Below are 72,089 nucleotides of genomic sequence, written 5' to 3' on the forward strand. Positions count from 1 at the left end.
AGCTTTTCTGACACTTTTTGGACCATTCAAATTTCACATCTTTCTGAAGCAGTTTCATCAACAGAGTTGCAATCATAGAAATGTTTTTATGCTTTTAATCCAAAATAGCTGATGTTGACACAATATGGCCCAGAAAACCAACTTTGTGTAACCAGAACTCACATTTGCTAAACTTCGCATACAATTGCTTATCATGCAAAGTCTGTAGTACTATTCTCAGATGCTTGGCCTGTCGGATTCATCACGCGAATAAATCGATATGTCATCAATGAATACGACAACAAATCGGTCTAAATATGGTCTGAAAATTCTGTTCATCAAATTCATAAAGATAGAAGGTGCATTAGTTAATCCGAAAGGCATAACTAAGAACTCATAGTGGTCGTACCTCATTCTGAATGCAGTTTCCAGAATATCTGAGTCTTTTACTTGCAACTGATAATAACCTGATCTCAAATCTATCTTCGAAAACATGGTAGCTCCTTTTAGCTAATCAAACAAATCATCAATTTGGGGGCAGAGGGTATTTATTCTTGATAGTCACTTTGTTCAACTGACGATAATCAATGCAGATTCTCATTGTACCGTCTTTCTATTTTCACAAACAGAACTGGTACACCCCAAGGTGAGAAACTCGGTCTAGCAAACCCTCTATCGGTGAACTCTTGCAACTGAGACTTTAATTCTTTTAGTTCAGTCGGAGCCATTCTATACAGAGCTATCAAAATTGGAGTAGTTTCGGGCACTAATTCAATACCAAATTCAACTTCTCAAATTGGAGTTAATCCCGGAAGTTTTTCAGGAAACACATCAGGAAATTCATAGACAACATGCACTGATTCAACTTTCTTTTCTGTTACTTTCGAATCAATCACATAGGAAAAGTAAGCTTCACAACCCTTTTTCACAATACTCGTAGTTTTCATTGAAGATATGACAGTAGGTAATCCATTCAAATCACTAGATTTCATTCGGACTATTTCATCATTCTTGTATCTCAAATAAATAGTTTTCCATTTACAATTCACAATAGCATCGTGCAAAGTTAGCCAATCTAAACCCATAATTATATCAAACTCATCAAAAGGTAATAACATCAGGTCGGTCAAAAAACAAATGTCTCGAAACATTAGCGGACAGTTCTTGCACACTTTGTCAACTAAGTCACTTTTACATAGGGGGTTTGATACTTTAATCACGAATTCGTAAACTTCACAGGTAAAGTCTTACTGGATACTAAATTCATACATATATACGAATGCGTTGATCCATGATCTATTAAAGCAATCACAGAAGTATCGTAAAAAGTAAAAGTACCAGTTATAACATCAGGAGAGGAAGCTTCCTCACATGCTCGAATGGCATAGGCTCTGGCAGGTGCTCTAGCCTCGGATCGAACAGCGGTGCCTTTAGTCCCTCTTTGACTACCACTCACATTTCTCATATTTCTGGGAGGTCTACCTCGAGCTAAAGTGTTACTCGGTCTCAGATATTGTACAATCTCTTGCTCAACAGACTCGGGACAATCTCGGATAAAATGATCCAAAGATCCACATTTAAAACAAGCCCGATAATACAATTTACAATTGCCAGGATGTCTTTTACCACAATGTTTGCACTCAGGCCGATCAGATCTAACATTTCCAACACTTGCAATAGAAGTAGCTGGAGCTCTGAAGCTCGAATGAGTTCTAGCACGATCTCTACTCGAATGCCCCATATTAGCCTTTGAATGACTATAATCATCTCGGAACATAGATTGAAATGATTTGCTTGCAGATCTCTTTCTCACTTCTCTAGCTTCTGAATCAAGTTTTCTTTTCTCTTTCCTGAGTTCTTCGGCTTTACATGCTCGCTCAATAAGCATAAAAAAACTCTTTTATTTCTAAAATCCTGACTAATAATTTGATGTCTTCATTCAAGCCATCCTCGAATATCTTGCACATAATTGCTTCAGTCGAAACACATTCCTGTGCATACTGGCTCAGTCTCACAAATTCTCGCTCGTATTCTATAACAGACATACGACCTTGTTTAAGCTCAAGAAACTCATTGCATTTCTGATCGATGAATCTCTGACTGATATATTTCTTTCAGAATTCATCTTGAAAGAAATCCCAGGTGACACGTTCTCTCAGAACCCCAGATATCAATGTCACCCACCAATGATACACTGTATCTTTCAAAAGTTAAACTACACAGTTTATGCATTCATATGGAGTCAAAGACAATTTATCAAACACTCGTATTGTGTTCTCTAACCAAAATTCAGATCTCTCAGCATCATCATTAGTAGTAGCTCGAAATTCTTCGGCCTCATATTTTCTAATTTTATTGACCGGATGCTCATTCAACTGAATCGAATTAGCTTGTGACCTGACAAGAGTTTGCGGAGGATTGAGCAAGGGTGAAGATTGTGGCACAGCCAGATTAGTTTGGATATATTAGGTGAACCAATCGTTCATCATTTGATAGAAGGCTTGTCTCACCTCTTCGTCATGGCTACTCGTAGCTGGTCTAGAGTCAGATGGCGTTGTCCCTTGCATGGGAGCAGACGCATTGCTCTCGACATCGTCAGCTACGGCTCGTTCGGGATCTATTTGCCATATAAAAACACATTTTCATTGTTAGGATTCATCATACTATCGCAGTTCATAAATATGACATGTATAGCTAGACTCACAAATGCTACGTTAGTCTTAGAATCGACTAAACTGTAGCTCTGATACCAACTAAATGTAACACCACTAACCCGTATCCGTCGTCAGACTAGGGTTAAAGGCGTTATCAGAAAAATCAGAACATTTTACGATCAATTCATATACATCATCCACAATCATATTCAAATATAACCATAAAGTCCTTTATATAAGTCATCGAGACCTTAAGCATGCATTAGAAAGGGGTTGGGACTAAACCGAGCTTATACAAAATTTTTCAAAACTTAAACATTTTTCAAAGTTGTACAGGTCACACGTCCGTGTGAACAGGTCATGTGCCTCACACGACTTTAGTCACGACCGTGTGTCTAGGCCGTATCAAAATAGGCCACACATACTGACTTGTCCACATGGCCATAAGACACGCCTGTGTGTCAGGCCATGTGAAAATTAGGGATGCTACTGACTTGGCCACATGGCTAACCACACACCCGTGTGTCTAGCCTGTGGTCGAAACTGAATTGGCCACACGGCCTAGCACACGCCCATGTGTGCGATCGCGTGGTCTGCTTAGGCTCATTTCAAAATGGCCCTCGAGGAACATACTGAGACACATGCCCGTGTGGGGAAAAATAGGCCATTTGCTAGGCCAAATTGCCACCCATTAAGGGTCCTTCCTACAAGCATCAAAAAGGAATATAAAGCATCATATTTTTAACCAATTTCAAACCCAAATCATACATCTTTCATATCATATATTCATCAACCTATTTTATTCATAATTCACAAATCAAAACATAACATTCGTAAGCCAAAGACATACCAAAACATATAATTTGTAACATCAATTTACCTCATTCATTCTCATGCCAAATTCTTACCAAATTCACAATCAAACATATGCCAAAAAATTACCAAACTGACCATTTCTTTTGGTCAACCTAAAACACCTTATATTAGCAACATTGCATCACATATCATATACCAAATTCAAACCATAATCTAGCCATATCACATGGCATGATATACATATTACAAAACATATCCCAATCCTTCTAGCCTATACATGCCATACTCCAATATTGACATTTTCAAAATGTACCAAAATAGAGTTTGATAGTGTGGTGATGATCCTCGATGATCCCCGAGCTTCTGGTAGCTTCGATATCTATAAAACAGTTGAAAGACGCACAATGTAAGCTTTCAATAGCCTAGTAAGCCATATACAAATAAACTTAACAATATAAACATATAAGCATCATAATATACATATACTCTTTAGCCAAATGCTATCACAAACCACATAGCTCAAATACATTTCACATATTCCCCATTCATTTGCACATATATCATATTTTCTCATACTTTTGTCACATACAATCACTTGATCACAAAGATACATATACTTACCTTTCAACATCAAATATGATATACAATTTCAAACGTACCTGAATCGGATACACATTTCATATAATCATTCGTTTCTTGGAATGCTCGTTGAACCATTCAGAATCATAAGGATATGCGGATAACTCGAAAAGCTCGTACAATGCCAATGTCCTTGATGTGGTCTTACATGTAATCAAATATCAATGCCACTATCCCAGACAGGGTCTTACACGAAATCAAATACGATGCCGATGTCCCAAACATGGTCTTACACGTAAATCATAAGTCGATGTCAACGTCCAAGACGTAGTCTTACACAAAAACAAATATCGGATCCTATGTCATGAAATATGTATCCTAACTATTCCTATGGTTTTTTTTATTCAAGAGCATATAAACAATAATAATTCAATTTAAAACACATTTATTTGTATATCGACTTACCTTATACGGATTTAAACGAACGGAATCGACTACTCGAAAACTTTTGACTTTCCCCGGTCTAATTTTGTTTTCTTTGGTTCTTGATCTATATAAATTCAAATTTGACTTTTTCAATCACACATTTATTCAAATCAATCCATATAACGTATTTATGGCATTTTAAAAATTAGCCCTCACATTTCACATTTTAGCCTATTTTACTCAAATTCATCAAAAATTCAAAGACAAAACAAGTGAACCCAATACATATCTTTCAGTTACTAACATCAAACTTCATAAAACTCTTAATTTCATCAACAGCTCAACTGAAAATCATCAACAATTTCAGAAATTCAAACATGGGCTTGATAGAACTCTAAGCAACGATCACAAAAAACGTAGAAATTATCAAAATCGAATCAAAACACATACCTTAATCAAAGAAAGCATTGGACAAACCCTAGGTATTCTTTGTCCTTTTCTTTTTCTTTGATTTTCAGTTAAAGAACACTTAAAATGAGCTAATTTTAACATTTCTTTTATTTAACACATATTAATTTATTAATTACCAATTTACCCTTACATTATAAACATTTAAAACATTAACATTAAGGCCATTATTGTCCACTCATAGGTTCAATGGTCAAATAACAACATAAGGACCTCTCATTTAAAAAGACATAGCAAATAGGCACTTTATCAATTAGCAAGCCATTTTTACATTTTATGCGTTTAGATCCTTTTATCAAATTAAGCACACAAATGATCAAATTTTTATACGGGACTTTCTCACATGTAAATCCACATATAATAAGCACGAAAAATAATATTAAAATATTTTTCTGACTCAAATTTGCGGTCTCGAAACCACTATTCCGACTAGGGTCTAAACCGGGTTGTTACTTCGGCATACTTCTTTGGAGGTTTAGTTTCTCTTCTAGTTCTATTTTTGGTGATAGAGTATTGTGGTGAAGAAACAACTCTATTCTGAATTTTTTGTACTAGCTTGAGGAGCTGACTCTGTTGTAGATTCTAGATTAATCTTGAGCAGTTTCATCAAAAATAACATTTCTGCTAATCACAACCTTTCTATTTTCAGGACACCATAACTTATACCCTTTTACACCAATTTTATAACCAAGAAAAACACATTTAATGGATCTCAGTTTTAATTTTCCATTATTAACATGAGCATACGCAGGACACCCAAGGATTTTTAAATCAGAATTGTCAGTAGGATTACCAGACCATACCTCTTGTGGAGTCTTTTTCTCAACGAAAACGGATAGAGATCGATTGATAAAAAAAATGCAGTAGACACTGCTTTGACCCAAAATGACTTTGGTAAGTTAGCATTCGACAACATACATCAAACTTTCTCCATGATCGTTCTGTTCATTCGTTCTGCAATGCTGTTTTGTTATGGAGTATGACAAACTGTCAAGTGTCTCATGATCCCTGCTGACTTGTATAGTTCATTAAACTCATCAAAACAGAACTGTAAGCCTTGTCTGTGCGGAGGTGTTTTATTTGTTTTCCCTTCTAATTTTCAATCTGATAAACCATAATAAATACATATTTTTACCCCATGCTTGGCATATTTATGGATGATTTTTCCTTGGTTTTATTGAATTCGATGCTTCTAATCCTTTAAATTCATGTTTTATACTTAGGAAAGCTTAGGATAACAAAAAGAGCGAGAAATTGGCCAAAAATGGATAAATTGATCCTAAATCAGTTTTTCACATGGCTTAGACACTTCCACACGGGTGATCCACACACTCGTGAGTGACACATGGGTAGACCACACGCCCATGTGTCATGGTCGTGTCGACATTAATCCAAGTCAGAATTACACATGGCCTTAGCACCTTAACACGGGCGTGGTACACGACCGTGTCCTTGTCGAACCTAAGTCTAGTTCTACTCTGAAAAGGCTTATTTTGGGATGATTTTGGTATTCAAGAGTATATATAAAGACCCTAGAAGAGGATTAGAAGGGGGACAGAGAGTAGAAGGCAGAAAATACCTAAAGAAAGCCATCAGAATCACCTCGGAGGTAAGATCTACATCAAGACTGTAGACTTCCACTCAATCTCCTAGGAGTTCTTTGAGTTTCTTTATGTTTTGTTGTTTTTCAAACTTTGAGATATTTTCCATTATTATTATGAACTAAACTCCCTAAATACCTAAGGGAGATGAAACCTAAGATGAATCTTATTACTCTTTGATTTATATGATAAATATTTGTTCTTATTCTTAATTGTGAATTTTAATCCTTGCTTTAATATTCCAGGATATTAATTCAGGTTTTTGATGTGCTTATTCAGTAGAGGAAAGTCCCTATTTAAGAGTAGATCATTCATAATTAAGCGGAGTTGCATGCAATCCTAGAGATAGGATGACATAAATCTGTCGGATTAGAGTCAAATCTAAAAAGGGAATCCATAGATCGAGTTAATGCGACAATAAGGGTTTTAATTAAAAAGAGATTTCAATTAATCAACCTAGAGTCAGTTGTTTTTAGTCTCGAAAGGGATATTAACATAAATCAGGGATTTCTACAGAATAAGTTAAGTAAATAAATTGTCTAAGTCAAAAGTAATAAGTGAAGTCTAGGTGGATTCTTTCTTGGGTATTGTCTTCTCCTTTGGTTTTTCTAAAGTATTTTCCAACTTTCATCTCTGTCATAATCTTAGAAAATTAGTTTAGTTTAAAAACAACCTTTAATTCTTAGGCTAGATAATAAAAAGATAGTAATTACTAGTACGTTTAGTCCTCGTGGATATGATATTTCTGGTCTCACCATAACTATACTACTGTTCGATAGGTGTGCTTGCCTTAGTTGAATTTTTAGTTAGTTTTTCGATCATCAAGTTTTTGGCGCTGTTGCCGGGAACTAAGATATTAGGAACATTTGATTTTTATTACTTTAGCTATTTTTACTTTTATTGCAATTTACTTCTTGTTTTTAGTTTAATTTTTCTTTTCTAAATTTCCTCTCGTTTACTTCGGGCAGGTGTCTCTAGTTTATGACTAGAAGGAACCCGTCAAGACCTTTGCTTTTTTACAGTGAGATCTAAAGCACAGCTCGCAGAAACCGAAGAGAAATAAGGCGAAGCTTACAATATTTAGAGGAAGGGCAAGAGGACGATATTCACATCACAACCGAGGAGATGGCTGATAATCAGAATAATCCGCTACCCCCTGTAGTTACTGCAAATCCAGTAGAACAGAATCCTACTCTACGTACTATGTATGATTATGCTAAACCTAGTTTAACAGGAACCGAATCGAGTATAGTTAGACCTGCTGTTGCTGCAAATAATTTTGAACTGAAACCTAACACGATTCAAATGATACAACTGTTTGTTCAGTTTGAAGGTTTGCAGGATGAGGTTCCAAACACTCATTTAGCGAATTTTTTGGAATTTTGGGACACTTTTAAGATCAATGGAGTCTCTGATGATGCTATTTGCCTTCGATTATTTCCCTTTTAATTGAGGAATAAGGCTAAACAGTGGTTAAACTCGTTGCCACGAGGGTCAATCACTACTTGGGAACAAATGACCGAAAAATTTCTGCTTAAATATTTTTCACCGGCTAAAACGGCTAAATTAAGGAATGATATCTCTTCTTTTGTCCAGATGGATTTAGAAACACTTTATGATGCATGGGAGAGATGCAAAGACTTATTGAGAAGGTGCCCTCACCATGGGTGTAATGACCCGAATTTTAAGGTTATCAAAAAATGTATTTTCGGGTCTCCGTTTCTGAAAAATAGATTAGAAAATATTTATTAAAAATAATTACAAAGTTAATTGAGTAATTAACTAGGCTTTAATTAAGTGAATTTAGCTTAATTAAGAGAAATTAGGAAAAATGACTAAATTGAATAAAGGATGACAGTTGAATTGTAGATTAATAGAAAATAAAAAGGACCAAATAGGCAATTATGCCTATCTCATTAGATGAGGCGGCATAGCATGATAAAATCCTAGATTTTTTTAGATTATATTATTATTTTATTGTAAATTATGTTAATTATATTATAATATTTTTTTGACAATTGCATGGTAAATAAAATAAATAAAATAAATAAAAAAAGACAAGTGTATGAAAATGATTTGATATAAGTGTATAAATAAAAATACACACATTTGTAATACAAGTATTTGATAATAAATAGATATTTACTTAAATATTAAATTATTTTAATAATTATTAATTAATATTAATATTATATTATATTGTGAAATAAATTAAAATAGTGACAAATGTGTGGTAATTATAAAATACATGTGTAATAAATTGAATACATATATTTTTAATATGTATATTTAATTATTAGTAGATATTTATTATTTATAAAAGATATTTATTAATTAAATAATTATATTATAATATTTTTATGAAATAAATAAATAAAGGTATGACAAATGTATGGTAAAATTTGTGACAGGTGTAATAATAAAAATGTATACAAATGTAAAATAAATATTGATTATTAAATATATATATTTAACAAAACAAAGTAAATGAAAGAAATAAAAATGAAAGAAACAGAATAGGCAAACGTGAAACAGGGGAGAAAGAAGGAGAAAAAGAAAGGAAAGAAAGAAAAGGGAAAATTGAAGGTTTGAAGATTTAAAGTTTAATTGGTAAGTCAATATAGCTCTTTTCAATTAATTTTGATGTTTTAAAAGCTTTAGAACAAAGTTTTGATGAAATTAAGTTGATATTTTGAAAGTTATTAAATTTCTAGATAATGTTCATGTTGAGTAAAATGATGAAAAAGATAGAATTGTAAAGTAATTCATAAGTTTTATGTTGTAGGGACTAAATTGATGAAATTTCGAAATTAGGAAAATATGCTGGAAATTTAATAGTTAAGTATGAGTTTGGACAAAATTTGAATAGAAATGAAGTATGAATTAAGATAGAAAAAGTAAGTGAATTTAGTTAAGATTAAATTGAAATTAAAGTAGAAATTGAATAGAAATTGTATTAATTAGATATAAATTAGTAGTGAATTAATGAATATGAATTGTTTTAATTCTCACTGCTAATGTTGTCTCAGGAAATCTCAGCTAAGCAAGGAAAAATGGAAAAGACAACGGGAGTTAGCTCGAGAAAATACGGTTTGTATTTCTATAATTCGAACTTAGTCATTATTTGTTATATTTATATACATATGGCAATTGTTAGTGTTAGAATTATGATGTTTTACAATTGAAATGGATTGATTTTGGTATGCGATGAATTTACTGAATTTATATTGATTGAAATTATTTTGATTGAAATTATATTAATTGAATTATATAATATATATGATTTATGTAAAAATTTGAATATTGAATGAATGTTATATTGAAAAATATATTGATTGGAAATATGAGGAAATTGATATGAATATATGAGATTTGAGATATTTGAATATTTGATATTGAAAAGTGAATTGAATTGTATTGAATTATGAATTAATATGAATAATTGAAATATATTTATTGAATTGAATGAAAATGTATGAAATTGTGAAAATGTGTGAATATATGTGATTATTAGAATGGTATATTGATGAAAGAATTATTAAATTGAGAAAGTGAATCAAATACCCTATTAACAGTATTGGGCTAGGTCGGATATAGTTGGCATGCCATAAGATTGGAAGAGTTCTGGGATACTTCGACCTCGAGTCAATGAGACACTAGGTGTCATTATATTTCTTCGGATAGATTCGATGAGGTATTGGGTACCAATTTTCTTCGGCTAGGCCGATGAGACACTAGGTGTCAACTTTGCTTCGAACTATCCGATGAGGCACTGGGTGCCAAACTGGTGTGATTGGTTGAATCCGTGTATCCGCCAAGGTCCGAATCTTGTTAATTGATCGTGATTTTTGTATGATAAGTTTTATAAATTTATAATTAATCGTTCTTGAAACTAACTATTATCACGATGTAGGCAAGTGTACCTATCGAACAGTAGTATAGTTTTAGCAAGACTGGATTGTTGAACCCAAAGGAAATAAAAGTACTAGTAATGTCTGTCTTTTTATTATCTAGCCTAAGAATAAGGGGGTTTGTTTTAACTAACTAATTAACTAAACTAAGAACTCATAGAAAATAGAATTGGGGGATTACTTTTGGAAAACGATTGAATTTAGACAATACCTAAGGAAAAATCCACCTAGACTTCACTTGTTATTTGACTCTGAATCGGACGATTTATTCATTTGACTTGATCCGTAGAAATCCCTAAGTTATATTATTATCCCTTTCGAGACTAACAACGTCTAACCCTAGGTTGAATAATTGAAATCTTTTTCTAATTAATTTCCTAGGGTTGTATTAACTCGATCTATGGATCCCCTTATTAGGTTTCACCCTAATCCGGCAAAATCTTGCCACCCTATCACTAGGCGCACAATCAACTCAACTTAATTAAGACAATTGTACTCTTACACAGGGGCTATTCCTCCTTTGAATAAGAGCTTAACTTGAATCAATATCCTGAATATCAAAACAAGAATTAAGAACGCATAATTAAGAACAAGTCAAATATTTATCATACAATTTAGTTAATAATAACAAGATCTGTCTTAGGTTTCATTCCCCTTACGTATTTAGGGGTTTTAGTTCGTAACTAAAAAGGAAAACATCTCAGAAGAATAATGAACACAAAACATAAAGAAAACCCAAAACTCCTGAAGGGAAATTGAGGGGAGATCTTCAGTCTTGATGATGAATCCGACTTCTGAGATGGATCAATCAGCTTCCTTCGAGTAATTCCTTCCTTCCTCCCTGTGCCTCCTTTTCCCTCTTCCTTTAGGGTGTATTTATAGGCTTTAGTATGCCTAGAAGCCCTCAAAATTAACCTTTTTCAAATTAGACTCAACTTGGGCTCAGTAGGGACACGCCCGTGTGCAATTATTTTAGGTCATGCTCGAGCTTGTTAGAATGGCACGGGCATGTGTTCTACCCGTGTGAGTCATGCTTCGATTCTGCCAAATTGACACGACCGTGTGGTCTGCCCGTGTGAGGAAGTCCAGGCCGTGTTGATTTCGTACGTTGGCCCATTTTCTCCATTGTTGTCCCGTTTCTCATTCCTTTCGCTCTCCTATGCTCACTTAAGTATAAAACATGAAATTAAGGCATTAGGGGCATCGAATTCAGCAATTCTAAGGAAAAATCATCCATAAAATGTGTTAAGCATTGGGTAAAAATATGTATAAATTACGGTTTATCAAATATCCCCACACTTAAGCATTTGCTTATCCTTAAGAAAAATTCTCAACTCATTATCAAAATAAATTCTTCTCAAGTTATAATCTCTATCGGAAATATCTCAAACTAATTCATGAGTAGTTGTACATTGAGAATTCAACTAAAAGAACATTAGAGCTTTAAACATTCCAAGTTGAGTATTTAATCACGCAAAACTTAGGCATCTCCCCTTATCTAAGTGGTTACCTCAATTTGAAATCTCACGGAGTTTAACATCCTCACTAAAGATTCATTCAAATCACTCAAAGTGTTTAAGGACAATGAAATTAGCACTCATCAGTCAATATGAAAAGTTATTACCATAGGCTTGCATGAAAATCAAATCTCCACCACTATAAATTGAGATGATACATCAACCAAAAGGTCTTTAGAGGGTTGTAACGAGGCTTGGTTAAGGGGTGTGGTCACAAGTTGAAAGAAAAAGTTAGAATTGAGATTGAATTGAAAAATTACCTAACTAGAAAAATGACTAGTCATCAATAGCGTACAACAGAGCTTTTTTCTCAGAATATGGAATTTAGCTTCTTTAGCTTAGAAGATCACTACTACTAATATGTACACATGTATTTTTTTTAAGAACAAGTCAAATTACAAAATAGAATAAAACATAACTAAGCAACTATTCCAATTCAAATCTCGACAAAAATAGGGATCAAATTAATTTAGGGGATTTCAGCAATAATGAGTTATGGGTTAATATTAAGAGTAAATCAATTAATAGGTTGTTAGGCTCAAGGGGGTTCACTAAGGGTTAATTGTGAAGATAGGCTTTTCATGGAATGCGTGGGTTAATCCTAAATGCCTTTATCATCTTGAAATATCAAATCAAATGGTGTGGTCTTGACATGCATAATCAAGCAAGTTCTAGAATAATAATTCAATACTAACACACTCATAATGAAAGTGAGCATGAAAGAAATAATAGATGCTCTAAAGGCTCAAGATCTCACAAAAATTATGGCTTTTTGATGTTTAAACTTGTGAATTCCAACTCAAGATAATACCTAAACTTAGGGAAACAACCTAAAAGTTTTTAATTCTTCAAAAATCAACTTATCATGCTTGATTCCCTAATTTCTTAAAGTTTAAACAATCAAAGCATAAATACCTATGTTTTAATTTAAGATATATCAATAAAAATCATAAATCAATCAAAATTTATCCTAAACATGATATGAGAGCTTTTCAAGAGAACAAGGCAATCATTCAGGGATTTTTCTGATAGTGAAATGAATACCCCCCACATTTAAGATTTACATTGCCCTTAATGTACAAAGATAGATCTATAGAAGAGAATATAAATATAAGATAGGGAGAGAAGTAAAACTTCCTGAGTGATGAATGAATTTCCTTGAACTGGAGTTTTGGAGAATAATCGGTGTGAGGGTGGAGGAGGATACTCCGGCAGTGGTAGATATTCATTAGTCCATAAGTCCTACGCCAAAAGAATATTATTTCTGGTGGTAGCTATGGTCGTAGTCGAGCAGGACATGGCAGTCGTGGAGAACCTTTCCCAGTGGAGTTTCAAGTTCCTAGGTAATGGTGAGCTTTGTAGCTCTTTATAACTGTGATAAAATCAAGAACCTTTTAGGGGAGATTAGGAAGAATAATTACTCATAAATAATTATCCTAGATTTTTTTATAAAACCTAAAATAGTAACAAAAATGAATTAACATTTTAAAAGTTAAAGGTGAAATTAATAAAAATAAAAATAAAAAAATTAAACATCATCATCGCTTGATGGTTCGCGAGGTGGTGGTGGCGATGAGATGTCGAAGTGCTGACAAATCTACTGTAGAGTAGCATCAATGTTATCAAATCGTTGAAAACACTGCTACTCGAATCGAGTGAGGCGCTCAGAGATGTCAGCATATGAAGTCACCGCATGAACTGGACGAGAGGGTGGTGGTGGCTGAGACGGTGGGTTCTTGTGCTGTGGGGGGCATCATTAGTAATGTCCTCAGGGTGCCTCCTCCTCAGTATATTGGGCGAGACGATATTTAGGAGGGTAGGTTCCTTGGGACTTTTTGATCATCCTTACGCTTAGCATGCTCGAGATGCCTTGTGAAGACATCTGGCCAATGAGGGTCAATGATGATTCTTGGGCCGCGGTGTTGAAGAGCCCGAAGTGTTGAGCCAACCGAGTAACATAGGGGCCAATGGAGATGACCCCCTTCCTATGTCGTTCCGTTTGGTGCTGAATTGTGAGGGCAATGGAATAGGCAAGGTCTATGATGTGCCCGTGCGACATACACCATAGAAAGTAGGCATCGTGAGTGTTGACGACGCCAGTGCTCTCTCGCCTTCCTATTATCTGTGAGCCAAAATGGCATGTAAGTACTTTAGGGATGGAGGGAGAGCCGATGCCTTGGAGCGGCTAGGATTATAGGTGGCCGAACCTGGTACTAGTGCATCCCAGCATCGTGAAGGAGAACGATGGATGTGGCAGTTGAGAGCATGTAAGTCATTCTCCTCCTTGAACTCATCCGTATATAAGCCTAATGCAGTACCGAATTTTGGGATGCTTACCTGGCAGCCTAATCCGCCTAGGAAAAATTGGACATGTACCGGGATCATCGTAGTTCATCATCACGGTTTAAAGATGAAATGTTGAGCATAATTCCATAGTGAGCTCGAGATACGTCGGCTTAATGATCCCAAAGAAAAGCTCCCAAGGGTCGGTGGTTAGGAGGGCCTGAATCGCATCAGCCAACTGAACTTGTTCTACTGCAGCCCAGTCGATGCAGCGGCCCACAATTAAGGGTCGGACCCGGAATATTTGGAAAAGTTCTTCTTGGGGCCCAATGGGGAACTGCAGGAAAGGGTGACAAATTTTCGTGGTAGGACCCGAGGAAGATGACGCTCCCTTCCTTTTCTTTGAAGCAGGGACAACGGCCTTTTTACCACATGAAGATGACATGGTATACCTGCAATATAAAAAAGAAAAATAGTAGGTAAACGAATTTAAAAAGGAAAAAGCCATGAATTTGAACTAACAACTTCTGCCAAAACTATTAATACTAACCAAACTCAACCAAAGTAATCAAATTGATAGCATAATTTCGTGACATTAGCATGGTAATTGCATGAGAATGAGCATAGTAATGGCATAGGTATGACAATAGAATGAGGCTTTCCTAACAACTTGATTCAACATGAAATGTACGGTAAATAACCTAAGAATGCAAATTAAATGATAGAATAATGAGCAAAATGAAAATAGTAAGAGAAAAAATGAAGATTGTTTTGATAATAATCATTAGAAATAAGTAAAATAGAAGTGAAAAGAGTAAACAAACGCTAAGGGAGAGATATTGGGCGTCAAAGAATGGAGTGGGGAACGGCGCACGGGCATGGTAGGGAGGCCGTGTGGGCTTGCAGCGGCTAGGGTTAGGGGTTTTGAGTGAAAAAGACAATGAATAGTGCAGGGTATTTATAGATTTTGGGACACACGACCAGGGAACACACCTATGTTCCCTAATTTTTTCCCGTGTGATTCGCGAATTTTGAATTTGGGTGCGTCTGACAATTTTCCCACGCCCGTGTACCTTGGGCATATTAGTGCGCACGGCCGTGTTTGTCTTTGTTCACTTCTCCCAGGCCCGTGTATTAAGGGCCACACCCGTGTTGTTTTGGTAGGTTCACCCACGGTTGCTTGGCACGGGCGTGTTGAACGCCCGTGTTGTTTTGGCAGGTTCATCCACGGCCATGTCACACGGTCATGGCGATTTATCGTAGCCCGTGCTGGGGAAAATCTTTGTCCTGTTTCAACACGGCCTTAGGCACGCCCGTGTTCGTGGCCATGTTTGTGTGGTAAACCTGTGTTCAAGAGCTCCATTAGTAAGTTAGGTGTTAAACACTAAAATTTAAAGAAGTTAATACAGTTAGTGCTCGGGTTGCCTCCCGAGAAGCGTTTATTTATAGTCTAAGCTCAACTTACCTCTCCATTTGAATGGTCATCGGGGTTAGAGGAGTTTATACTCCTCATTCCTGCTATCATTCTTATCAAGATAAGGTTTTAGACGGGTGTTGTTTACCTTAGAAGTGCCGAACTTGGGATGACTTACCTCAACTATACCGAATGGGAAAGTGCTAAGTATCGTAAGAGAGATTTCTTCATTCGGTTTGGTAGTGACAATGTGAGGATCTGCGGCATCTAATAAAACTTTATCTCCAACCTTAAGTTAATTTGGAAAGGTATTGAGCTCATCTTGGCGTAGTTTTGGTTTATCGTGTGTTCTCGGTTTATGTGTCCACCATTCATCTAGCTCCTCAATTTGTAGCCTTCATTCTTCATAAATAGGTCCTCTAATATTGCTTGAGAATGGATCATGTACTTCCTTCAGACTCATTTCCTGCAAAGTAGGTTGCACCATATTGTCAGTTTTAGTAGAATGGTTTAAACGATCACCTTCAATTTCCGATGTGTTGCTGGAATTGCGAGCTTGAAGGGTGATTGTTTCGTCTCCCACACGAAGTGTGAGCTCACCTATGCTAACATCAATAATCGTTTTAGCAGTTGCTAAAAAGGGCCTTCCTAAAATCAAAGGAGTGTTGTTATCCTCCTCTATGTCTAGAACAATAAAGTCAACGGGAAATATAAATTTATCGATTTTAACTAGCACATCTTCAATAATACCCCTAGGAAATCTTATAGTTTTATCTGCTAATTGAATGCTCATCCTAGTCTGTTTGGGTTTCCCAAGACCTAATTGTTTGAACATTTTGTAGGGCATGACGTTAATACTAGCCCCTAAATCAGCTAATGCATTAGTAACATCTAAACTACCAATTAAGCAAGGAATTGTAAAACTCCCTGGATCTTTTAATTTTTTGGGTAGCTTATTCTGCAGAATAGCTGAGCAAACTGCGTTTAGCTCCACATGCGATGCCTCGTCCAACTTTCGCTTATTTGCTAAAAGCTCCTTTAAAAATTTCATTGCGTTTGGCATCTGTGATAGAGCTTCAATAAACAGTAAGTTAATGTGTAATTTTTTAAGAATTTAAGGAATTTACCAAATTGTTCATCTGAGCCGTCTTTCCTTGTCACGTTGGGGTATGGCACACGAGGTTTATATTCGACATTCATTGATTTGTTTTTATTATGACCTACCTCACCTTAACCTCTGCTCGCCACAGTTTCTTGCCTCGGTTCTGGCTCAAGCTCACCAAATCTTTCTTTATCTTGAACATTAATTGCGTTGAGCTGTTCCCTTGGGTTGGGTTCAGTATTACTTGGACAGCTGGCCTATCTGAGTTTCGAGCCCTTAGATCGACGCTTGTTGATTTTTAAGTGCTGTCTCGGTGTTCTGGAAATGAGTTTCTGACACCGAGATAAATTTAGATACCATCTCTTCAAGGTTTGATTTCTTTTCCTGTTGATAGGGTAGTTGTTGAAAACCCGAAGGATTCTGTGGCCTCTGATTCCCTTGACCACCCCAGGAGAAATTTGGGTGGTTCCTCCAACCTGCATTATAAGTATTGCTATAAGGATTATTTTGAGATCGAGGTTATTACCCATGTAATTTAATTGTTCATTCTCCATGCTGTGGCCATAGGATTGATATTCTGAATTGCTTGATCCACCTCCACTGACTTCACAGTGCATTACTTGATGAACCTGCGAAGAACCAAGTAAACCATCAATCTTTTTATTTAGAAGTTCTACCTGGTTTGACAGCATAGTAACCGAGTCGACGTTATAAACGCCTACTGTTTTAGTTGGCTTAGTCTTCATGACTTGCCACTGATAGTTATTCAGTGACATCTCTTCAATAAATTCGTAAGCCTCTTCAGGTGTTTTGTTATTGATGGTTCCCCCGGCTGCTGCATCAATCATCTGTCTTGTCGAGGGGTTCACACCATTGTAGAATGTTTGAACTTGCAACCATAGAGGTAATCCATGGTGAGGTCACCTTTGTAGTAGGTCCTTGTATCTATCCATGCATCGTAAAGAGTTTCTATGTCCATCTGCACAAACGAACAGATATCATTACGTAATTTGGCCATTTTAGCTGGTGGAAAATATTTTAATAAAAATTTTTCGGTCATTTGTTCCCAAGTAGTAATTGACCCTTGTGGTAACGAGTTCAACCACTATTTAGCTTTGTTCCTCAATGAAAAAGGGAATAACCAAAGACGAATGACATCGTCAGAAACGCCATTAATTTTAAATGTATCCAAAATTCTAGGAAATTTGTCAAGTGGTAGTTTGGATCTTCATCCTGCAAACCATCAAACTGAACAAATTTCTATATCATTTGAATAGTGTTAGGTTTTAGTTCAAAATTATTCGCAGCAATAGCTGGCCTAACTATACTTGACTCAGTTCTTGTTAAAGTAGGTTTAGTATGACTATACATAGTACGAGGAGCAGGATTTTGATTTGCTAGTTCAACAGGTATCGCAGGAGGTAGCTAATTGTCTTGATTTTCAACCATCTCCTCGGCCGTAGTTGAGATATCGTCCTCTTACTCTTCCTCTGTGTATCTTAGGCTTCGCCTTATTTCTATTCAGTGTCTGCGAGCTGTGCGATCGATTTTTTCGTCAAAAAGTAGTGGTCCTAACGGGTTTCTTCTAGTTATAAACTATAAAAATTTGCCAAGAGAAAGAAAAAGTAAATTAATAAATAGTAATAAAAATAAAATAAAATTAACTTGTAAGAAAAATAAATGGCTAAAGTAATAAAAATTGAGTGTTCCTAATATCTTAGTTCCCTGGCAACAGCGCCAAAAACTTGATCGTAATTTTTGTATGATAAGCTTTATAAATTTATAATTAATCGTTCTTGAAACTAACTATTATCACGATGTAGACAAGTGTACCTATCGAACAGTAGTATAGTTTTAGCAAGACTGTGTTGTCGAACCCAAAGGAACTAAAAGTACTAGTAATGACTGTCTTTTTATTATCTAGCCTAAGAATAAGGGGGTTTGTTTTAACTAACTAATTAACTAAACTAAGAATTCACAGAAAATAGAATTGGGGGATTACTTTTGGAAAACGATTGACTTAAGACAATATCTAAGGAAAAATCCACCTAGACTTCACTTGTTATTTGACTCTGAATTGGACGATTTATTCATTTGACTTGATCGTAGAAATCCCTAAGTTATATTATTGTCCCTCTCGAGACTAACAACGTCTAACCCTAGGTTGAATAATTGAAATCTCTTTCTAATTAACTCCTTAGGGTTACATTAACTCGATCTATGGATCCCCTTATTAGGTTTCACCCTAATCTGGCAAAATCTTGTCACTCTATCTCTCGGCGCGAAATCAACTCCGCTTAATTATGACAATTGTACTCTTAGACAGGGTCTATTCCTTCTCTGAATAAGAGCTTAACTTGAATCATTATCCTAGAATATCAAAACAAGAAATAAGAACACATAATTAAAAACAAGTCAAATATTTATCATTCAATTCAGATAATAATAACAAGATCTGTCTTAGGTTTCATTCCCCTTAGGTATTTAGGGGTTTTAGTTCATAACTTAAAAGGAAAACATCTCAGAAGAATAATGAATACAAAACATAAAGAAAACCCAAAACTCCTGAAGGGAAATTGAGGGGAGATCTTCAGTCTTGATGATGAATCCGGCTTCTGAGATGGATCAATCGGCTTCATTCGAGTAATTCCTTCCTTCCTTCCTGTGCCTCCATTTGCCTCTTCCTTTAGGGTGCATTTATAGGCTTTAGAATGCCTAAAACCCCTAAAAATTAACCTTTTCTGAATTGGACTCAACTTGGGCTCGGTAGGGACACGCCCGTGTGCGATTACTTTAGGCCGTGCTCGAGCCTGTTAGAATGGCACGGGCCTGTGTTCTACCCGTGTGAGTCGTGCTTTGATTCTGCCAAATTGACACGGCCGTGTGGTCTGTCCGTGTGAGGAAGTCCAGGTCGTGTTGATTTCGTATGTTTGCCCATTTTCTCCGTTTTTGGCCGATTTCTCGTTCCTTTCTCTCTCCTATGCTCACCTAAGTATAAAACATGAAATTAAGGCATTAGGAGCATCAGATTCACCAATTCTAAGGAAAAATCATCCATAAAATGTGTTAAGAATGGGCTAAAAATATGTATAAATTACGGTTTATCATTAATAGGAGTAAATAAGTGAAAAGATAAATCAAATAAATTTGATTGATCAAGCTATTGAAATGAAACGAGAAATTGAATTGAGAATTGAAAATTGAGATATGAGATTGAAAACATGAATCAAAGGTTCATGAAATGATTGGAGGTCGAATTGATGATATATGATGCCACTTGATGAATTGAAATGTGATTTGAGATATATGAATTGTATGTATATAGTTAAAGCTATCGAGGATAGTAAGTTGATAAGATATAAATGAAATCAACAGTTATTGAAATGGATTAAAATGGAATATGATTGATAAGTGCATAGTTGGATATAGTTTATTGATATTGAATTTTGAATAAATTAAGGAAAGCTATACCAATTAGTAAGTGAAAGAATGGAATAAATAATAATGGATTTATTTAAGAATTGAACAATTATGTTATTGTGTTTATTATATGATTTGTATAGAATTTATATAGTAAGTCGTTGAAATTTACCTATGAAATAAATGATTAAATAATTGTAATTGTTGTTATGATCTTAAGTATTTGTTATATTATTAAATGCTCAGATTATAGAAATACCACTGAGTATACCTATACTCAGTGTACGGTTTGTTTCCGTGCGCAGGTTAAGTATTTGGTAATGGCATGTACCTAGGTAAAATGTGTTAATTATTGGTAATGGCATGTACCTAGGGTGTCTTATGTGTGTGTCATTTTGAAATTGTAAATGTAAGGATGAAATAAATAGATTTAGGTTTGGTTATGATATATAATAAGATTTGGTTAATTTGGTATGAAATTGATTTATTTGATGATATTTGATGATATTTGATATTTGAATAGAATTAAATATTGGATAATATATAAATGTTTAAATTTGGCAAATTATGAGTGTATCTGGTTGTGTTGGTATTTATGTGTATATTAATTGTAAATGTCTGATAGGTCTGGTAATGCTTTGTAACCCTGTTTCGAGGATGGTTTGGGGTTAGAGGGTGTTACAATAGGTTACCCCTTTGGCTACAGGTTCAGACTTTCCACTACGGTTTGAATCCCTCGACTAGACAAATGATTGACGCAGCTGCTGGAGGAACCATCAATAATAAGACACCTGAATATGCTTATGAGTTTATAGAGGAGATGTCACTGAATAATTATTAGTGGCAAGTGATGAGAACAAAGCCAACCAAGGCTGCCGGTGTTTTTAACATTGACTCAGTTACTATGTTGTCGAATCAAGTGGAACTACTGAATAAAAAGATTGATGGTTTACTTGGTTCTACGCAGGTACATCCAGTAATGCAGTGCGATGCAAGTGGAGGTGGAATGAACAATCTAAAATTTCCACCCTACGGCCCCAACATGGAGAACGAGCAAATGAATTATATGGGTAGTAATCCTCGGTCTCAAAATAATCCTTACAGTAAAACTTACAATGCAGGTTGGAGGAATAACCCAAATTTCTCATAGGGAGGCCATGGGAATCAGAGGCGACTACCTCCAGGCTTCCAGCAACAACCTTACCAGCAAGAGCAAAAACTGAACCTTGAGGAGATGATGAAAAAATTTATTTCAATAGCGGAAACCCATTTTCAGAACACTGAAACTGCATTTAAAAATCAGCAAGCATCAATTCAAGGACTCAAGAACCAAATTGGACAGCTAGCTAAGATGATTTCAGAAAGACCACCGGGAAGTCTACCTAGCAATACCGAACCCAATTCAAAATAGCATGTGAAAGCAGTTACATTAAGGAGTGGGAAGGTGTTAGTTGAATCTGAGCTATCACTAGAATCTGACAGAAATGAAGGAGATAAGGTAAGACCTAAAAATAATGAAAATTCAGTGCCAAGGGAATATAAACCACCAATTCCATATCCAGCCAAGTTGAAGAAAGACCGCATGGATGCAGAATTCGATAAATTCCTTAAACTCTTTAAGCAATTACATATTAACTTACCTTTTGTTGAAGCTATCTCGCAAATGCGTACATAAGCAAAATTTTTGAAGGAGTTTCTAACAAATAAGAGAAAATTTGAAGAGTTTTCCATGGTAAAACTAAACGAGGAATGCTCAACAATACTCCAAAATAAACTGCCAACTAAACTAAAAGATCCAGGAAGTTTTACTATTCCCTGCTTAATTGGTAGTTAAAATGTTGAAAAGGCACTAGCTGACTTAGGCGCTAGCATTAATTTGATGCCTTATAAAATGTTCAAGCAACTTGGTCTTGGGGATCCAAAACCCACTAGAATGAGCATCCAACTAGCTGATAGATCTGTTAAATATCCTAGGGGAATTATTGAGGATATACTTGTTAAAGTAGATAAATTTATATTCCCTGTTGATTTTTTTGTGCTTGACATGGATGAGGATGTTGAGGTGCCTTTAATTTTAGGTCGTCCATTTTTAGCCACCACTAGGGCTGTTATTGATGTGGGTGATGGTAAACTGGTGCTGAGAGTAGGTGACGAAGAGATTATTTTTAAAATTTATGATGCCATGAGATTTTCTAGGGAACAGGATGACTCATTTTATTTTATTGACTCTATTGATCATGCTACTCAAGATTCTTTACAGGAAATCACACATAAGGACACGCTGGAACTGTGTCTTACCCAATGAGAGGAGGTAGATGATGATGATTCTGCAATAGGTAAGATAGAAGCTGAACTAAATTCCAATGAGCATTCGCTGAGACAAAAGTGTCATGAGGGTATTGAGGTTAACAATGAATTGAAATTAAAACCCTCTGTTGAAGAACCACGTAAATTGGAACTAAAGTAACTACCAAATCATCTAGAATATGCATTTCTTGGAGATAATTCCATATTACCAGTAATTATTACTTCAGAATTACAGCCAACAGAAAAGGAAGAATTACGTCAAGTATTAAAGGAACATAAAAGAGCCATAGCTTGGAAGATTTTTGACATAAGAGGGATCAAACCTTCTTTTTGCACACATAAAATTTTAATGGAAGATGAATACAAACCCTATGTGAAAGCTCAAAGATGATTAAATCTTAATATGAAAGAAGTCGTAAGAGCCGAGGTAATTAAACTTCTAGATGCCGAAATTATTTATCCTATTTCTGACAGCTCTTGGGTGAGTCCTATGCAGGTTGTTCCTAAGAAAGGAGACATGACTGTTGTAGCCAATGAGACGAACGAATTAATTCCAACGTAAACAATCACCGGATGGATAGTTTGCATTGATTATAGGAAATTGAACGATGCCACAAGAAAAGATCACTTTCCCCTACCATTCATTGATCAGATGTTGCAAAAATTTTCTGGGCACATTTATTATTGCTTCCTAGATAGACTCTCCGGTTATTTCCAAATCCCAATAGCTCCTAAGGACCAAGAGAAAATGGCATTTACATGTCCATACGGTATGTTTGCTTATCGACGAATGCCTTTTGGATTATGTAATGTTTCTGCTACTTTTTAGCGGTGCATGTTGGCCATTTTTGATGAACTTGTGGAAGACATTATGGAGGTATTTATGGATGACTTCTCGATATTCGGTAACTCTTTCCATATTTGCCTTAAAATTTTAAAACGAGTTCTAATGATATGTGAGGAAACAAATCTTGTACTAAATTAGGAAAAATGTCACTTCATGGTTCGTGAGGGGATTGTGTTAGGCCACAAAATTTCTAGCAAGGGAATCGAGGTTGATAAAGCGAAAGTTGAAACTATTGAGAAATTACCTCCCCCTAATTCAGTTAAGGCTATTCGAAGCTTTTTAGGACATGCAAGATTTTATGAAGATTTATTAAAGACTTTTCTAAAATAGCTAAGCCTTTAATGAATTTTTTCAAAAAAGATGTACCTTTCAATTTCAGTCAGGATTGTTTAGAAGTGCTCAACACGCTAAAGGATAAATTAATTGACGCTCCAATTGTAGTGGCACCTGATTGGAATTTACCTTTTGAACTAATGTGTGATGTGAGTGATTTTACAGTAGGTGTAGTTCTTGGACAGCGGAAAGACAAGCATTTTCAACCGATCTATTATGCTAGCAAAACCTTGACAGCCGCCCAAGAAAATTGCATTACGACTGAAAAAGAATTGTTGTCGTTTTTTCATTTGATAAATTTAGACCATATTTAATATTATCTAAAGTTGTCGTTTACACTGACCATTCAGCTCTTCGATACCTCCTTACTAAAACAAATGTAAAGCCTCGACTAATAAGATGGATTTTATCGTTGCAGGAATTTGATTTAGAAATTCAAGATAAGAGAGGAGCAGAAAACCTTGCAGCAGATCATCTATCCAGATTAGAAAACCCACATCTCAATGAACTTAACGAACAAGAGATCATTGACTCGTTCCCTGAAGAACAACTTTTAGCTCTCGCTGACTCTGAGGAACCTTGGTTTGCTGATATTGCAAATTACTTAGCTGCTCATGCTATACCGAAAGGATTGACACATCAACAAAAGAAGCGATTCTTCACTAATGTGAAAAGCTATTTTTGGTAAGAACATTTTCTTTTTCGTATATGTGCAGATCAAGTAATTAGAATATGCATTACAAAGATAGAAGCAATAAAAATTTTGGAACATTGCCACTCAGGACCAACTGGAGAACATTACAGTGGGACTAGGACTGCACATAAAATACTCGAATCAGGTTTTTACTGGCCCACACTATTCAAAGATGCCAACAGGTATGTTGATACTTGTGATAAATGCCAACGCACAGGTAACATCTCTAAACATGACAAAATGCCCCAAATATACATACTTTCATGTGAGATGTTTGATGTATGGGGTATCAATTTCATGGGTCCATTCCCTAGCTCGTTTGGGAGTAAATACATATTAGTAGCCATTGATTATATGTCTAAATGGGTTGAAGCCCAAACCTTACCTACTAATGATGCTAGAGTAGCGGTGAAATTCCTAAGGAAACTTTTCTCTTGATTTGGAGCACCTAGAGCAATTATTAGTGATAGAGGTACCCATTTCTGTAATGCCCAACTTGATAAAAACCTTAAGAAATAGAGAGTTTAGCACAGAACAGCTACCCCTTACCATCCTCAAACTAGTGGACAAGTCGAAGTCGCTAACTGAGAGATCAAGCAGATTCTAGAAAAGAATGGAGAGTCAAATAGGAAGGATTGGGCAAAGAAACTAGATGATGCTTTATGGGCCTATAGAACCACCTTTAAGACTCCTATAGGAACATCTCCGTACAAACTCGTTTTTGGGAAGAGTTGTCATTTACCGTTTGAATTAGAACATAAAGCATTCTGGGCTATAAATTTTTTGAACTTTGATCCCAAACTCGCAGGTGATAATAGATTGATGTAGCTGAACGAGTTAGATGAATGGCGAGCTAGTGCCTACGAGAACTCATGATTATACAAAGAAGCAACGAAGCGCCGCCACGATGCTCGTTTATAGCAACGCAAACAATTCGAAGTTGGAGATCTTGTCCTATTATATAACTCGAGGCTCAAATTGTTTCCTGGAAAGCTTAAATCAAGATGGTCAGGTCCTTTCATTGTCCAAACTGTATTTCTATATGGCACAGTAGGGGTAAGTCACCCATCACAAGGCACTTTCAAGGTAAATAGACATCGTCTCAAACTTTATAACGGTGAGAATTTTAAAGACGATAGAGAGGAGCTACGGCTCCACAAACTCTCATAGACATACCAACAGAGAAAAGTTGAGCTTAGACTCTAAATAAGCGCTTCTCGGGAGGCAACCCAAGCACTAACCCCACTAAATAACTTAGTTGTTTTTTCTTTTGTTTGCTTTATAACCTAACTACAAGTATTTTCGGTACACATAGCCTAGTATACGAGCTTGCCTTAGGCCATGGACCCCTCACGGGCAGTAAACACGGGCGTGGCCATGATCGTGCTAAAACAAGACAAACATTTTTCCCAAGACAGGATGACACACGGGTTGCGACAAATCACCACGACCGTGCGACATGGCCGTGTGCACCATACAGTTAAGGAACATGGGTGTGTCCCAGACCGTGGTAAAACTACACCTTAATTTCCAAAAAGATCAGCAGCAACACGGCGTACAATAAATACCCACGACCATAAGAGCCACACAGCATGTCATGGGCATGCTTGAGGCCGTGCGAGAACTTGCCCAAACATCGAACCAACAAACAAAGTCAGAATAGCAGATGGGCGTATGCCACGACCGTACTTCTAGGCCGTGCGCAATCCTGATTAAGTGACATGGGCGTGTTAACCGTCCCAAGGGCGTGGGAGAAATGAAGGAGTACTACATGGCCGTGCGATACAGCCGTGTGGGCTACACGGCCTGGACACAATACTGACTTGAAACATCAACCCATAAGTATAAGCCATTAACATGGGCATGGAGAATCTAACACGAGCATGGAAGAAGTGAACGAATGTGCAGATGGCCATGCGACGCGGCCGTGCGCACCACACGCTTGGACACACGGGCGTGTCGAAGAGCCCGTGTGTGAACCTGACTACGATTTCACGAAAAACACGGGTTGAAAGCATACAACACGGGTGTGGGCCATGGCCGTGTGGCCCTAAACGGGGCGTACACGACCGTTACCCCCTTTTAATTACCTCTAACCCTAATTTTTTTCCTTATCTCCCTTTACTATTCATCATCTTCTTCCTCTAGCCACCCTTTTTCCCCCCTTTCTTTTTCTTCATCTTTCTTTCCTTTTTCCCCCTTTTTCACTATTTAAACCCCTTCCCTTCACCCATAACCCCCCTTCTCCTTTCCTTTCACCTCCTCCCTCACTTTCCCCTCCCCACACTCTTCTTCCGTTGTCCAACCTACACCGCGCACTCACCAACTCTGTCACGCCCCACCGTCATTCATCAGTCGTTTGTTCCCTCCTTTTACCCCCACTACTTTCATTTCTTTTACTTTCTTTATTCTATTTCTTGACTTATACTTGTTTATACTTTCCACTGCAAATAATTTGCATGCTTATAATCCTTATTTTTGTTTAGTGATTTCCAATTTTACTGATGATAAAGTTTTACTTAGTTGTTTGCATCTTCATTAATCTCTATTCTTGCCTGATCTGCCCACATAATTAGTATTAGCAGTAGTTCTTTACCATATTTCAGTGGTGTCTCAGTCCTTGCTTATTTAGTTATTTCTCTTTATAATACCCTCATGCTTATTATTAGTTTAGGATAATTCTTAGTCATTTTTTATATATATTAATCACTATTTCTGGTATTATCCACTATAACTTGATTTGTCTTTTAGAATTGGCTTTGTTTAGCCTTAGTACTATTTTCATCATTTATTTAGTAATAAGCATTTGGCCTTTTGATTCATATATTTTAACATGCTTGAGTTTTTGTCCATATTATCTTACGAGCAAGTTACTATTTTTGACTACTCAGCTTTTGCTTGCAGATGTGAAGATTGTTATTGATAACCTAACCTTTTATTTGCAGATATCATGACAAATACTCGATGAAAGAAAACTTTCGTCCCCGCCTCTAAAAAGTGAAAAGGAGCAGCATTCTCCTCGGGTCCCACTACTGAGATACAGTACCCATTCCTCCAATTTTCGCCAAGAAATCAAGAAAAACTATTTCAGATTCTACGTGCTCGACCCCTTGGTGTGGGGCGTTGCATCGATTGGGCCACAATAGAGCAGGTCCACCTAGTTGACTCGGTTCGAGCTCTCCTAGTTACCGCTCCATGGGACCGATTCTTTGACATCATCGAGCTGACGTATCTAGAGGTCACTTTGGAACTATGCTCAACATTTTAGATGCAAACAGTTATGGTGGAGCACGACGATCCAGAACAGTCCAATTTCACCACGGTGGTCTGGTACGGCAATTGAGTGTCCCAGAATTTGGCGTTGCTTTGGAATTGTACATAGACGAGTTCATGGATGCCGACATCTTTCCAAACCTCCATCGCCACATACGTCGTTCACCTTCTTCGTGTTGGATAGACCTCCAGCCCGCTACAGGCATTTATGATCCTAGCCGTTCAAAAGCTTTGGTTCTAGCTCCCGCTTTGCGCTATCTCTATGCCCTTTTGGTATACAAATTAATCAAGAGGCGAGAGAGCATTGGCGTCGTCAACACTAACGACGCATACTTTCTATGGAGCAAGAGGAAAGGGCATATTTTTTATCTTGCGTGCTTCGTCACCCTTACCTTTCACCATCAGAAAGAATGACACCGAAAAGGAGTCATCAGTATCGGCCCATATGTGACTCGTTTAGCGCGATATTTTGGACTCCTGAATACAATAGTGTAGTCTTCATCGCTCACTCTCATTGGCCAAATTCTCCCACAGGGCATCCAAAGTATGATCCATATCCAAATGATTGAGTGTCGTCGTGGGTTTGACCCTCCTCAGTATCGACTTGCATGAGCCACCGATGAAGATGACGTTTGTGACAGCCCTAAATTGACCCTAGTCGAAAAGTGGTTTCGGGACCGCTAAACCGAGTCACTGAAGTATTTGAGTATAATATTTATTGTCTAAAATATGTGAATATGAGTGTGTGAAAGTTTTAAGCTTCGATTTAGTTAATTGCATGTGAATTTAGTCAATAGGACTTATGTGTGACACTTTTGAAATGTGATAGGTTAATCTATAAGGATCTATTAGTGCATGTAATCAAAAGGGTGGACTTGCATGTCAATTTCCCCACTTTGATAGTAGTGGCCGGCCATGACAATGAGGATAGACAAAATGTGATGGGTAATAACAATAAAATAATGTATTAATGGCATAAATTATAAAAAAAATAAAGAAAAAGTGTGTTAAACTAATTAAGTGAATAAAGCAAAGAAAAGAAAAAAAAGTGTTCATCTTTTAACATCCTTGGCCGAAAATGCTAAGAAGAAAGGGGAAGGGGAAGCAAATATTCGGCCACTCCTTCTAGTCTTGAATAAGGTATGTAATTCATGGTAGCTTTTGAAATTGTTGAATGTATTAAGCTAGTTACTAAGTCCCTTAGTTAGCCCATGTCCAAATTTTGGATCTTGTTGGTAACATGAGTAATCGGTCATGAGATAATGTTCAAGAAATGGTTGTTGTTCATGTTATTTGGATGAGAAATGGTAGTTAGGTGAAGTAGAGTCTAACAAATGAGCACATATGTGCATTAGTTGCTAAATGGAGAAAAATCAGCTAACAAGTGTGTGCTAAGGCCGAATATGATTTTGAATATTATTGAGTAATGTATGTGTTTTGAATTGATGGAATGGAGAGGATGTTTTAATTGTGTTATGAACTATTATATGTTAAATTAAGGTTTGCTAAGCTAGCTATTAAGGTGAAGTGCAAATGTTAGTATTTGATTACTAGTGTATATATGTGTATTAGCCGAGTTTTGAACTTGAAACAAAATGGTATTTAGTCAATACAAGTAACCATATTTGTAGAATGTATTAAGTATATAATCGGCCTCAACATACACATGCATATTCGGCCACATGAATGAATACATAGATTGATGTTGTACGTTCGGCTATAGGTAAGCATACTAATGGCTTTATCTTGACTTAGAAAATCGGCTAAAGGAGAATATTGGCTAATATGTTGAATTTGATTCATTATTTCATACATATATGACTCTAATGCCTAATATATATGGGCTAAGTACCTTAAATTTCTCTTTGATGTTCAAAATGATTAAATCAATTTATTTGTTAAATTAAGCTCAAGAGCAAAGGGGAACTAAATCCGATAAAGGAAAGGAAAAGGTGATCGAATAGCCGTTGAAATCATTCGACAACATCCGAGGTAAGTTTTCGAGTAATGGAACTTAGATTATGATTCGATTAGATCATGTTATATAGAGAATCAAAACCATGCTCTTTGTATGTGGCTATTGAACCGAAAATGGTAATGGTAGATAAGTGCCTTGTGACTGAGTTCTAGTAATGAAAATGAAATAAAGATGTGTTATGATTTGTGGACATATGTGCATGATTATTCGGATGATAACCGGACTAAGATCCGAAGGCATTCGTGCGAGTTGCTATATCCGGGCTATGTCCCGAAGGCATTTATGCTAGTGATTATATCCGGGCTAAGACCCGAAGGCATTTGTGCGAGTTGTTATAACCGGCTAAATCCCGAAGATACTTGGGTTTGGAAGTGAGCGATCTTGCTGTAATAATTTCAATTAATACGTTCATAAAATCCAAACGATAAGGTATGTTTCGTATATGCATCGGAAAAGTCGATTCGTTTTAAATAGTATTCGTTCAATTGATTAACGAACTTTCGGCCTTTAGTTAGGTTTGATACCTTGTGTATGAATATATTGATTGAAGCGTGAAGTAAGTATGATTATGAGAATGTGCATATATGAAGTTATTCATTTAGCCATATGAATGTTATACTTTAGTCAAAACAAATTTCATTACTCAAAACTTACTAAGCATTAAATGCTTATTCCGTTTCTTTGATTCTCTGTTTTATAGATTTTGGTTCGTCAGCTATCGGACTCGGGAGTGTCAAAGTCGAAGTCGTCCACACTATCTAAACCACTTTTGGTACTCTTTTAGTTCAATTTGAAAATGACATGTATAGGGCTGACCCTTGTTGTTAATTGAGTACCCATTTGTAATGTATATTGTATAGCCATGTGAAAATGGCTCGTATATTTTGAAGTATAACATCATGGTCTTATGGTATGTTTATTAAGTGACGCAGAAATGTTTGGTAATGACTAGCCATTGGAATGGCCAATCATGGTTCTATTGGTGCTACGTACGTCGTGGCTAATCGTGAACATACTTGAAAATAATGTACGTTAATTTACTAATTGAATCATGGAAACTATGAAATAGGTGAAATTTGCCTTAAAATAGATGCTGACAGCAGCAGTGTTGTAAGTTTGAAAAATCACTAAAAATAGTATAAATGGAAATAAATAATGAATGAATTATGTAATCGAACCTTGATGAGTCTATTTTCATATGGAAGTAGCAAAAAGACCATATGAGCCGTAATTTACGAGATGTTTAAGTTTTTGTAAAATAGGGCCAGAGCGATTACTCGATCCCCTATTCTGACTTTGCAAATTTACCATAAATTAACCAGAGATAATTAGAAGTCATTCTTTATATGTACGGATTCGTTTTTGAGTCTAGTTTCATTAGAAACATACGGCATATGTATTGAATCCCTGTACAGGGTGATATCTAAATCGTAATCATGAAGGTCAGAGTAGTCGAACCCTGAAATAGGGGAGACTTTAACTAATAAACTGTACTAATTGGCCCAACCAAAAATTCTAGAAAAAAATTTTTAGATGTATATATGAGTCTAGTTTCAGGGAAAATTTACGGAATCAGTTTTCTAGTTTTGGAGCTCGAGATATGATTTTTAAGGTGACAGTGACGCACTTAGCCAGCTTGTCTGGAAATTTTAAAATGAACTGTATAAATAAATGAATTAAGTCCGTTAACACCTCGTGTCCGACTCCGGCAACGGTCTCGGGTACAGGGCATTACAACGTTAAAGATATTCCTGATGATATCCCCACATTTCAGGAGGACTCACCTTTTCAGCCACCACCGAGTCACCGACCAGTTCATGCGGCTGCTTCAATATCTGAAGTTTCTGATCACCTTCATTGCTTTGAGCAATATTGCACTCAGTGATTCGACAGCATTGAGGCGACTTTACAAAAAATTGTCAACATTTTCACATATCGCCTCCAACACCACCACCTCAGGATCCAGTTGTCGATGAGGACTTTATTTTTAATTTTGCATTTCTTCTTGACTTTAATTATCATTTTCCTACAAGACTTTTATTAGTATAATTTGAATTTTCATTTTTCTAGTTATTTCTTTATTACTACCTATAAATACTCTATAAATATAAATCCCTTAAACATTACTGATGGCATCGTAGTTTCAAAAGGTTCAGTCGATGGGAGCTACTCAGGAATAAACAAACACTCCTCCACGAATGCCATGTCCTGTTCGACCACGACCACAGCCACGACGACACCGACCACCACGATAACCTCTTCGCTGGGCACTGTGAATGTGGAACCCAACCTCTACCACCACCTTCACCTCTATCTACATGTCACATACACATAACTTTCAGTGCCTCTAAACTAGTTTTCGCTCTTTCAAGGATTACATTCAAATTCAGGGCAGTTTCGCTTCTCTCTCTCTTCTGATATTATGCTTATACTGCTATTCTCTATCTTTGTACATTGAGGACAATGTACATCTTAAGTGTGGGGAGGTTATTTGTGTAGTTATCAGAAAATCACTGAATTTTTATTTTGTTCTCAAAAAAATTTCTCATATTACTATTAGAATGAATCTAGATTGACTAATGATTTTTATTGATATATTTTGAATTAAATCATAGGTAATTGTACATTGATTTTTTAAACTTTAAGACATTAGAGAATCAAGATGATAAGTTGACTTGTGAGAAGTAAAATTGCTAGGTTATCTCTCTAAATTGAGGTATTATCTTGAAGTTTTGAATTTATAGGATTGACATCAAATACCCATAATTTTCGTGAGATTTTGAGCCTTTTAGAGCATATATCTTTTTTGCTCACTGATTTTATTGGTTATGAGTGTGTCAACATTGATTTTTTATTCTAGAACTTGCTTCGATTATGCATGTCAAGACCACACCCTTGATTTGATATACGAAAATGATAAAGGCACTTAGGTTTTAACCCATTTACCCCATAAAAAAGCCCACCCATACAAGTGACCCCTAGTGAACCCTGTTGTGCCTTGACTATTTTTTCTTGATTTTCCACTTAATATTAACCCATAACTTAACCCTTTTTGATTCATTAAGAATTTCTACCTTTTTATTGACTCTCTTTTTTTATCTAGATTGAATTTGATTAATTACCTAGCTATGTTCGTTCATTTCAGTCCCTGAATTATTTCTTCTCATGTATTTTCCATACGTGTTCTTAGTCTTAATTGTGAAAAAAAACCATATAGTCATCTTCATCCAATTACATATTGTTATAAGGAGCTTGGTTAAGTATAGTTATTATATTGAAAAAAGCTCACATCATATGCTTCAGATAGTTCGAATTCTGGCACTTTTTTGTAATTCAGCAATTAGCTCCATACTTCTAAGTTTGGTAATTTATTTAAATTAATCTCGATTCTAACCTTCTTTTTTAGCCTTTATCCACACCTTTAACCCAAGCCCCATTACAACCCTGTTAAAGACGTTTTGATTTGTGTATCATCTCATTTATAGTGGTGGAGATTTGATTTTCATGCAAGCTTATGGTAATAACTTTTCATGTTTGACTATTGAGTGCTTACTTGTTAAACCTTAAACACTTTGAGTGATTTGAGTGAATCTTTAGTGAGGATGTCAACCCTTGTCAATTTGGAATTAATGATAACTACTTAGATACAGGGGGATGCCTATGATTTTATGACTAAAAAGCTCAATTTGGATTGTTTGAAACTTTGATGTTCTTATAGTTAAGCTATTAATACATGATTACTTGTGGATAATTTCAAACATTATTGACAAGAATTATAAGTTGAGAAGGATTTATTTTAATTGTGAGTTGAGGATTTTGCTTGAGGACAAGTAAATGCTTAAGTGTGGGGATATTTGATAAACCATAATATATACATATTTTTACCCCATGCATGGCATATTTATGGATGATTTTTCCTTGGTTTTATTGAATTCAATGCTCCTAATCCTTTAAATTCATGTTTTATACTCAGGAAAGCTTAGGATAACAAAAAGAACGAGAAATGGACCAAAAACGGACAAATTGGGCCTAAATCAATGTTTCACACGTCCTAGGCACTTCTACATGGGTGATCCACATGTCCGTGTGTGACACACGGGTAGACCACACGCCCGTGTGTCATGGCCGTGTCAACATTAATCCAAGTCAGAATTACACACGACCTGAGCGCCTTGACATGGGCATGGCACACGACCGTGTCCCTGTTGAACCTAAGTCTAGTTCTACTTGGAAAAGGCTTATTTTAGACTGATTTGGGCATTCAAGAGTCTATATAAAGACTTTAGAAGAGTATTAGAGGGGGATGGAGAGTAGAAGGCAGAAAATACCTAAGAAAAGCCATCGGAATCACCTCGAAGGCAGGATCTACATCAAGACTGAAGACTCCCATTCAATCTCCTAGAAGTTCTTTGGGTTTCTTTATGTTTTGTTGTTTTCCAAACTTTGAGATGTTTTCCATTATTATTATGAACTAAACTCCCTAAATACCTAAGGGAGATGAAACCTAAGATGAATCTTATTACTCTTTGATTTATATGATAAATATTTGTTCTTATTCTTAATTGTGAATTTTAATCCTTGCTTTAATATTCCAGGATATTAATTCAGGTTTTTGATGTGCTTATTCAGCGGAGGAAAAGTCCATGTTTAAGAGTAGATCATTCATAATTAAGCGGAGTTGCATGCAATCCTAGAGATAGGACGACATAAATCTGCCGGATTAGAGTCAAATCTAATAAGGGAATCCATAGATCGAGTTAATGCGACAATACGGGTTTTAATTAGAAAGAGATTTCAATTAATCAACCTAGAGTCAGTTGTTTTTAGTCTCGAAAAGGATATTAACATAAATCAGGGATTTCTACGGAATAAGTCAAGTGAATAAATTGTCTAAGTCAAAGGTAATAAGTGAAGTCTAGGTGGATTCTTTCTTGGGTATTGTCTTCTCCATTGGTTTTTCTAAAGTATTTTCCAACTTTCATCTCTGTCATAATCTTAGAAAATTAGTTTAGTTTAAAAACACCCTTTAATTCTTAGGCTAGATAATAAAAAGATAGTAATTACTAGTACTTTTAGTCTTCGTGGATACGATATTTCCGATCTCACCATAACTATACTACTGTTCGATAGGTGCGCTTACCTTAGCCAAATTTTTAGTTAGTTTTACGACCATCACAATCATAGTTTTCCAAGACTTAAATTCAGAAAACACATTGCTTTTTTGCTTCAGGAAGAACGCCCAAACTTTTCTAGAAAAATCATCAATAAAAGTTAGCATATAATTAGCTGCACCTCTCGAAGGCACTCTGGATAACCCCCACAAATCAGAATGAATATACTCCAATGTTCTCTTCGTGTTATGGATTCCTCTTGTGAATCGAACTCTTTTTTTCTTCCCGAAAACGTAGTGCTGACAGAACTTTAGTTGGCAAATTCCTTGCCCATTAAGAAGTCCTTTTTTTCTCAATTCTGCCATGCCATTCTCACTCATAGGCCCTAGGTGCATATGCCAAAGTTTAGTAATATCATCATCTGACAAGGAAGAGGAAGAGACAGCTGCATCACAAGTAACAACAGAACCCTATAAAATATATAACCTGGCAGTCTTTCTCTACCCTTTCATCACAACGAGGGAACATTTGGAAATATTCAAAACCCCACTTTTACCTGTTTATCTGTACCCTTTTGAATCAAGAGTACTCAATGAAATTAAATTTCACTTCAATTCTGGAACATGTTGCACGTCACTAAGTGTTTTGACAACTCCGTCGAACATCTTAACTTTATTCCAACACCTACAATTTTACACGAAACATTATTTCCCATCAAAACAACACCTTCAGGCACTGTTTTGTAAGTTGAAAACCAATTTCAATTGGGACTCATGTGGAAGGTGCAGCCCGAATTAATGATCCACTCCTCGCTCACTTTAGAATTATTGACAGAAGCGACTAGAAGTTCACTATCATTGTAGTCTTCTACAACATTAGATTCCCCAAAATTTTCTAGTTGTTTTCCTTTTTGATTCGTAGCCTCCCTTTTGATCTTGTTCTGTAGCTTATAGCACTCAAATTTAATGTGCCTTTTCTTCTTGAGGAAGTTACAAGTTTTACCTTTATTTGAAGACTTCGATCTACCTTTAGATTTACTGCGAGGATTCCGTTCCTGTGTCCTTCCATGATCATCATCAGCCTTCTAATCTTGTCTCCTATGAATAATGAGACCCTCTCCCTTAGAGTCAGGTTTAACCACAAGATGCTTTATCTTATCACACGAGGTCAAAGAATTATAAACCTCATTAATTGTGAGAGACTCGTGGCTGTATAAAATCGTGGCTCTAAAGGTTGAATAAGACGAGGGCAACGAACAAATTAGAGTCAACCCTAGATTTTCCTTATCATATTGAACCTCTATGGCCTCCAAGCTTGAGAGAATTTCTTTAAACACTGTTAAGTATTCATGCACAGACGCACCTTCCTTTAAACGATGAGCATAAAGACGCTGCTTCATATGCAACTTGCTGGTTAGAGTTTTTGACATACATATTTGTTCCAGCCTCTTCAATAATGCATGGGCAGTTTTCTCCTTCATCACATCCTACAAAATTTCATTAGACAAATGCAGATGTAATTGTGTTAACACCTTTCGATCCTTACGCTTCTTCTCTTCTTCTATTAATGTCAAAGGCATCTTATCTATCCCTAGCAGCAGGGTATCCTCCAGATCCATCTACGCAAGAACTACTTGCATATTAATCTGCTATAATGCAAATCTGGTGTTGCGATCTAATAGTGAAATTTCATACTTCAAAGACGCCATTATCGTGACCGAGATGAACAACCCATAAGCTTTGATATCACTATATAAAAAAAGAACATCGATAATGACAATATATCGTAAACAAAAGAGAAATAAAAATAAAGAATACACAAATTTTTACGTGGAAACCCTTTTGGAAAAAAAACCATGGGTAGAGGAGAAAAAAATTCACTATGTTGAATTTGAATGATTACAAGAGGAGTTTCGACTACATCTATTTATAGGTTGAAAATTCCTAATTCTAATCAAAGTCAAATATATTATGCTAATAAATGCTAAATATATTATACTCATAAATACTAAATCTTCTAGAAAGAAAATATATTTTGTTTAACTTTACTTGCAATCAATCTCTTAGACTTTGGGTCACACAACTCTAACAAGTATTTTATAATAAACTTAGTTAGTAATAAATCTTTGGATTAAATATTTAATAATAATATTTAATATATTTAATTGACACATTTTAAAACTATTATTTTAATTTATAATTTTAATTGAAAACAAAATTACTTCAATTTTATTTTGCATGTATTTTTTAAATATAACAATGCATATATAAATTTTTTTGTGGAATGAATACTACAATACAATTGAAATTTCAATCAATATACCGAAAGGAAAAGAGAGGAAAAATAATAGAAAATAAATATAATATGTAAACAATATACTATGTAGATGATTAAATATGCATATCAAAAATAAAATTAGAAAAAAAAACTATTCAAAGAATCCGTTGAAATAGCAAAAGTGTTGGTAATAGAAATGAGGTAAGAACTTATTTTTTATTAAGTTTAATAAATTAATACCCTAAACCAAAATCAAATAGGGTTAATTCTATCTTTAATATATTTTTAACTATTCAATTTACATTGGAAAATAATTTTTCCACATTTTATAATGGGTATCACATTGCCATGTCTATGGGATTGCAATTGCTAAGGAAAATATTTCAAAGAAAGTAAAAAAAAAATTGAAATACGAAAAGTTGGAATTACTTTGCAACTGATTAAATTCCCATGAAAGTTATCTATTTCCATCATACCAATCAGTAACTAAAGGATTTTCTCATATTGAGTATGATTATGCTTGATTTTCACGGAAGATTTGAGACAATAAAAAATAAATATATTTTTACATATTTATAATTATATTTAAAGAAAAAACGTTTGGGTAAATTACACCAACAATCACTCAATTATGTTGTAGTTGACAAAACAATCACTCTGGTTTCAATTCAATCACTAAACTTTCCAAAAATAACAAAACAATCATTTTAATAATTTTTCGTTACAGATGTAACGAAAAAGTGACGTGGCATTTAACGGAGGGTTAGCTGTCATTTAAACAACCCCATATCCCTAGTTGGGCGAAGGAGGAGGAGGAGGAGAAGAAGAAGAAGAAGAAGAAGAAATGGACATACCCTAGCTATGATCATTTTGTTCCTCCAAAGTGGAGCCACCACTCAGTTCGTTGCTATATGTTGAATCTCTATCCCTTTTTTTCTTTTTTTCTTCTTTTCTCTTATTCTCCTCTCTTTTTCTGTTCTTTTTCTTAACTCTAGTCATCGTCATTCATGGCCTTCTTTGGCCAATCGTCATCACCAAAATGACTCCTTTTTGCCTCTTCTCAAATCTCACTTCAGATTTCCTACTGGCCTTCAAAATCCCAAGATTAAGACCTTAAAGCTTCTAACAAGGCATCAACAGATCTTTGCTGTCCACCGTCTAATCGCCACCATATTTCGGCCACAACTTTTCTTCGACCGACCATGACTCTTGACCACTTGGATCATCGAACTAGTGGCTTGAGTTTTCTAACCCGCAAAACTCGAAATGGGTGTGGATTTCTTCGCTTTTGATTCGCTTCTTTTTTAGTTTTTTTCTTTACTTTTCTCATTTGATGCAGGCCAATTTGGGATTCTCATTCTTTTTTTGTTGGTTTGATTTTGGATGCTTGCTATTTGGTATTTTTGGTTTTGCTGATTTTTGTTGTTTTATTGTCGATTTTGATTTGAAGCTTCATAACATCACCACAAGTAGGAGCTCCGACCAAAACAATGCCGATGAACGGGCTGTGATGGAATCTCCCTTATGGTTACCCAAGTAACCGTTTTGATGCCAGCCTTAACATCTTTGCCGTTGATTTTCAATTTTCACTACCATGGAAAAAAATCAAGCTTCATGGTAGCTAAAAGCTTTTCCAAGTTTTGTCTGCCAAATTTTTTTCCCCATTATGGGCCCTGATTTTAGGCAATTTTTGGGTAAATTCCATGTCCATCTACCATGTCAGCTAATTAGGTTAATTGGGTTTCCGACGTGGTAAGTTAACTGGCCACATCAACTAGTTAACTTGCCATATCAGCGGTCTTGTTAAGACAGTAACAAAAAATGTTAATAAGTGACTGATTTTTCACTTTTTGATAACATTAGTGACTTTTTTGTTATTTTTCTAAAGTTGAGTGACTGGAATGAAACCTAGGTAATTGTTTTGTCAGCTATCCCAAAGTTCAGTGACTGTTGGTGTAATTTACCCATAATGTTTTCATTTTCTTATAAAATTTTTAGACTTTTATATATTTTCTATGTTTTTAAATTTATTTGAAGTGTTTTTTTTTCAATATTTTATTTAAAATTTTTTATTTAATAATTTTAAATTATTTATCAAGATAAAATACAAGACAAAATAGTATCATATCTACAGTGAAATTATGTGAACAGCCACATTATTATTTAGTACAATTTCTAATTGAGCGATTATAATAGAAGATTGAGGATCAATTTATTCCAAATAAATGAATAAGTAATAAATTGAGACAAATTGTAAAGTTGAAAGGATACAGTTAATATATTTCTATTACAGGGCTAAATATTAATTATATATATTTTTTCATGGGTTTCAATTTCAATTTTGTTCTCTTTCGTTCTATATTTTCTTAAAGAAAATATCAACTATAAATATCATTTATATTAATTTATAATAACATTAAAATCAACTAAAAAAATTTAACGTTAAGATAAAAAAGGAAAAAGGGCCTAGAGAGGATTTTATTGTCTTAAAAGAAAATAAAATAGAAACTAGGATAGACATTGTAAGTGGTGGTGTTGATGAACGCTGGAATTGAAACATAACCAGGAAATTAATTGCACAATCAAATCTAAATCTTTAGAAAAAGACTGAAATAAAGAGAGAAAGAAAAAAAAAGTGTTGGTTTGAGGATGTTACGGCTGAAAAAGGGCATTTACAGTAAGTAACAGGTTTATGGCTATGAGTGAAACCCAATTTCAGTCCCTTTAATCATGATCACACTGCCAACTTAGTCAGTAATGGAAGAAGAAAATATGCCGACATTATGCCTGTCGAGACCAATCTTGAATTGAGTTTTGGAAAATGGGAATCGATTTTTAAAAAACGAAAATGGGAGTCGCCACCAATCTTTTTAGGTGTGATTGGATCACCTTTAAAACATTTTGTTTTAAAATTATTAGTTTTGGTCCACGAAATAAAAGAAAACGGATTCGGGAGTCGGTTACGTACGAGGAAGGGTTAGCACCCTCATAACGCCCAAAAATTGGTACCTAATTGATTATCAAGTGCCTTTAATGTCGGAAATTTGAAAAATTTTAAGATGTAATCCTCTTTAAAATACTTTGATTTTGAAAATTTGGGTTCACTCGTATCAAAACATTGACACTAAGTTAACCTTTTGGAAATCCCTATCTCGAAACGACAAATCGCCACATCCAATAAGTTAGGACACAACGCTTTGAAATTCCAAGACAGTTGCTTACATTTTGAAAACCTTTAAAAACTTAGAAGGATACTTGACTATTCGAACTTAACAAGAAAAGTTGCAACCCAATAAGTTAGGACACTACTTTTTCAAAATTTCCAAACACCAAGCATTGCCTTTATATTTTTTTGAAAATTTTGGGGCCTTGTCTTTTTTGAAGATGATGCATGAGGGATTATTTTGTATCATAAATCATAAATAGTAACATATTATTGTAGTAGGTAAATAATACGTGCATTTAAACAAAATGATGGCAATGATATAAAGAACGTGCATTAGATTCATACATAAAAAATAGCAAATATTAATAATATGCATACTAAGATATATATAGCATGTATTGAGAATGAATAAACAAAATATACAAACATACAAGGTAATAATTAAATAATGCATGATATATAAGAAAGCAATAATTAAATAACATATGACATGCAAATAAAAATATAATATCAATGTACATGTTTACAAAATATAACATATAATAATAATTATAAAAATAATATTTAACACACCCATGACACATACAATATAAAAATATATAACAAAACTAATAAAAATAAAGTTAATAATTGTTAACAAAATATACACATAATTAAAATGTGATATTAATAATTCTAAAATAGTATTTAATATATTATGTAATATATAATAACAAAAATAGAATAATAATTATGCTTATAAAATATATTGGTTTAAAAGTATGTAAATGATTCAAAAATATCAGTTTAGAATGAAATAATACATAAACAAATAATTAATAGTTAGATATGTATATAATATGTGTTAAAAATATATTTTAATAATGATAATTTACAAATTTTAAATAATATATATGATATAAACATAAATAATATAATTGGTAATATATGAGATACATAACATATATATAAAAAAGTAATATAGAATAAACAAAAATAAATCATAAAAAATGTTATATAATAAAATATATAGGAAATAAGAAATATAACATAAAAAATGAAAGTTTATATGTAAAAATGACATGTATAAATAATTAGTAAATATATAATATATGTGAAAATATAATAATAATATAAAAAAATTGATGTAAAATAATAATAATTTGAGGAAAATAACAAATAATAATACATATAATAATACTTGTAATAAAATAATTTTAATGTGTAATATAAAAGTAAGGTTAAATAAAACAAATAACAATATATAAAAATATATATAGAATAATAAAAAAATAAATATAGGACTAAATTTAAAGTTCAGCCAAATTACGAGGCGAATTTAAAAGAACTAAAATTGAATTAAGGCCCTATTTAAAACGCGCGCAAAATCAAAGGGGCTCACTGGGCAAATTGCCCTATCCCCAAAACGGCGACGTTTTAATTCTGTGTTTAAAAAAGGGGTCAGAGATCATATTGAAATCAAAATAAAAAATAATGGGCAAAAATTAAAAATTGCAATAAACTTAATTTGACAGATAAAAAGACGAAAGGACTAAAGGGACAATTATCCCATTTTCTTAAAACACGCGGACCCTCCGGGTCGGGTCGGGTCAGATCTTGGGCCCTATATAAGTTAAATTTTGATTTTAAAATTCATTTCTAACACCCTTTTTTAAAAAAAAACAAAAAAACTCTAAAACCCCCTCTCCGTCCACTGGCCTGAGTTCCAACAACGGCCGATGACCACCGTTCACGCGCCTCACACACCATCGTACACAGTGGTCTGAGGTTCTAAATTTCTCCCATTTCCAGGAAAATCACAGGTATAATTTCTCCTCTTTATTTTTAAAAGTATTTTCCTGTATTACAACTCAAAAATGAACTGTTTTCTCTTTGTTTTTTTTTAAATCTATTTCTGGATCGTTTGTTGTATTAAAAATACATGTATGTATATAATAAAAAAAAAGAAAGAAAATAATAGAGAATAAAAATAGTAAAACCTTTGAATCTACTGTTTTCGTATTGAACCTCTGTATTTTTTATTGTTGCTTTGTTTGTATTTTCCAGAACGTAAGTACTTTTTACAAGTGAAAAGAAAGGCTTTATAGCCTTGGTCCCTTACATATTCGGGGAAAGAAATCTAAGATTTCTTTCTATTTTGTGTCTTCTGTATCTTTGACTGATGTGCTGTGATTTTCTTGCCATTTTTTGCTCTGCTTTTTCGCGTATTTGCTGTTTGTTTCCTTTTCTTGCAGGCAATCGAGTGAGGGATCCGGCAATGACTTTGCTGCGCGCTGATCATGGAGGTCGAATCACGGTGCTGATAGAGGGTTACTGAAACGTCATAAGAGACGAGCAGACGCGTCCGTTGAAATTGCTTCTGGAAGCTTCTGTTTGCAGCGCGAGGAGAAAGGCAGAAACTCTAGGGTTTCCTGCCTTGGTGTAACAAGCTGGGCCAATTGGGCTTTTTGAATTTGGGCTAGCTAGTTTAATTGGGTCACGGGTGTTTGTGGGTCTGCTGGGTAGTTTAGGCCTAGGTTTGCTGTATTTGGGCTACGGGACTGCTTTGGGTTTTGGGTAGCAACAGTGGGCCAATGTAAATAGACTATTATATTAACTGTTTAAAAACAATTATTTATTTATTTATTTTCAATTTCAAATCCCGGGCAAATTTTGGTTACTACAGCTGCCCCTCTTTGCTCATTGCTATGTAATAGGAATCAAGCAAAGACTATGAAGGACCAAATTTGCCCGGTTTGGTCCAGTCTTTGAGATTATTTTCCTCGAATGATCTTCAACCTATCTACTTCTTGCATGTTGATATCTTCGATCTGCCCTCCACCGAACACAGAGATACCAAATCTGCTTCTTCGATTTGTTCCCTGACAATACAGAGATGCCAAATCATCTTAGATTTGCTTTAACATAAGCACGTGAAAGCCAAATCAGCTACATCTCTGATTTTCTCCTTGTAAGTACAAGGATGCCAAACCATCTTAGGACTGTTTGAGAACACTGGAGAGCCAAATCTGCTACGTCCTCGATTTGTTTCTTGTAAACACAAGAATGCCAAATCATCTTGAGTTTGTTTGAGAACATCTGAGAGTCCAATCTGCTATGTCCTCGATTTGTTTCAAGAATGCCAAATCATCTTGAGTTTGTTTGAGAACATCTGAGAGTCCAATCTGCTATGTCCTCGATTTGTTTCTTGTAAACACAAGAATACCAAATCATCTTGGATCTGCTTCAGTATAAACATCTGAAGGTTAGATCTGCTATATCTGAGAATGTTTGAGAGTCAAATCTGCTATGTCCTCGATTTGTTCCTTGTAAACACAAGAACACCAAATCATCTTGGATCTGCTTCAGTATAAACATCTGAAGGTTAGATCTACTATATCTGAGAACGTCTGAGAGTCAAATCTGCTATGTCCTCGATTTGTTCCTTGTAAACACAAGAAGACCAAATCATCTTGGATCTGCTTCAGTATAAACATCTGAAGGTTAGATCTGCTATATTTGAGAACGTCTGAGAGTCAAATCTACTATGTCCTCGGTTTGTTCCTTGTAAACACAAGAACACCAAATGATCTTGGATCTGCTTCAGTATAAACATCTGAAGGTTAGATCTGCTATATCTGAGAATGTCTGAGAGTCAAATCTGCTATGTCCTCGATTTGTTCCTTGTAAACACAAGAATACCAAATTATCTTGGATCTGCTTCAGTCTAATTGTCTGAAGGTCGAAGCTGCTATACTATGGCTTATTACCTTGCTGTTTAGGGGATTAAAGCTTGTCGTCTTCGATAACCTGTGGAATGATTATACGTGATAATTAGGATGCTATGCTCGAAGTGAGTTGAATGTTCCTAATTAAACGTGTCATAATGCAGAATGCTGTGAATATGACCCCTATCCTAGGCGTTACCATTCATTTCTTCATTCTTGCTCAGCCTGTAGGCCTTCCTCCAATACTACAATCTACTGAGGATGTCTGTAAGAATTGAATCATTGGTTTTGTCCATTTTCCTTTTGGACTGGAAGAAAGAAATTCCTCAATTTCTTCATCCCTTACTTACGTGAATTTCTCGAACAATTGTTCTGTTTTAGTTTCTTGATTATCTAGAAATTCCAAAGTAATGTGTAAAACTTTGTTCGTGAAAATATTTTAGTTCATCTATCATTATTTCAATGCAACATACTTGAAGAACGATGGAAAATGAATAAATCTTTTAGATTTGAATGAATTGTCAACAATACAAAGGAAACAAATCTGATAGCATATCTTTAAGAAGAAATAGAATCTAAAGATAGCAAACGAAAGAGAAGTTAGATGCCCTAGATATCACTGCTTGAGTGCTTATACATCAACTTCATGAAAGCATGTGTTTACAAGATTCAAAGTATTCTGTCGATGCTCCAATATGCGACATTCTTCGCTCTTCGTTGAATAGCAAGATTACCGTATGCCTTTCAATATTTGAGCTACCCTTTCGGGTTTTCAACTCAAAACCCCTTTGGTCACAAGGCGCCCTTTGCGGATTTTCACCTTGGCCTCTCCATTTTTTTATTTTTTTTTTATTTTTTTATTTTTATTTTTTTCTCTATTTTTCTCTTTTTTTTTGAAACATCTCAAGGCGCCCTTTGCGGGTTTTCACCTTGGACTTTTCCTTCTTAGACAAAGTATCTTTTAACTGAGTCTGAATTCACTGGATTGGGTAAACTTTTCCCATCCATTTCCGCCAAGATCAATGCACCACCGGAGAAAGCTTATTCACTGGATTGGGTAAACTTTTCCCATCCATTTCCGCCAAGATCAATGCACCACCGGAGAAAGCTTTCTTCACGACATACGGCCCTTCCCAATTTGGCATCCATTTTCCTCTAAAATCCTTTTGAATAGGAAGGATCTTTTTCAGTACAAGGTCTCCCTCATGGAAGTCTCTTGGTTGAACTTTCTTGTTGTAAACTCGCATCATTCGCTTCAGATACATCTGACCATGTCGAATGGCTTTTAGCCTCTTTTCTTCAATTAATTTCAATTGATCATATCGGGACTGAACCCACTCAGCTTCATCTAACTTTTCCTCCATCAAAATTCGAAGAGAAGGTAATTCTACTTCAATAGGTAATACTGCTTCCATCCCATAAATTAGCAAGAACGGAGTTGCCCCAGTAGAAGTTCTGACATACGTCCGATAGGCGAGGAGTGCAAACGGTAATTTCTCATGCCAGTCTCTATAAGTCTCAGTCATCTTTCCCACTATTTTCTTAATGTTCTTATTAGTGGCCTCTACTGCCCCATTCATTTTTGGACGGTAGGGAGAAGAATTGTGATGCTTGATCTTAAATTGGTCGCAAACCTTCGCTATCGTTTTGTTGTTCAAGTTCAATGCATTGTTAGATATGATCTTCTTAGGCATTCCATACCGACAAATGATTTCCTTCTTCAAAAATCGACTCACAGCTGATTTGGTCACATTCGCATAAGAGGCGGCCTCTACCCACTTTGTAAAGTAGTCAATTACCACGAAGACAAATCGATGTCCATTCGAAGCTTTCGGTGATATAGGTCCGATAACATCCATGCCCCACATGGAGAAAGGCCATGGAGAAGTCATGACATGTAAAGGTGAAGGCGGTACATGAATTTTGTCCCCATAAATCTGACACTTATGGCATTTTTTGGCATAGTTGATGCTGTCTCTTTCCATAGTGGCCCAGTAATAGCCAAACCTCATGATTTGCCTTGCCATCGTGAACCCGTTTGCATGGGTACCACATACACCTTCATGAACCTCCTCTAGAATTAGCTTGGCTTCCACAGCATCAACACATCTCAAAAGTACTTGGTTTTTCCTTTTCTTGTACAAGATATCCCCGTCCAAGACATAGTCGCAAGCTAACCTTCTCAAAGTTCGTTTGTCATTTTTGGTTGACTGTTATGGATATTTACGATCTCTTACATATCGCAATATATCATGATACCAAGGATTATCATCCTTTTCTTCCTCTTCAAGGTTACAACAGCTAGCTAGAGCTTCATAAACACTCATTTGAATTGGTCTCATCTCTTCCTCTCTATTTGCCTTAATCATTGAGCCCAAGGTTGCTAGAGCATCTACCATCTGATTTTCATCTCGTGGGAGATAATTAAAGGTGATATCATCAAACTCCTCAAGTAACCCCAAAACTATCTTTCGATAATTGATCAATTTAGGGTCCCTTGTCTTCTATTCACTTCTTAGTTGATAGATTACCAATGCAGAATCTCCACATACTTCTAGGGTTTTTATGCCTCTTTCTATGGCTACTTGGAGCCCCATGATGCATGCTTTGTATTCAGCCATATTGTTTGTACAGTCAAAGTCCAACTTGCACGTGAACGGGTAATGATCGCCATTTTGGGATACCAAGACTGCCTCAATTCCATTCCCAACTGCATTAGAAGCCCCATCAAAATTGAGCCTCCATGGAGAATTTCCAGTCATTGCTATACACATTAATTCCTTATTTGGAAAATCAAAATTCAATGGCTCATAATCCTCTAGAGCTCGACTAGCCAAGAAATCAGCTACTGCACTTCTTTTTATAGCCTTCTGACTTATGTAGACTATATCAAACTCTGAAAGCAAAATTTTTCAATGGATCCAATTTTGAGATGAGCCAAGTGGTATGGTATAACATGTACTGTCTTAATCTTCGGGTGGTCCAGATTAGCGCACAACACAACTTTTCAATTGGTGAATATCTCATTTCACAGTCAGTGAATTTTTTACTGAGATAATAGATTGCCTTCTCCCTTTTTCCCGACTCGTCATGTTGACCAAGCACACATCCCATAGAATTACTGAACACTGATAAATACAGTATTAATAGTTTATCCGGGCTACGTAGAGATAACACTGGAGCATTCAACAAATACTGCTTGACTTTCTCAAAAGCATTCTGGCATTCTTCATCCCAAGTACCTTGATTGTGCTTTCTGAGAGGTGAAAAATAGGATCACATTTCTCAGTCAATTGTGAAATGAACCGAGCGATGTAATTCAACCTTCCTAGGAATCCTCGAACTTCCTTTTGAGTACGTGGCGAAGGCAACTCTCGTATGGCTTTGGCCTTGTCTGAGTCAACTTTAATTCCCTTTTCACTGACTACGAAGCTTAATAATTTTCCCGATCTAGCCCCAAAGGTGCATTTTGCTGGGTTAAGCTTCAACTGAAATTTTCTCAACCTTAAGAACAATTTTCTTAAGACCTCGATGTGTTCTTTTTCTGTTCGCGACTTGGCGATCATATCATCAACGTATACCCCGATATCTTTATGTATCATGTCATGGAATAAGTTTACCATAGCCCGTTGGTATGTTGCCTCTGCATTTTTCAGCCCAAATGGCATCACTTTGTAGCAAAAGGTGCCCCATAAGGTTATGAAGGTAGTTTTACCCATGTCCTCAAGATGCATCTTTATCTGATTGTATCCTGAGAAACCATCCATAAAGGAGAACAACGAATATCCCGCTGTGTTGTCAACCAAAGTATCAATATGCGGCAAAGGAAAATTGTCTTTTGGGCTTGCTTTGTTCAGATCTCTATAATCAACTTACATTCGTACCTTTCCATCTTTCTTAGGAACAGGCATAATGTTAGCCACCCATTCAGAGTACTTTACCTCTTGTAAGAACCTTGCATCGGACTGCTTCTTGACTTCCTCTTTTATTTTTAGGACAATGTTTGGCCTCATTCTTCGCAACTTCTGTTGGACTGGTTTACAATCCTGTCTTATCAGAAGATGATATACTACAATGTCAGTACTCAATCCAGGCATATCCTGATATGACCAGGCGAAGATATCCTTGAACTCTCGAAGCAACTCAATCAGACCATGCCTTGTGTCTTTGCTAATTAGGGTTCCAATTTTCAACTCCTTCCCTTCCTCTAGGGCTATATTCTCTATTGCCTCTTTCTCATGTGGCATGATTTGTTTCTCCTCCTACTTAACCATTCTTAACAGATCGAGAGATACATCACAATCTTGAGCATCTTTAAAATCCTGAGGTTCTTCTAAACACATGTCTTGCTCACCAGAGAAATTAGGAGCTGTAGTATCAGCGCTCATATCATTGATATCTAGGGACCTGTGGGGGTATGAAAGAATATACAAAGAATGAATGAATCGAAGAATGATTGTTTATGTGCTATGATTAAAAGAATAAGAATTGCTGGAATTTGAAGGAATATTGGTTGATAAAAATGAAACCATACTTGTTTAAATTGATAAAAGTTATGTTTTATTTAAATAATTATAGATGAACATAAGCCTATTTCACAAATATAATCTTACTACTCCTAGGCCCTAGAGTAACAAACATGATTTGAGAATTACTCTGAAAAATTCCTAAAGACTACAGGAAGGTCTTCCACAGTCCAATTATTCAGAGAGCTCCCAGGTTCGTAAGGGCGAATGCCCTCGAGGCTTCCTTACTCCGATCCCTCATTGTGTACAGCATTAACTTGATGACTTTCCTTTACCAGTAGTCCTCCTGATTTAAAGGATTTGGATATAGGTGGGACTGTCATCGGTTCCCACTCGACTTCTCTTCCATTCAAAAGCGCCTTTCTTCTCGCTTGGTGCTTCTCTATTTCCTGCCTCTTGTGCTTGTGGTCTGGCTTGAAGCCCAAGCCAAAGCGGTCCTTCTTCTCAATCAGTTTTGGGATTTGAACCCCTCCTTGCAACTGTCTTCCTAGCCCTTTTCCCGGCAATGCTCCTTTCCCCATCATCATTTGTAGGGCCATCCTTGTGGCTCCAGACATTTTGGGTACCGGTACTTCGCTTCCTTCCAAAATGAAGGTGGCATTATGACTTCTAAAGAGCGGAAAGAACATTCAATAGCCTCTTCATTTGCCTCAACATAAGGGGCCTTGCTGGTAACTGCCGTTATGATGTCCTCTTCCGCATTGATGGTTATTAAGCGACCATCTGTCATTAACTTCAATTTTTGGTGCAATGAAGAGGACACCGCTCCTGCCGAGTGTATCCATGGCCTCCCTAATAAACAATTCTAGGAGGGCTTAATATCCATCACTAAGAAATCAACTTCATACGTATTCGGCCCAATCTCCAGAGGGATGTCAATTCATCCCATTACTTTTCTTTCAGTTCCGTCAAAGGCTCTTACCACATTATGACACATTTTCATATGCGAACTGTCAACAGGCAATCTGTTCAAGGTGGATAGCGGCAGGACGTTCAAAGTAGACCTATTATCCATGAGTACGCTTGGAAGTGTATATCTTTTGCACCGAGTAGTGATGTGTAAGGCTTTGGTTGACCCTATGCCCCCAGGTGGAATTTCATCATCATTAAAATAAATGAAATTGTCAGCACTGATGTTGTTTACCAATCGGTCCAACTTATTGACAGATATGTCGTGGGTGACATATGTCTCGTTAAGTACCTTCAATAATGCCTCCCGATGCACCTCAGAACTGAGAAGCAAAGCTAATACTGATATGCGCACTGGTTGCTTACGCAACTGCTCGACCACACTATATTCACTATGCTTAAGGAACTTTAGAAATTCCTTAGCCTATTCCTCTCTTACCGGTTCATTAATGGGTATTTCAGTTTTTTCCTTTTCTCAACATCAATATCTTTTGTTTTTGTGGGCTCCACTTAGCCTCTTCCTCTCTTACCGGTTCATTGATGGGTATTTCAGTCTTTTTCCTTTTCTCAACATCAATATCTTTTGTTTTTGTGGGCTCCACTCTGATACCCCCTCATCATAACGTTTCCCACTTCTTGTAAAGGAACCTTCATTCTGCATATCCTTAGATGCACTGGCTATACTCTCTTCTTTGGGTACTGTTACACTGCAGTCGTAATTCCATGGCACCCTCTTGTCATTTTTGTAGGGGAAAGGCGTGGGTTTATGGATGACCACCTTGGGTCTGTTTTGCTCCCCCACTTCATTATTCCCTGGCAAGGAAATAGTAATTCTTGGCCGGTTGGTTCCTTGTTGTACATTTTCTAACGCACTTATTTCTCTTTCATAAGAGCTACCATCAAAAATTTGTAGCTCTTTATTATCAATAAAGCTTTGCACCAAGGCTTTGAATTTTTCACAATCTTGGGTCTCATGGCCCTCTTTCCCATGGAACTCACAATAGTTCCCTGTTCCTTCGCTTTCTTTCTTAGAGGTTATCATCCCCTCTTCACCATCTCTTTCCAGATTACCCTTAAAGGCATCTTCACCTCAGAAACATTTTCCTTCCCCCTTTTTCCACCAGCTTCAACAATGGCATTCACTCCTTGATTGTCATGGTTTGGCAAAGGGTTCTCAGTATTTGAGGTACTCTCAAATTTTAAAACCCCATTCTTGATCAACCTCTCTACGGCTTTCTTGAATCCCGTACAATTCTCAATTGACTACCCCGATATTCCAGCATGATACTCACATCTGGCATTTGCATCGTACCATTTCGAATATGGAGGCTGTAATGGTTTCAAGTGGAAAGGGGCTATAGCATGCGCATCATATAAGTTTTGATAAAGCTCCTGATATGTCACAGGTATGGGTGTAAATTGCATCCTCTCATGCCTAGTGCTAGATTCCTGCTTTTGAGAGCCCTGTTGCCCAACTGGGGCTACTTTGGGCTGACTAATCGTGACTACTTTCGAATTGAAACTGCTTGTGTTGTTCACCTCATTTTCTTTTCTTCTTGGGGCTGATCTTTTGGCCACTTCCCCCTCAATTTTACCGCCCCTTATGGCATTCTCAATCATCTCCCCTGCCATAACTATATCTGCAAAACTTTTCATGGTACTTCCAATCATGTGAGTGATGAATGGCGTTTTTAAAGTGTTGATAAACAACATGGTGGTTTCCTTTTCTAACAGTGGTGGTTGTACTTGAATTGCCACTTCCCTCCATCGTTGTGCATAATTTCTAAAACTTTCATTAGGCTTTTTCTCCATATTCTGAAGTGTGATCATGTTCGGCGTCATATCAGTCACATGGTTGTATTGTTGCATAAAGGCTTGTGCAAGATCCCTCCACGAATTTATTCTGGCCCAGCTCAACTGATTGTACCATTTGGCTCCTGCTCCCACTAAACTATCTTGAAAACAATGGATCAACAGCTGATCATTGTTTACATACCCTGTCATCCTTCTGCATAACATTGTGACGTGAGCCTCCGGGCAAGTAGTACCATTGTACTTCTCAAACTCTGGCATTTTGAATTTGTGAGGCAGCACTAGGTTTGGGACTAGACTTAAATCTTTGGCATCAATCCCATAATGATTGCCAGTGCCTTCCAAAGCCTTGAACTTTTCTTCTAGCCATTTGCAGCGTTCATCTAACTGCCTTGCAGCTTCAGCTTTCAAATCCTTCTTTTCCACCATATCTAGATCAGGAACGAGAGGAGTAGTAGGATTGTCACCCAAATTGAATCCTGAACCAATAGGGAAATTGCTATGGATACTAGCATCAATCGGCCCATGTTGAGGCCTCACAGTGACAGATGGCCTTCTAGGAGATGCCTCAGTTTGTAGTGGCACATGAGGCAGAGTAAAACCTGGAGGTGGGCCCTCATTTTCCTCTTCAGTGATGGCCATAGGAGCCTTTCCTTTATCAGTGGCTCTCAGTAACTGAGTCATTTCAGCCATCATATTCCTCTGAGCTTCCTTCATTTGCTCCCTCATCTCATTCTGCATTTTGGCCAACTGTTCTTGCAACTGGTCTTGCATATCCATTTGCAACTGCTCAAACCTTTGATCCATGTTCTTAGTTTTAGTGCGAGTGCCGTAAGGATGTGTGATTTCTAGATTTTCTTTTCTACCTTTGAAAGTAAACTTTAACTAATCAGGGTCTTTCTATAACTTTGAATACAAATGATGTGATGCAATCCTATGAAATGCAAATGCATTAATGCAAAAAGAATATCGATTCTGGTTCAACTTCATTTAGAAAATTTTATTTAGAAAAAGAATATCTTTACATATAAGAGGATCACAAATACGCTTTCGCCCTAAGGCCCAAAGCTTTAACTCTATCTAATAAAAGGGCTAACTCTCGTCCTACATCTGACGATGATGAATACATCAGTCTTAATACATCAGCTCGAATTGCCAAGTCTTGCATATACTCAGCAACCTCTCGAATCTGGGCTATGGCCTCTCTAATGACATGATCCCTTTCTCTGACCTGTCCTCTAGCCTGATGTAGCTCTCTCTTCAGATAATCTTCTTGCGCCTTAAGCTGCTCAACCCGAAGTTCACCGTCATGCAATGCTACCTCCAAATCCTCGACCTTGCTCTTTAGCTCCTTTAACTCGACCGTAGAATTATGGTTTTGGTGCCAACGCAGGGATCTTCCAAGCTCAATCGCCTTAGTCTTTAATCCTTTATTCTCTTCCTCTAATGCCAAATTCTGCACTTGCATCTCTTAGAACTTCCTCTCCCAATACTCGGCTCTAGCATTTTCCTCTTGAACTTCTTTCTGCAACTACTTTGAAGATCCTCCTACTCTCGCCCTTATCAAGAATACTTGTGCCCTTTTTCAATGCTCTTTTAGATCATCTCGATCTTCCTCAATCTTCCTCTTTTCTTTCCTCTCTTTCTCAGCCTCCATCTTTTGAACCTCGACGTCCAAACTCAAGTACATCTTCTTTTCTTCGAGCTTTGCTATCCTTTTCTCAAACTCCACGCTTTTTCTCTCGAACTCCTGCTTTATAATTTCTAACTCTGAGGGCCTTGCTCGCAAATATTCCTCTATTGGTCGAGCTCCTTCCACATTCAGCTTAGGGATATTATCATTCACCCTTCTACCTCTCCATTCAACAAATTCTAGCATGGTAGCAGGGCTAATAGTTATTCCTTTCAATCGACAAGTCTTCTTCCAAGCACTAGAAATTTCGCTAACCCTCTTCTTGTAATCGGCTACTCTGTATACAAATTCACTTTGAACCAACCCATGAGTCACTGGCACGAACTGCCTCAACCCATGCTGCCTTAGTACAAGCAATGGGGCATAACTAATGGCACCCCAAATTCCCAATAGGGGTACCCAATCAAAATTGCCGCATCGATAAAGAACCTCACCAGGCATCATCCACGGAGCCCTCCACTCAACATCTTTCGACTGAAGGTTCTAAAGTAGCACTATCCAATTTTCTTCTGGAACATCAACTCTCCTAGTTGAAGCTATTATATCTTTCAATGGTGAATAATCCTCGAAGAAAACCCGACAAGCCACCCTATCTATCAACCGAAAATGACTATAGAACCAAGTCAAAAGTAACTGAGCACATCCTATAAACCTGCCAGCACCAGCCCTCCTACATGCACCTAAAGACCTGAATGTTTCCGCCAGAATTGCAGGGACAGAAGTGACCTTTTTACTGAGTCGATGAAAAAGATCCGTGGCTGCCTCATCCATATATCCCAAAGCCCTAAGGAAAACCATCAATCCATATAAACTTAAGGTAAAAACATCTACCTTCTCCGTCTCATCAGGGTGTGTCAGAATCAGATCTTTCAAAGCGTCCCACGAAATGCACTTGCACTTACCCTTTTCCTTAATTCGGGTCGTGGCCCACTGCTCGCTCATCCCCGTAATAACCATCAATTTCTTCCAAAAGGTAGGGACACAAGGAGCTCGGGAATAGATCCTATCATTCTGAAACCAGGGACAACAAAGTAAAGCGGTGTACTCTTCCACAGTAGGTACCATGTCTACTTCCCCAAAAGTGAAGCAACTGTACGCTGGGTTCCAAAACTGAGCAAGGGCTCGGAATAAGTGTTCGTCTATCTGAACATCAAGCAAGTAAGGTAAGTCTCCATAGTTACCGTAGAATGACTGCTTGGTCTCTTGGCCCCACTGATCCCAAATTGCCTTAAGCTCCTGGAGATTATTCTGCATGATGCTAATACGAGTGTAATCTGACAACTCCGATACATATCCCTCAGCTATACTATCTCCCTTTTCTAGTTGAGTTTGCTCGGACCATCTATGGACGTTAGTGTTGCCTTCCACTCTATCAAGAAGTCCATTCTCCATAATAAAACTTCCTAACTTAGAAACTGATCGTGAACCTATATCTTTGTAAATGTAAAATGACACGCAAGCAAAAGAAAAGAGATAGTCAGTATCACATGATATCAATAAATTTCAATAATAACTTATAAGGGTAATGTCTAAAGTTTAAACCTAACTAAGTTGGGCTCATACGGTCTTTCGACATGGGGTTGGTTCTAAAGCTTGAGGTACCCGAACCAGCAGATTCCTCGATTCTCACCCATTATAGGCTCATTTGAATCGAGTTCGGTTCAGGGGAATACATTTCCCTATGGCTACACGAAGATAAAAATCTCACGAAACCATAAGTACGAATGTATTCCGAAAGTGATCCACTATCCTGCACGGAGGCAAAAACCTCACGAAGGCGTAGTTTCTCACTCCCACTTAAGGGTATGACCACAACGGTCATGCAAATGCAATGCGTATCATTATAGCAGCACATGCAATAATACAAACACATGTAATGCAAAGAGAATTAAACTTTAAAATTTTAAATTTCCGACATTAAGACAAGAGGCAATCAATTATACGGCTTGACTCTCTTATTGTCCCCAGCAGAGTCGCCAAGCTATCCAGACCATTCTTAAATCGAGTTTTGGAAAATGGGAATCGATTTTTAAAAAACGAAAACGGGAGTCGCCACCAATCTTTTTAGGTGTGATTGGATCACCTTTAAAATATTTTGTTTTAAAATCATTAGTTTTGGTCCACGAAATAAAAGAAAATGGATTCGGGAGTCGGTTACGTACGAGGAAGGGTTAGCACCCTCATAACGCCGAAAAATTGGTACCTAATTGATTATCAAGTGTCTTTAATGTCGGAAATTTGAAAAATTTTAAGATGTAATCCTCTTTAAAATACTTTGATTTTGAAAATTTGGGTTCACTCGTATCAAAACATTGACACCAAGTTAACCTTTTGGAAATCCCTATCTCGAAACGATAAATTGCCACATCCAATAAGTTAGGACACAACGCTTTGAAATTCCAAGACAGTTGCTTACATTTTGAAAACCTTTAAAAACTTAGAAGGATACTTAACTATTCGAACTTAACGAGAAAAGTTGCAACCCAATAAGTTAGGGCACTACTTTTTCGAAATTTCCAAACACCAAGCATTGCCTTTATATTTTTTTGAAAATTTTGGAGCCTTGTCTTTTTTGAAGATGATGCATGAGGGATTATTTTGTATCATAAATCATAAATAGTAACATATTTTTGTATTAGGTAAAAAATACGTGCATTTAAACAAAATGATGGCAATGATGTAAAGAACGTGCATTAGATTCATACATATAAAATAACAAATATTAATAATATGCATACTAAGATATATATAGCATGTATTGAGAATGAATAAACAAAATATACAAACATACAAGGTAATAATTAAATAATGCATGATATATAAGAAAGCTATAATTAAATAACATATGACATGCAAATAAAAATATAATATCAATGTACATGTTGACAAAATATAACATATAATAATAATTATAAAAATAATATTTAACACACCCATGACACATACAATATAAAAATATATAACAGAACTAATAAAAATAAAATTAATAATTGTTAACAAAATATACACATAATTAAAATGTGATATTAATAATTCTAAAATAGTATTTAATATAATATGTAATATATAATAACAAAAATAGAATAATAATTATGCTTATAAAATATATTGGTTTAAAAGTATGTAAAGGATTCAAAAATATCAATTTAGAATGAAATAATACATAAACAAATAATTAATAGTTAGATATGTATATAATATGTGTTAAAAATATATTTTAATAATGATAATTTACAAATTTTAAATAATATATATGATATAAACATAAATAATATAATTGGTAATATATGAGATACATAACATATATATATATAAAAGTAATATAGAATAAAAAAAATAAATCATAAAAAATGTTATATAATAAAATATATAGGAAATAAGAAATATAACATAAAACAATGAAAGTTTATATGTAAAAATGACATGTATAAATAATTAGTAAATACATAATATATGTGAAAATATAATAATAATATAAAAAATTGATGTAAAATAATAATAATTTGAGGAAAATAACAAATAATAATAATACATATAATAATACTTGTAATAAAATAATTTTAATGTGTAATGTAAAAGTAAGGTTAAAATAAAACAAATAACAATATATAAATATATATATACATAGAATAGTAAAAATAAATAAATATAGGACTAAATTTAAAGTCCAGCCAAATTACAGGGCGAATTTAAAAGAACTAAAACTGAATTAAGGCCCTATTTAAAACGCGCACAAAATCAAAGGGGCTCACTGGGCAAATTGCCCTATCCCCAAAACGGCGACGTTTTAATTCTGTGTTTAAAAAAGGGTCAGGGATCATATTGAAATCAAAATAAAAAATAATGGGCAAAAATTAAAAGTTGCAATAAACTTAATTTGACAGATAAAAAGACGAAAGGACTAAAGGGACAATTATCCCATTTTCTTAAAACATGCGGACCCTCCGGTTCGGATCGGGTCGGATCTTGGGCCCTATATAAGTTAAATTTTGATTTTAAAATTCATTTCTAACACCCTTTTTTTTAAAAAAACAAAAAAACTCTGAAACCCCCTCTCCATCCACTGGCCTGAGTTCGAACAACGGCCGATGACCATGTTCACGCACCTCACGCGCCATCGTACACAGTGGTCTGAGGTTCTAAATTTCTCCCCTTTCCAGGCAAATCACAGGTATAATTTCTCCTCTTTATTTTTAAAAGTATTTTCCTGTATTACAACTCAAAAACAAACTGTTTTCTCTTTGTTTTTTTTTTTAAATCTGTCTCTGGATCGTTTGTCGTATTAAAAATACATGTATGTATATAATAAAAAAAAGAAAGAAAATAATAGAGAATAAAAATAGTAAAGAAAATAATAGAGAATAAAAATAGTAAAACCTTTGAATCTGTTGTTTTCGTATTGAACCTCTTTATTTTTTATTGCTGCTTAGTCCCAAAACTACTATTCTGACTAGGCCCTATTTTGGGATGTTACATTTCTCCCCCTTAGGGACTTTCGTCCTCGAAAGTCTTACCAGTAAACAGGTTTGGATATTGACTTCTCATTATTTCCTCTGGTTCTCAAGTGGCTTTTTTAACCTCATGTCTATGCCATAATCACAAGCGCAATACTTTTTTTCCTCAGTTACTTAACTTTCTTGGCCAAAATCTTAACCGGTTCATCACCGTAAGTCATGTCTGGTTGAATTTCAACCTCTGTTGGGGTAATCACATGCGAGGGGTCCAATCTATAATGATGTAACATGGATACATGGAACACGTCATGGATCTTCTCCAACTCCACTGGCAAGGCTAAGCGATAGGCAACCAGTCCTATTCTCTCTGTAATCTTATAGGGCCTAATAAAACGAGGACTTAATTTGCCTTTTCTACCGAATCCTAAAACCTTTTTCCAAGGTGATACCTTTAAGAATACCTTGTCACCCACTTGATTCTCAATTTCTTTTCTTTTCAAATTCGTATACGATTTTTGTCTATCCGATGCCGCTTTCAAACAATCTTAAATCACCTTAACCTTATCCTCGGTTTCTTTGATCAAATTAACTCCGAAAATTTTACTTTCTTTAAGCTTTGTCCAATACATAAGAGTTTGACATTTTCAGCCGTATAACGCCTCATAAGGTACCATGTTTAAACTAAACTGATAACTGTTATTATAAGAAAATTTGACCAAAGGTAAATAATTTTCCCAACTACATTGAAACTCAAGAACACAACATCTAAGCATATCTTCAAGTGTCTGAATTATTCTCTCGGATTGTCCATCGGTTTGTGGGTGAAAAGCAGTACTAAAATTTAATTTTGTTTCCAAAGTTGCTTGCAACTTTTTCCAAAATCGTGACGTAAATCTCATATGTCTATCCGAAATAATCGACAATGGCACACCATGAAGTCTAACAATCTCTGAAATATACAAATCGGCTAACTTATCCAAAGAATAATCTGTACGTACCGGTATAAAATGGGCTGCTTTAGTCAATCTGTCGACTATCACCCAAATATCATCTTTCTTTCTCGGAGTCACTAGCAATTCGATCATGAAATCCACAGTAATTCGATCCCATTTCCAATTAAGGACCATAATAGGCTGGAGAAGACCGGAGGGTACTTGATGTTCAGCTTTAATCTGTTGACAAATCAAACATCTTGTTACAAATTCTGAGATATCTCTTTTCATGCCATTCCACCAATAAACTTTCTTCAGGTCATTGTACATCTTCGTACCTCCAGGATGGACTGACATACAACTATTATGTGCCTCGTGTAAAATAGTCTAGATCAACTCAGTATCCTTTGGAGCACAGATTCTTTCCCAAAATCTCAAACATCCCTCAGAGTCAATCTTGAAGTCGGGTTCACTGGTTGATTCACACTGAACTTTCTTAGCTTGTAATTTCTCATCGAATTTCTGAGCTTCACAAATCTGACGGAGAAGAGTCGGCCTAGTCCTCAATTCGGCTAAAATGGAACCATCACAATATAAGGTCATCTGTGCATTCATAGCCCTCAAAGTGAATAGAGACATCCTGCTCAAAGCGTCAGTGACTACGTTCGCCTTTCCCAGATGATAATCAATTATAAGCTCGTAATCTTTTAACAGTTCCAACCATCTCCATTGCCTTAAATTCAAATCTTTTTGAGTCATCAAGTACTTGAGGCTCTTATGATTGGTATAGACATGGCATTTTTCCCCGAACAAATAATGACGCCAAATCTTCAAATCAAACACTATGGCAGCCAATTCCAAATCATGAGTTGGATAATTATTCTTATGAGGTTTCAGCTGTCTTGAAGCATAGGCTACAACTTTTCCTTCTTGCATAAGCACACATCCTAGTCCATTTAAGGATGCATCACTGTAGATTACAAATTCTTTCCCTGGTTTCAGTTGTACTAGCACTGGCGCCTCGATCAATAGCATTTTCAACTTTTCAAAGCTTTGTTGGGACTTTTCTATCCACTCGAACTTAACATCCTTTTGCAGCAGCCTCGTCATAGGAGTGGCTATTATAGAAAATCCGTTTAGAAACCTTCGATAATAATCGGCTAAGCCCAAGAAGCTCCAAACTTCAGTTACATTCCTTGAAGGTTTCTATTCAACAATGGCAGAAATCTTATTAAGATCAACCCGAATACCATCACTGGAAATAATGTGGCCTAAGAATCCAACTTCCCAAAGCCAGAACTCACTTTTACTAAACTTGGCATATAATTGCTAATCCCTCAAGGTATACAAAACGATCCTCAGATGTTCGGCATGTTCTAACTCATCTCTAGAGTAAATCAGAATGTCATCTATGAACACCACAACAAATTTATCCAAGTACAGATGAAATATTCTATTCATTAAATCCATGAACAAAGCCGAACCATTCGTCAATCCAAAAGGCATAACAAGAGAATTCGTAGTGACCATACTTGTTTTAAAAGCAGTCTTAGGTACATCAGTCTCCTTAACTCACAGCTGGTCATAACCGAACCTCAATTCTATCTTGGAAAACCATGTGGCTCCTTTTAGCTGGTCGAACATATCATCAATTCTTAGCAATGGATCTTTTTTCTTAATCGTTACTGTAACACCCCTTACCCGTATCCGATGCTAGGACAGGGTTCGAGGCGTAACCGGACTTAAACATTCACAACATGCAAAATCGGGCCACAAAATTTTTTCCCAAAATTAAAACATCTCAAACACATGCATATCGTCCCTTATAAAAGCCTTCGAAGCCTATAACATACATCGGTGTGGTTCGGGACTAAACCGAGAACTTTTAAAATCTTTGGGCAACTTAACCAATTTTCTTGCTTTAGAGAGTTACACGCCAGTGTGGGTTGGGCCGTGTGGTCACACACGTCCATGTGGCTTGGGACACGCCTATATCCTTAGTCCGTGTAACTCTCTGTTTATGACGTCAGCCAAACAAATTGATCCAAACGGTTAATCCACACGCCCGTGTGCTAGACCGTGTCCTCTACACGGCTAAGACACATGGCCGTGTCTCTACCTGTATGCCCAACACTTAGGCTATTTTCCAAGCCTTATGTTGTCCTTAATTCTTTCCCATACTTTACACGTCATGAACTCAAATTATAACATCAATTTAATGATTAATCGACCTTGAGAAAGATTCAATTAAATAATTTGCATGTTGTCTTACAAGTGTTTATTACCCAACACTTAATCTCTACACATTCTAAAATTGTCCATGTTTAATCATTATCAACTTACTACCAGGCCACATATTCATTCCATGGCCACGACCACCTCAATTAGTTCTAGGGCATTCATCGTATACATGTGTTATACTAATTATTCATAGCAACCAATTATAATCACACGACATGCATTAACCCATAGCAGGAATAATTAGGCTTAGAAGCCATAACCATAATAAGCCACATCTCATGGCTATATACAATAAATCAATATAAGCCGGTACATATGGCTAATCATAACACATCTAATATAAAAACTAGTCCTTATACATGCCACTCACTTGAAAGTGTTTAATACACGTATGACAATACTCTGGAGTTGATAGCTTGATAGTGTGATGCTGCCTCTGACAATCTCTAACCCCGAGCCAACCTGAGAACACTATGGAAATAGAGAGGAGGGAGTAAGCTTAAAGCTTAGTAAGTTATGAAAATAATAAGCATTATAACAACATGTTTCCTTAGGCAATCAACCATAATGACACTTTTACTCATATTCTGGTTAAGTTGTTTTCTCGAGTCGAGTTATTAATTTATTTACATCTAGAGCTACGGAACTGCAAATTAAGATCCGTTAATTTTCACTAAAACTAAACTCATTTATCTTCTTAAAATAAAATTTCCAGAATTTTTGGTCTAGCCAATAAGTACAGTTTATTATTCAAAATCTCCCCTATTTCGTTGTTTGATAACTTCAACTTTTCTTCACTAAAATTTATTTATCTCATAATACGAGACCCGGATAATGTTCCTGTCTCTTTCTCCTGAAAGTATACTCATTAAGGATTTCATTCATATGATTCCTAACTCATAATTATTTTTGTACAATTTCTAGTGATTTTCCCAAGTAAGAATAGGGGATTCCAAACTCATTCTGACTCTATCTCACAAGAATTCAAATATCTTATCATATGAGATTCCTTTACTAGCACCATTTCCTTTCTCTGAAACTAGACCCAATAAGCTTTAATTTCACATTTTATTTAGTCTCTAAATCAATTTCCACTATTTTGGGTGGATTTTCAAAGTCGGACTATTGCTGCTATCCAAAACTATTTTAGTGCAAATTCATAGTAACTATCATAAGCTCATTGATCATGGGCTAAATTGTGAAATTTGTAATTTAAGGGACTAAAATGAGAAATAAATGAAGTATGTGGTCTTGCATGAGCTATAGGAATATTTGGCCAAGCATATGTCTAAAAAAATTTTCTATATTTTGTGATTTTATGAATTAGGATTGTCTAATATAGACCAAAACCCCTCAAAGAAGCTTTAACTACTCCTTCCTAATCATGTCTATCGTTTCGAGATCCTTCTTTTCCATCCTTCACCTCCATAAAGATGGCAGGTTCCTGTTGCAATCATGTTTATTTTCAACATGTTATTGTCTATATAAAAAAGGATGGTTCATCTTTCAAACCTTTTTACTTGTTTATCATGTATACACATACATATGCATGAATTCGCTTACTCATCATTTATCACATTTCAATAAGGCATCACTTATGAGTGTAATGTACGTACCTGTACATATCCATAGCATATCAACTAACTTTACCTTTATCACCACGCCTATCTCGGGACTTTCATCGCATTATTCATTATAATACCCGTTGAATTTCTCAGAAATCTCAATGGATAGCTCATTTACCGTCAAGTCATACAAGTGATTGTTTTCAAGCAAGCACTTTTGTGAACCTCACATCTTACGGTGAGATTACCAGTCCAGGCTAAATCCCCCGTAATATAAACTCATAGAGTAATGTCGGGATTACCGGTCCAAACTAAATCCCTTGTAGTGACAAATACTCTTAATGATCTCGGATCTGAATTACCAGTCCAGGCTAAATTCAGACCCTAATCAGATTACCCATTCAGGGTAGATCCATAATGCAAAATTATTCTTTAGGAGGCTCGATCACTCAAGGAACACCCGTCCGGGCTAGATCCTTTCTATACCAAGATCAACGGATTACTCGTCTGGGCTAAATCCTTTTCTCCAACACATGCAGGATCTCGTATCATGTAAGAATAGTGTATCCATCAGATATCCCTTTATTTTCAACCAGGATTTTCTCTTTTCACCAAGTATACCAATAATCATAGCTGATCATGCAGTGTACATTCAATTCAACATATTTTCATGTTTATTTGGACATTAGTCCATGAAATAAACATGGTATTGCACATAATTATATTTAGGCATTTGTTACAATATATAATCTTTATATCAACTAAATATATATCCATCACACTGTGCTAACACATCAATTTAAGTTCAAGTATGAACAATAATATCATTGCATTATCATTGACATATGAACTTACCTCGGTTTCGAGTACAACTATTTATTTTGAGTTTGTGCTTAACATTGTTCAACCTCGTTCTAATCCCGAATCTTGTTTTCCTTGATCAATAATATCACATTTAGGCTACTAATTAGTCACATTATTCATATGGTCCAAAAATCATATTTTTACAAATTTACATTTTGACCCCTAAACTTTCACATATTTGCACTTTTTCCCCAATGCTCATAAAATAATTTTTATTCAATTTCCTTACATTTCAAGCCTAGCCGAATCATTTTCATAACTATGGTAGACCCCAATTTCCACTAAATCACCCTTTTATGACTAATTTTATAACTTTTACGATTTAGTCCTTTTTAAGCATTTTTTCCGAAAATCACTTAGCAAAAGTCGTTTATTACACACCGAAACTTCATATTCTACCATTAAACATCAAAATACATGCATATTATTCATGGGTAAATTTTTAAACATAAACCCTAGCTCAAAATAATGGTAGAAATGAGTAGAGCATTTTACTGGGATTTCAAAAATGTAAAGAACATAAAAAACGGGGCTTGAATGCACTTACTATTGAACTTGGAAGCTTGAAAACCATAACCATGTCTTCTCCCATGCAATATTCGGCCATAGGTAGAAGATGGACAAGAAATTTGGCTTTTATTTTGTCTTTTAGTCCATTTAATGACCAAATGACCAAAATGCCCTTTTAGCCTTTCTTTGAAATTTTATCCATCCAAGCCCATTTTTGTCCAAAATTTTAGAACTTGGTCAAATTGTATACCCAAAATAACATTGAATTCATCAAACGGGAACAACATCAAGTCAGTCGGAAAACAAAGACCTCTAATCATCAAAGGGCATTTCTTACATACTTTATAGACTAAGACACGCTTGCCTGACGTGTTTGACACTCTAATCACAAATTCTGTAGACTCCACAAGTAAATTCATGCTAGATTCCAATTTCATGCATACATAAGAATGTGTAGAGCCTGGGTCTATCAAAGCAATAACAACAGTGTCATAAAGGGAAAATGTACCAGTGATCACGTCAGGCGATGATGCTTCTTCACGTGCTCGTACGGCATAGGCTCTAGCGGAGCCCTAGCCTCAAATCGCACTGTCGTCTCTCATGTCATATTTTTGCTGCCAGCTCCAGTGTCGACACTTTTCGGGGGTCTCGCCTGTGAAGCCGAACCACTCTGTCTTGCATTCTGAAATATTTTGTCTACCTCGGGACAATCCTTAATAAAGTGGCCTTGGGAACCACATCTATAAGACGTCCCATCATTCCTCCTACATGATCCTAGATGACGTCTTCTGCAGTATTAGTGCTCAGGTTAACGAGCTTTAGCATCTCCTACGCTAGCTACAGATGTATCCTAAGTCCTAAAACCTGAACTTTGCTTCTTACGGTTTCCATGGAAGCGTCCTATCGATGCATAAGAACGAGAATACACATCTTTAGATTTCTTAGACTAAGTTGGGGCTGATTTACTTATCATTCTTTTTGCGTATCTCTAGCTTCCAATTCAGCTTTATTCTTTTCCTTTGTCAATTCTTCAGCCTTACATGCCTGATCAACGAGTACAACAAACTCCTTTAGCTTAAGGATGCCTACTAACACCCTGTTATCCTCATTAAGTCCGTCCTCAAACCTCCTGCACATCTTAGCCTCAGTGGGCACACACTCTCGGGCATACTTGCTAAACTAGACGAACTCTCACTCATATTCAGTAACCGACATGCGACCCTACTTAAGCTCAAGAAATTCCTTATGTTTTTGGTCGATAAAACTTTAGCTAATATACTTCTTCCGGAATTCCTCTTGAAAGAAGTCCCAAGTAACTGCCTCCTTAGGCACAACTGAAATCAAAGTCTTCCACCAATGGTAGGCATCATCCCTTAACAATGAAATAGCACACTTCAAACACTCTTCAAGTACAAGACAGTTCCTCAAACATCCGGATAGAATTCTCGAGCCAAAACTCGACTCTCTCAGCATCATCCTCAGTGTTAGCTCTAAACTCATCTGCTCCTTCTTTACGAATCTTATCCTCAGGAGTTTTAGAAATTCTCATAAAATCTATACCTCGAGGCATCACGGGTATAGGTTGAGGGTTCGGAGGGGGTGGATGAGAAGGTTGCGCCTAAGCAGCTGGGTTTGCACAGACGAATTCAGCATACCAATCATTCATCATTTGGAAGAAGGCCTTTTTAGCCTCTCCCCTTAGCTCACAGTTATGGGTCTACTTTCTTTAGGCACCGTCCTTTGAGCGGGCACTGGTGCATTACTTTTTACGTCATCTGCTACAGCTCGGTCGAGATCCATTACTATATGAAAAACACAGTTTAATATCGTCAGGAGTGGTCACACTATCACAATTTACACATAGCATGTATAGTTAGACTCAGACACATGCTACGTAGTCCAAGAACTAACTAAACCGTAGTTTTGATACCAATAAATATAACACCCCTTACCCGTATCCGATGTCGGGACAGGGTACGAGGCATTACAAAACTTAAAAGAAACAAATATACAAACCGGGCCATAAAATTTCATCCAATTAAAAACTAATCAAATAAATTTGATTCGTCTTTATTATGGACCTATGAGGCCCAAAACATACATTATTGACGGTTCGGGGCTAAATCAAAAACTTACAAAAATTCTAAGAAAATTTCTAGGTTTAAGCCTCACACGCCCGTGTGGAGGCACTGCACACGCCCGTCTGCTTGAGGACACGCCCATGCCCCCACACCCGTGTTGAATTATCAGATTTATTTTCTATTTCGAACCTACAAGAGTTTTCACACAGCCGAGCACACATCCGTGTCCATGGCCCGTGTCCCTCACACGACCTGACACACGCCCGTGTGATGACCCGTGTGATTTTAGCGAGCATTTTGTTTATGACATCATCATACAAATTTGAGGCACACGGCCAAGCACACACCCGTAGCCAGGGGCCGTGTCCTCCACACGGTTGAGACACATGGTCGTGTATCTTCCCTTGTGTTTACAACCATGCATTTTAACCTAAAATTCAAGGTTTAGGGGACACACGGCTGAATTACATGCCCGTAAGGCTGTCCGTGTGTCACACACGGTCTAGACACATGCCTGTATGTCTACCCGTGTGGACCATTTGGAGGCTATTCTCCAGCCATTGGTCTCCCTTTAACAATCATACACCCTAATATGTTCAATGGCATACCCAATGATATATTTGGATACTTAAACAGGCAACATTATAATGTCACTATGACTCTTTTTATACTAATCCATTAGTGTTAACACAACCTTATCTTCTAGTCATTCCACGCCAATTTTATGGTTTTACCATATCCCTTATTATTAATCCATTATGAAAGTGAATTCTTGTAACCACATACGAGCAAACAAATAGTCATCCATCAACCAACACATACACATCTTAGCATGCATGCAAAGATAAACTTAGGGATACATCTCAATCATTAATATGGACCAAATACATGGCCATATACAAAATAATCAATGGCCAAATGAGCCATTACACTTGGCTATTTCAACATGACACATATACACAAAATAGACAAGTTTCTTATACATGTCATGACCAAAATAATTAAACCCTTTTATACCCAAATTTCTTGAAGATAGTGTGATCCGAGCTCCAATGTCCCCCGATCCTTCGAGCTAGCTTGACATATCTAAAGAGAAGGGAAAGGAGAGGAGGGTAAGCTATAAAGCTTAGTAAGTACAAATACAAATAATCTACATTTTGCAACTATTGATAATTTAAGCATAATTACTTATCCATTATGATACTTTTCATCATGTCATATGTACATGCTTATCCAAATACACATCTTTCCCAATATCATCATATGCTAAGTCCTCGTAGGGTTTTAGTACATACCTGTGCCGTCTTGCACACAAATGGCTTACTTAAATTTTACTTTCGGAATTCATATTACGTTACCCGTTGAATACTTTAAATATGATTCGGACACACGGAAGAATACATCGAAATGCCTGAACGTAGCTTTGGCTACCTGACAGAATGTGCACTGAAGTGCCTCATATCTCAGAATCACAAGCCGCTTTCAACGGGGCTACTCAAAAAGCTACAAGAGTATCCGAACACAACTCAGGATACCTAGCACCCGGAGCCTAGCATGTATCACATATTAAATGAGCTCATAACACACATAACTATCCTAGTGACATGTCACTTGTATCCTCAACTATTTCTAAGGTTCAAGCGGGATTTTAGACTTCCGGACCTTTACCGAATGTACTCACATAACTGGTTTCTTTCACATGGCCAACGTCTCATAATCATATAACAATGCATCTAAACATGTTATATTATCAATATAGCCAAATAAGCATATTAAGCATACAATTATCTATAAATCATTTAATAACAATAATTAAGGTATTTATTTGTATATGTACTTACCTTGATACAAAATATTAGAAATCGAGCCTAAACCTTGCAAACCTTGTTCTTTCCCCAATCAAGGCTCGTATCTCGATTCTCTTGATCTATAATACCAAATTTAGCTCGTTTAATACATACATTACTCAAAACGACCCAAAATTCATACATGGATAAAATTACTATTTTACCCTTATACTTTTATATATTTACAATTTAGTCCCTAGGCTCGGATAATACAATGTATTGGATTTCTTGGTTACCCAAGCCTAGCCGAATATTTTTCATGTTCGTAACAGTCCACATTTTCCTTCATTTCACATTTTTCTACCCTTTTCTACAACTTTTACAAAATAGTCCTTAAAGCCCTTTTTATGAAAAACTACTTAGTAAAAGTTGTTTACCATTCTTTAAACCCACATATCCTTCCATAAATCATCAAAACATAAGCTTCTCATGCATGGTTAAATTTCTAAACATGAACCCTAGCATGAAATATGGGTAGAAATAGAGAGAGGGCAAGTTACCGAGATTTCAAAAATACGAAGAACATTAAAAACGGGGCTTGGGAGCACTTTCTATTGAGCTTGGAAAGCTTGAAAACCATAGCTATAGAGAACCCTAATTTTTAGTAGTAGCATGAAGAGAATGAGCTGATTTTTGGGTTATTTTTCCGCTTTTATTTCATTAATATACCAAATGACCAAAATGTCCCTAATGCATTTCCTTCAAATTTTTTCATACAAGCCTATTTTTGTCCAAAAACTTAGATATTGGGCAAAGTGCTCTTTAAGACCTTATAATTAACAATCCAAAGCAATTTCATACAAATTACTTCTAGAACACAAATTTTTACAACTTATTCAATTTGGTCCTTAATTTCCAATTGGACACATTATACTTAGAATTTCTTCATGAAACTTTAACGCATGCATACATTCATATTCTAAACCTCATAATAATCATAAAATCAATATTGTAACATCGAATTTGTGGTCCTGAAACTACTATTCCAACTAGGCCCTATTTTGGGATGTTACATCACCTGAATTCTAAATTATAGCGATGGGAACTTAGTAATAGAATCGATCTAGAAGAAAACTCAAAGAAGTTCAGCATAGACTAGATGTTGATAGAAAATCTCAACAGGGTTGTTACATTATCTTAATTGTGAATACACAACCCTTTCTTACTATTCGATCACTTGTTAATTCCTCTCCAACGAAAAACTCTTCCTTAAACAAAATACCATAGGATAACAGAGCAAAAACAAAAAATAAATAGAATAAGAATGCCTATTAGCAAATTTTATTAATATTTATAGCTCACAGGTCTTTCTCTCTCTCAGAACTGGAATGTGGCTAACATGCAAAACTAACTTATACTCTCTTATGGCCACATAATCATTCTTGGTATAACATACAATAAAACAATTGTAACACTCTTAACCCATATCCATCACTGAATTAGGGTTACAGATCATTACCATACAAACGAAATATTAAAACATACATTTCATACATTATCAAAAATATATTATAAAACAATCATTCACATGCATATCGTCCCTAAATCAAGCCCTTGAGGCCCTAGAAACACCTTAGAAACAATTCGAGACTAATTTAAAATCATTTGGAAAGTTAATGAAAAAGTTACAAATTTTGAAAAATAGGAATCACATGGCGGTGTGGCCAAGCCGTGTAACCTTCGGACTTGGGACACATGGCTATGTCCCAACCTTGTCCTCATACATCTAACTCTCTGAGTAGGGTCACACGGCTGTGTCACATACCCGTATGCCAGGCCTTGTAACTCTCGAAATAGCCCCACACACCCGTGGGTCAGGCCGTGTGGGTAACATCCCGAAATAGGGCCTAGTCAGAATAGTATTTTCGAGACCCCAAATTTGATGTAAGAAAATTTATTCTTATTATATTTTTATGGTCTACAAATTCAAGGAATGATTTCGTGAAAATCTCGTTCAAAAATTTTGACATTTGGGCACTCAATTTGGTCAAAAGGACTAAATTATAAAAAGTGAAAAAGTTGATTTCTACATGCTAGAGGTGCCCAATTGATATGAAATTTTATATTGGAGGCCCTTGTATGTTAATTGGACCATTGGTTAATTTTTTGGACAAAAATAGACATGAAATGGGTGAAATAGAATATTTTTAAGTTAGAGGAATTTTGGTCTTTTAGTAATTAAAATAATAAAAAGGGAAAATAAGCCAAAACTCATGCCCATCTTCTTCATCCAGTCGAAAATACCATGGAAGCCATGGCTAGGGTTTGGTTCAAGCTTCCAAGCTCATTTGTAAGTGATCCTGAGCCCTGTTTTTAATGTTCTTTACATTTTTGAACTCCAGGTAACCTGATTTACCTATTTCTACCATTATTTTGAGCTAGGATTTATGTTTAAAAATTTACCCATGAGTGACATGCTGGTATTTTGAGGCTTAATGGTAGATTATGCATGTTTATGGTTAGAGGAACGACTTTTACTGAGTGATTTTCGATGAAAATGTCCAAAAGGACCGTTTTGCAAAAGTTATAAAATTGGTCATAAAAGGTGATTTAATGGAAATTGGGGGCTGCTATAGTTATGAAAATGATTCGGCTAGGCTTAAAATGTAAGGAAATTGAATAAAAATCATTTTACGAGCCTAGGGGCCAAAGTGTAAATAAGTGAAAGTTTATGGGTCAAAATGTAAATTTATAAAAGTATGATTTATGGACCCACTTGAATAATGTGAGTAATAAATGAGCTATATTTGTAATTTTAGATCAATAAAATAAGATTCGGGCTTAGAACGAGGTTGAATAAAGTTAAGGACTAATTCGAAATAATTAGCCATACTCGGAATCGAGGTAAGTTCGTGTATCAATAATAATGCAATGCTTGTTTAAATTAAAAATCCCTTATTGTCATTGTGTGAATGGCATAAGTGAATACATTGATAGGTGATCGAATGAGTTCATGATGTGAAAATATGATATGAAACAATGATGCATGAAATTCAAGAGAATAATGATACATGATTAGTAAGTACATAATTAATGTGACATTGTATGATATCTCTAATGCCTTGATATTATGTGAAATGTAAATATTTCATTTCTACTATGTATTATGTGTCTTGATATTTCATGTATTATATGTTAATTGTTACCATGAAAACATGAATAATATTATGAGACATTGATATACTTGACGAAAAGAGAAGATCCTAGTTGAATAAAAAGGGATATCCGATGGATAAATCATTGTTTACATGACATGAGTCTTGCATGTGTTGCAAAAAAGGATTTAGCCTGGACGGGTAATATGTTGATCTCAATATAGAAAGGATCTAGCCCGGACGGGTGTTCCTTAAGTGATCGAGCCTCCTGAAGAATATGGGTGCATTAAGGATTTAGCCCAGACGGGTAATCCGATTAAGAACTGAATTTAGCCTAGACTGGTGATTTAGATCTAAGCTTATGAGAGTGTATGTCATTGTAAAGGATTTAGCCTAAAATGGTAATCCCGACAACACTCTGTGAGTTATGATACGGGGAATTTAGCCTGGACTGGTAATCCCGCCGTAATGAGTGAGGTTCGCGGGAGTGCGTACTTGAAATGATCACTTATATGACTTGACGATAAATGTGATATCCATCAAGATTCCGAGGAATTCAACGGGAATTAATATGAGAAATGGAATGGAAATACTTGAAATGATAAACTCATCTATGCTTAGATGATACTAGTATGATGTATATGATTGTCATGTTTGGATGAGTGGTTGTGCTAAGAGAGAACACAGGTACTGTAACAGCCTGATTTAGACCCTAATCGAAACGGTGGTTTTGAGACCACGAATTCAAGTCAGAAAAATATTTTAAAATTATTTTCTGTGTTTATTTTGTGTGAATTTATATCTGTGAAATATTCATGCCTTAATTTTGTCATTTGAGTGTCAGATTGAATAAAAGGACTTAATCGCGTAAAATAAAAATTTGATGGTTATTTCCAAAAGGGGATTAATTGTTATTGGCTTTATTAATGGGAGCTTTTATGTTGTAATTATTCCATTAAAAGAAAGGGTGGACGATAATGGAGTTATAATATATGGTTTTGTTATAATTTTATTAAGGTTAAATAAGTAATTAAATAAAAAAGTTATTATATGTTATAATATACCAAATTAAAATAAGCTTTTCATATTATTTCCTCTTGGCTGAAACTAAAACAAGAAAGAAAAAGAAAACAAAGCTAGGGTTCGGTTGATTCTAAGCTCAATCAAGGTAAGTGTTTAGCTCGATTTTTAATTTTTTTTTACATTTTTGAGATCGTTGCTTCGAGTACTACAAAACCCATGCTTGAATTTTTTATTTTGGTGAATATTTTGAGTTATGCCATTGTTGAGAGCTTGTGTTTTTTTTCTTGTTTGATGATGAAATATGAAAGATATGTTTTAGATTAACATGTTTTGTATTGGAGTTTTTGATGATTTTGAGTAATTAGGACTAAATTGAAAAAATAATAATTTGAAGGACTAAAATTTGAAATAAATGAAATATATGGATTTGTATAAGAGTGTGTAAAATTCGGCTCAACATGGGTATACTGAAAATTTGTATATTTTGTGTTTTGTGCAATAGGGACTAAATTGTAAAAGTGTAAATGTTAGGGGTAAAATGGTAATTTTCCCATTTATGTGTTTTTGGACTATATTGAATGAAAATATGTTGAATGAGCTTCATTTGGATATGTTTAGATCAAGAAACAAAGAAATCAGATTTGGATCGGGGGAAAATGAAAGTTGTCGACTAG

The 72,089-nt window shown here is 35.8% G+C and overlaps 1 non-coding gene across 1 annotated transcript; it reads right to left on the reverse strand.

The window, feature by feature from the left end:
* Nucleotides 1-8,086: 8,086 nt before the first annotated feature.
* On the reverse strand, nt 8,087-8,194 carry LOC121217064 (small nucleolar RNA R71). Its single transcript, XR_005913289.1, has one exon. It is a non-coding gene; the product is annotated as a small nucleolar RNA R71 (small nucleolar RNA).
* Between the last annotated feature and the right edge of the window lie 63,895 nt (nt 8,195-72,089).

The sequence above is a fragment of the Gossypium hirsutum genome, chromosome A02 (genome assembly GCF_007990345.1).
Source record: "Gossypium hirsutum isolate 1008001.06 chromosome A02, Gossypium_hirsutum_v2.1, whole genome shotgun sequence".
In the NCBI taxonomy this organism is placed as follows: Eukaryota; Viridiplantae; Streptophyta; class Magnoliopsida; order Malvales; family Malvaceae; genus Gossypium; species Gossypium hirsutum.